We start from the raw sequence: 72089 nt of genomic DNA, 5'->3' as shown, positions 1-72089 counted from the left end.
TCTGAGTTGTTCTACAGCTGAGAAGGAATGAGCGACAGAGAAGAAAATTTTATCCAAGAGTAAAAGGTGAAGCTTCAAGCTTTGTCAACGAAACTGCAATCGTAGAAGAGCGTATCCGACTAGCGGTGCTCTCCGGCTAGTTCCTTGGAGAGGAGCGTGAGAGAAAGCCTTTTGTGATAGCGCGTGAGAGAAAGCCGTTTGTGATAGTGCGTGAGACAGTCCTAGTATAAAAACGCTGATGGCTGAATGATGGTTAGGTATAAGAAAATTTGCTGGTCCCTGAGAGTTTCCCTTTAAATAAACTAGAAGTGAAAAGAATTCAACTTAGAAATGTGCATTAAGGGGTTCATTAATCGAAAAAATTCTGGATATTATAAGCAATCATCAATTTAAAAAAAAAAAGAAGCAAATTAACAAGATAAAATAAATAAAACAAACCGTTGGCCTTTGCTTTGATGACTCTTGTGTCAACTTCTTTGCAAGTTTTTCTTTATCCCAATAAGCAATCCATGGTGGTGGAGGCCCCATATAATTTTCCTTATCTCCGAATGTGTCTTTGTGGTAATAGATAATCTACAAGCAAAATAATAAATGTAATGATTATCATCAAAAAAGAAATCAAAAAAGGAAAAAATGATAAGTACATTAGACTGATTACCATCAAAACATAAAGACAACCATCAATACTTAATGTATTTTTTTCCTTGAATTTTTGAACCCCTTTCATAAGCTCATCATGCACAAATCTTGCCCAATTGTATCTTGTGATATTCTCTACATCAACAATGGCACGTAAATGCTTTGGGGATGTGACAGCGCTACTTGTTGGTGCCAAAAATAAGCTAATAATGAACATTGTAAATGCTCTCCTAAAATAATCTCTCCCTTTAGATGTTGAAACATTACATTCTCTTGAATGTAATACTTCTTGTAACCATGGACTTGTCACAGACTTAAACGGGGCAACTAATCTTTTTTGCTCTGAAGTCCAATCTTCTTCTTCTGGAAAACTTTTACCAATTGAAGGTAATCCTAGAGCTAACCCAATTTTGTCTGTTGTCACATCGATATCCCTCACCACTAATTCCAGTTTGCTTGTTGTTGTGTTATATGCTTTAGAAAGTGCGAGGAATAACCGCCTATCAATTTTCCAATCTTGAATAGCCTTCATGGATGAGAATCCCATTTTATCAACTTCAAGTTTTTGCTCTTTTGTAAGAGAATTTATCGTTGTGAAAATCGAAACGTAAGAACAACGACATTCTATCACTTTCTACAAATATAAAAAAATCTTATTAAACTGGGTGCAAATTATGCTAAGTGATATGTGAAAAATTTTAGTAAATTGGGTGCAAATAAATTGAGCAGTTCCCTTCTGTCAGTGCAACCAATCTTCCAAGATGGAAGTAGTGGACCATAGCTTATTATAATAAAAACTTCAATAATATAATCAACCTAATGTATCAATATAAGTAGTTAACCTGGTGCACAGGGTTAGGTCATCAAAATGCTATGTATATTTAAAATTAATCACTAATTTATTATTATGTATTATATATAAATATATATTATATTTAATTTATTTTTAATATATTTTTTGCAAATTGTGCAAGTAAGGTGTGCAAAACTTTACTAAAGTGGGTGCAAATTGTCAAATTGATGTGTGCAAAATCCAATTAAAGTGGGTGCAAACTGTCCGAAAAATGTGTGCAAAAAATAATTATATTGAGTGCAAACTATGCTGAATAAGGTGTGTAAATTCTCATTAAAGTGGGTGCAAACTATCTGATTCATGTGTGCAAAATTTCATTCAGATGGGTGCAAAGTGGTTCATACCCAAGATTCTAATTCTTCAAGAGTTTTCTTCCTTCTAGTTCCTGTTTCAGATTTCTTTGTAGTTGTACTTCTTCGCGGCATCTTAATATCTGGATCTTTTTTCCATTTTTAAATAATCACTACATATTATTAAGAAACATACTATTAACAAAGCTAGTAATCAATTATGCAGTAGCCATTATCAAAGCTCTACCACAACAAAGCTGTACTAACAAATGAGATAATAACTTAATGAATTTTTTCAAAGATTTATAAATTAAAAGTTCCATCAATATTACTATTATGATTCATCTGCATTCAATGTCATATGTTTATAGATTCAAAAACAGAGTATAATAACTTTAATGTATAAACAAAGAGAAGCTCCAATGCCCCAGAAAAGTAATAATAAAGGTAGAAGAAGAGAAGTGTTCAGGGTTGTTGGAGGGACAGGAAATTTTATTATAGAGTACTTAAAGATTTTTCATGAATAGACATGAAACATTGAGTAATATTTTTGAGTGTTATTATGAATTTCTCGTTGCATGTTTTGAATGGGTACAGAATGATGGACAGCAAGAAGGTAAGAGTTGAAGAAAGCAATAAATGAACAAAAATCAAAACTCATTAACCTTCACATTAATCTTGAAGAAGCATCACGCATTACTAGGAACGAAGGAGAATGGATAGAGAGCTGAGAGATATTATTGCAGAGAGTAATGCCGCTGCTATTGGAGACGCTACTTGAGATGAACAGCGAGCTCAAGAATGCTGATTCGTATTGAGCGTGCTCCTGCGTTGAGAGGAACAAAGAGGGCGTGCAAGAGTGTAGAGGAGAGACTGTAAAATTTTGGGGGAGAAGAAGAGAGCGTGGTAAGGGAGCGTGAGTACACGCTCTCTTTATGGGTTTGGGCTTTATTTTGTTTGAGGTATAAAATTACTATTGCTGGTTGTTTGCTGGCCCAAAAGTTAGAAAACTGCTGGCCCCTAGCGGTGCTCATATGGTATTAAGAAAGCATCTTATAATATTATACAAATGAAAAAAAAGTTATAGAGGTAAAAATATAATAAAAATCTTATACAAATTAAAGTTGTGTGAAATAGCTACTAAAATTAATGTGGTATCATGATAGAAAATAAAGAGGCTAACAATGCATTATAATTATGTAATTTGAATGTGAATATTTTAAGAAAAGATTGAAACGGGCACAATCTTTATATTTATTCAATTATTCTTTTTATAAGGAACTAGCGGCTCAACAGGCACTAACGTGTTTGTTCAGTCACTTTTCTATTATTTTTAAGAAATTAACTTTATTTTTTTAATATATTATTCGTAATTCAAATTTATTATATCACTATTTTTTTATTTTAATATTAACGTGATCTTATTTATATTATATTTTAGTATTGGTGTTAATATATTATTCATCTTTTAAATTTATCAAATAAGTATTTTTTTCATCATTTTAAAATTAACGTAGGCTTAGTTATATGATATTTTGTTGAAATTAAAATTACTATAAAATACTTTTAAAATGCTAAATTATAAAAGCACACGTTAAAGATATATATATGTTATCGGAAAAATATATAACTAAAAAAATGACAAAAATGTTATCATAATTTAATATCAATAATTATAAAAAATTTCAATAATTAAAAAATAAATTATAAAATAAATAAATTTAAATTAAAAAATAAGAAAAAAAGAATTATATTGTTATTATGTGTAATAAAATCAAGGTGAAAATAACCAACCTCTTATGGATATTCAATTATGCATAATTCCTTAAAGAACTATAGGGTAAAATTTATGTAATTTATGCATCATCAACAGTCACTATCGTGCCTGTTCAGCCATTTTTCTATTATTTTTTAAGAAATTAATTTTTTTGTTAATATATTATTCACTCTTCAAAATTATTAGATAAGTAGTTTTTTATTATTTCAATATTAATGTGATCTTATTTATATCATATTTTTTTATTTTAAAATGTTAAATTATAAAAGCACATAATAAAGAGGTATAAATATTATCAGAAAAATATAGTTAAAATAATAATAATAATAATAATAATAATAATAATAATAATAATAATAATAATAATATTATTTATTATTATTATTATTATTATTATTATTATTATTATTATTATTCAAAAAAAATATATAAACCAAAATATATGTTAGTCATTTACAAAAAATAATTTTACTTAAATGTCATGAATATTTATATTTGTCTTAATTTTTTTTAAATAGTAGACCAAAATATAGATCTAAATATGAAGAGTGTAAGACCCCAAATTTTCGAAAATTAAATAATTAACTATCTAGGAATTATTATATTTGTCAAATTTTGTTGTTTTAAAAGAAAAATTATTTCTAACAAAAATAATTAAATAGAATTTTATAATTATTAAAGTTTAATTTAATTGTTATTTATTTTATTAAATCTAAGTTATTTATCAAAAAATATATATATTTTTAATTAGACAAATATTAAATTGATTATTATTATTATTATTATTATCCCTTGGCCGAAGCCTTAAGGGAGTTAAGGATTAAAAAGGTAAAGATAAAGAAAGCAAACGTGGCTTGCATGTAAACTTATACATATATAAAATATAACACATGTCTCTTTCCCTTATTAACTAAAGGCACTTAATCATGAGTTATCATCCAATGCCATTTATTATGACGGAATGGATTAAGAAAGAGAAAAGGGAAAGGAAAGAAAACATGACACCTAAACCCCTCCTTTGACACATATCCTTATGCAATGTTTCTATCACCCTCTGATCTTCTTTCTTCAGCTCATAACCGAGTTGAACTTTCAAAAAAGAGAGAAAGAAAGAGAACCGAAGCTCCTTTGATCTTTCGGTCTTGATTTCTTGTGATTCGTAACTCTAATAAAAAATCTAATCCGGTAAAAGTGTTCGTATCCTCCTCTTCTACATGATGGCGTTACTTTTATCCGATAGAAGTTGACGGTGACATAGTTTTTCTTTTCTTTGAGTTCGGTCAATTGAAGTTTTAGGAGGCACAGACGATTCTTAACGTTTTCTTCTTCAGCAGTTCGGTCAGAAAACTTTTCCGGAGGTCCCGTTAGTTTGATTTCGTATGGAGGTAGAGTTTGGTAACTTTATAATAATTAAATGTGAGTTTGATAAGTAAATGTTGATTTAATTGATTATTGCTTGAATTTGAATGAGTTTATGTTAAATTATTGTTGTTTGCTTGAGATTTTGATTCGGTTATGTATGAACAACTAGCTGGGATGCTTTGATTATTTTGGGAGTAAGAAATGGAATTTTCAAAAGCTTTAAGAAATATATTAACTGATTTTGAATTATTAAAGAAATGTTTTTGCTGCTAGAGTCGGTTGGATTATTAATTGTTTTAAAGATTTTGGAGAATGGCATAAAAATATGGTTTTAGTTTTTTAAGAAAAAGAGTCGATAAATCGGCACGTGTACTTATGAGAATGATTGAAAGGTCACGAGAGGGTGACAGAAAGTAAATAGTTATGGTGCCGATGTGAAATTGTTAAGCCGTGGGCTTTGTTTTTGAATAATTGTGTGGGGACGCCCGTGTGTATGGAACGGCTTCCAGGAGAAAGTGGCACATGCTTCAGCTGGAGAATCAGCGCCTGCAAGTACTTGCAGAGGTCATGTTCGGCATACTTCAGCTGAAGAATCAGCGCCTGCAAGAAGTGGAAACTTGCAGAGGTTATGCCGCTGGAATGCCTTATCTGACTTGCGAGTCGGATTTCGTCGGGTGCGGGTCGAAACCGACAAATGAGCTCATTACCTGCGATAGGAATAGACATGCATCATGCTTGTTTGCGCATATCTCTGTGCTATGTAACTCTGTGATTGTGTGTGTGTGCTGCATGACTGATTGACTTTTGAGTTCTTTTATTATTCATGCTTATAAGTGTTTTGTTGTTAGTTGCGATCGGTTAATAATGGAAAAATGAACTTAACTTCTAACCCCGACCCTACTAAGAACTTCCCAGTTCTTACCCCCTATCTCCACCCCTTTCAGCTACAGGTGCAAAGGCTCATTGTTAAGTTACGGGAGCACAGAGGAATATGTTTATAAGTTGAGTTGTTAGGATTTGTTTTCCCCTCGCCTTGTTAGTTAGAGTTTTTAGAGGGGTAGGATTTGTTTTTGGGAATCTTGAAATAAGTTTATGTATTTAATTCTATGTGAATATATATACTTTTTTGATTTAGTGGCGTAAAATAAAGTATCTTTTCGTTTTCTTAATTAAAGTTTCGGTTCGTATTCGCGAAGGCTCAATATTAAATAAAGATAGTATATAATAAAAAAGTTTAGAGGTAAGTAGCACTCGAACTTTTAGTACGATCATGAGGTGCTAAAAGTTAGGGTGTTACAAAGAGGTTTTCATTTTCCTGTAAATAATGAAAAAACAAAAAGAAATGAGAATGCTTATTTTTTGTTTTTAAATACCAAACTATAAGAATAGTTAATAAATAAAATAGGAGAATATAAAAATTGTGTACCTAAAAATTTTTTTTGATAATTTATCATACATCTCCTTATCAATAACTTCTTGGACCTTGAAAAACAGTCACATTTATTGACTATAAAAATAACTACATAAACGATTCAAGATTATTCAATTAAATTGATTCCTTATTATAGGGACGAATTCAATTAGTTCAATTAAAATTTGTAGAATTTAGATATCTTGTTTTACACAGCATTCCTTAATACTATTGTATGTGAGACTAATTGTACATAGTTTACAGAGCATGACTCGTTTTAAAGTTTTAATATTATGTTTCATGATAGAATTTTTCCGTACATCCGTGAATTATGTTACATAAATCTAATTTTCATCTGTATTTCAATAAGAGTTATAAAAAAATCATGGATAACCTCTTCTTCAATTTTTTACACTGTTAATTTACCTTTTAATTTGTTTTAGCTTTTTTTTTTCAATTTTTCTTACTTCTATTTCCAATTCACAATCCATTTCTCTGTATAGAACAATTATTATTAGAATAAAAAATAATTATTATGAAAAAATAAAAAAATAGTAGAAAAAAATAATTATTATGATAAAAATAAAATTGTGAATCATACAATGAGACTATTTTAATTCAACCACAAAAAGAATACAAGAAAATCTGAATCTAAATTTATTAGATATTAAATAAAATAAAATAACATAAAATGTTATTATTTACCTATAAATTAAATAAAAAATTATCAATATTTTTTAAATAAATATTTTTTACAACAACTGCTATACAGTATATATAGGACTAATAATTAATAAAAAATAATATTATCCAATGTAAAATAGATTACAAATAAAAAAAATTAACAAAATATACGTGAGAATTTTTCATTCTACCATTGAGAGGTGTAGGTTTTTTTATCTTTTATATGTTAATTATGTGACAAACGAATAATAATATTAAATTAATTATTTTTTTTTTGCAATACAATTTAGGAAATTAATAAATGTCAAACCTAGTACTCTATATAATTAAATATTTAAATATCAAATCCAATACTCTACATAATTAATAGCTTAGATAGTTTAGGAAATTAACATATTAATGTTTTTAATGAATCCTTGATAGGTGTGAACTTTCTTGCGCCCTATATATACGCCAGTCAAATAACTTAGCCAATATGCAAAACAAATAATATTGTGGTAGGCAAAATTAATAATTTAATTTAATTTCAAAATAAATATTTATGTATTCAAATTTCGAACATAATACTATACATAATCAATATTTTAGAAAATTAAAAAAAATATTATTGCAAAGCAATTTAAAAAAGAATAAGTTAATAAAATATTTAAGGAACTTTTTCATTCAATCATTGATAGGTAAATACGTATAAAAAACATAAAAATACATATCAAATAAAAAGAAATATTTTTTTCTTTATCAAATTGATAAGACAAAAAAAATTGTTTTTTCCTACATTAAATTGATATAAAAAAAGACATAATACTATTTTACTAAAGTTGGGAATAAATTAAAAAGGTAGAGGAATGACTGAAAATATAGATTAGATAAGTAAACTAAAGAGAAGAAAAGATGTTAGTGGATGTTATGCGTTGAAAGTAATAACTGCTGTAAAATTGAATAAAAAATAATCATTATATTAAAAAAAATAAACATCAAACTCCCATATCTCCTTTGTATATTGTTATTTTGTTATAGTATAAATAATAGTTTGAAATTATCTAAATATTTTAATATAAATTATTTAATATTGTCAGATCTAAAAAAACTAAAAAATAAAATTAATATTTCTTTTAAGAATGATTATTTTTAAAATTATAAATACACAATAAAAAATTAGAGTACATTAAAATACTACCATAACAAAAAATAATTCAAAAGATAAAATTAACAAACTAATGGAATATATATACACGACTAACCAATATTATCATCATTCGGTATATTATTTGGAGTAATTCTAATACTTGAATATCTAAAAAATATATTATTAATATATAAATAATATTTTTTGATTTATCTAAATCTTTTAATATAAATGATTTAATATTATCTGGATAAAAAAATTAAGAAATAAGATTAATATTTCCTTTAAAAATGATTTTTATCAAAATTATAAATACATAATAAAAATTTAGAGTACATTTAAATAGTACCATAACAAAAAATTTAAATATTAAATTAATAGTCTAAATTTTTTAAGTGAACAATTATCAATTATAATACACTGTATTATAGATATATGAAACATATTATATTAAAAGTAATTAAAAATTTACCAAGTATGAATTAAATCTTTAAAAAATAATAATTTATACCCACTAATATTATTACCGTTCCATTTATTACTTGGATTTGGACAAATTCTAATGTTATTATGAGTATCTGAATGTTTAAAAAGTAAATATATTTTTGGCATGAGATTAATGTATTTTTAAATTTTACCAAAAATAAAGTAATTTCTTATATAAATCATAGCTATTAAAAGCAAAAAAATATAATACTAATAATCAAAACATAGATCTAAACAAAAAAATTATTATTTATAATTTATAACAATTAATTTAGATAGAATATCTCAAGTAAAATATTGAAGATCAGTAATTTTGGATGTGTCTATTTTTATTTGTGATATCTTTAAGAAAAATAAATTGGATTAAAAGCAAATAAATAAAAAATTTTCCATATATATTCAAATATTCAATAATACTAATCAGAAATGAGATGAGAAAAGAGAAACGGGTAAGAAATAAACCATAACTGGTCAAAATTGTTCTAATAACGTGAATATAATAAGGTGAGAGAAATTTATGGGAGTTTTTTTTTTGGTGACTGAAATAAATTAAACAAAGAAAAACAAAAGAAACAAAACAAGGAACTGCTTAAATAGAGGGACAGTCCCGTTTAAGACTACTCTTAAACTCCTCCCAAGGTGAAAGAAGCTCCACATGCGAAAGTTGTAACTTCATCGCCATCTTTGCCATAGTATCTGCCACCGTGTTTGCATCTCTCATAATCAAACGAAAGTCAACACGCCAATTCCAATGCATGATATCTCTTATTTTGAGCACCAGTGGATCAATAAACCCAAAACCATCTTGAGTAACAAGATTAAATGCTTCCACACAATCTGTCTCACAAATAACATCTCGTTGACCCACATCCCAAGCTAAGAGATATCCTCTCCAAATAACAAACAATTCTCCTTGAAGAATACTATTACTCTCAATCATTCCCAAACACCCCCTTTGCCAGCTCCCATTACAATCTCTAATAACACAAGCAAAACCAACACTATCACCCGAACCAAAATAACTAGCATCACAATTAATCTTAAAAGTACCAATGGATGGGGGATTCCAAAAACCATTTAGAGTAGAGGGAAGGGACATACGTTGTAATTCAAAAATATTTCTAAACTCATTTTCTGAAGTTAATGCCAGACAAATGACTTTTTTCGGAGGCCAAGTTTCGTGGGGATTAAAGATGTCGTTATTCCTTGCTCGCCATATCTACCAAAGTCCCGAAAAGAACTTGAACGGGTGCTCTCTGCTATGATACAAGAACCAGTTCTTCAAATCCAAAGGATGACAAGGAATATCCAACCTTTGCCAGACAAGCTGAGCTTTTGGACAATCTCGAATACAATGTATAACCGATTCCTGGCTAGAAAGACATCTTGGACACCTATCCGATGACGACATCCCTCTTCTAAAGCGAAAACTTGCAGCAGGAAGAGCCTCCTTAAGACACAACCAAGCCAAAAACTTATGCTTTTCCGGAACAAGCTGACGCCAAAGCCAAAGCCAATTCTCCCTCTCCTCCCAACCAAACAGCTGCTTACACAACCACAAGTAACCATTGCGTGAGTCATAGACTTTGGCAGCAGACCCACTCCAATACCAACCCACTTCCGGACCTGCTTGTTCATCTGGATTGTAAGAGAGAATATTATCTTTCAGATTTTGAGATAAAGGAGAATAAAGTGTATCCAAATGCCACCTACCAACCGACCAAATATCCTGTATCCGGAGATTCGAATCAGAAATGTGGACATAATCCATCTCATTAGATAACCGTCCTTCTCTCCTCCAGCTAGAAAACCAAAAATTCTGGTTCAAATCTCCAATACACCAAGCAAACCCATCCTTCAACACTTTCCAAGCCTTGCAAAGACACCTCCAAATGGGAGAGTCCTTGTTCTTAGGATAACTAAAACAGTCATATAGAGATGATCGGTATTTGGCATCCAATAATTGGACCCATAGCTTGTTTGGCTGCTGAAAAAAAGTCCAAACTAACTTCCCAAAAAGAGCAATATTTACACAATAAGGATCTCTAATCCCCAAACCTCCATATTTTTTTGGAGTAACCAGTACCTTCCAACTAACAAGATTCAATCCTTTTCCATCAACTTGTCCTTTCCAAAGAAAATTTCTCATCATAGACTCCAATTTACTAATGATTCCTTTGGGAAAAATAGAGACCTGCATCTGGTACGTGGGAATAGCAGCGGCAACAGAATTAACCAAGCAGAGTCTACCAGTCCGATTGAGTAAACTCCCTTTCCAGCTTGCTAGCCTACTCCGAATCTTATCCAGGACACCATTGAAAGCTGAACGAGTCACCCTAGAATGGCTAAGGGTAACTCCAAGATACTTGCCCAAATCCTGGACAAATCTGATAGAGGATACCCCAGTGAAAACCTCTTTCCTTGTTGCAGAGACATTCTTGGAACAAAGCGCTTTAGACTTCTCCACATTAATCTTCATCCCAGATGCTCTGCAAAAAGTCTCTAAAACCAACATCACATTTTGCACTTGTCTCTTTGTAGCTTTACAGAATAGAAGCAAGTCATCCGCAAACATTAAATGGGATATTCTTGGTCCCCCTCTAGAAATAGCAACCGGCTCCCACAAGCCCAAATCAACCTGATGACTAATAAAGCATGCCAGTCGCTCCATACATAACACAAAAAGATAGGGTGACATAGGGTCTCCTTGTCTAAGACCTCGGCTAGGAGTAAAGCCATTCAGACGACTCCCATTCCAAAGAATAGATAAGGAAGAAGCAGTGACACAATTCATAATCAAATTAAGTGTAGGAATAGGAAAACCAAAGCTCTTAAGGGTATGAGCTAAAAACCTCCAGTCAACTCTGTCATAAGCTTTCTCCAGATCAATCTTAAAGGCCAGTGTGCCTTTCTTTGATTTAGTCTTCTTCATAAAGTGGAGGACTTCTTGAGCAATAATGATGTTGTCAGGAGTTCCTCGTCCCGGAATAAATCCTCCTTGAAGCGGGCCAACAATCTCCGCAAGATGAGGACGAAGCCTATTAACAAGGACCTTCGTGATGATCTTGTAAACTACATTGCAGAGACTAATCGGCCTGAAATCTTTCATAGATACCGGTGATTCAACCTTTGGAATGAGAACCAGTAAAGTCTCCAACATTCTCGGATCAAGAGTAACACCGGAGAATGCCTGCTTAACCATCTTCCAAACATCAAGACCAATGATCTCCCAATATTCTTTGAAGAAGAAAGCTTGAAACCCATCCGGACCTGGAGCTTTAAAAGAGTTCATGTGAAAAACAGCTGTTTTGACTTCCTCCATAGTAACTGGTGCCGTAAGATTATTGCAAGCTTCCTCATTCAGAGAAGGAAGAGGCACATCACCAAGGCAACCCAAATCAACATCATCCAAATGACAGAATAAGCTTTTATAGAAAGACTCTGCTTCTTGACTCAGAACCTCTGGATCAGTTTCCCACACTCCATCCTTGAGAAAAAGGCCATGAATCTTATTATGCTTCCTTCGCGCAAGAGTTTGAATATGAAAGAATCTTGTATTCCTATCCCCGAACCTTACCCACTGCTCTCTGGACTTTTGGAACCATAGGAGCTCTTCTTGCACTAGAGTATTATTATAATCATCAAGCAACTGTTGCTCTTTCTGACGCAAATAAATACTATCCACCACTTCCAAACGCTTTTGTAAATAATTAATCTGCTGCTCTAATTCACATTTCTTAACAAAAATGTTACCAAATACCTTCGAGTTAAACTCTAGTGAATTCTTCTGTACTTCTGAAAGCTTGCCATGAATTCCTCTATTACCAGACCACCATGACTGGTTCACAATATCTTTATACCCAGGATGAGTAGCCCAAGCAGCAACAAATCGGAAAGGTCGATTCCCTTTAGGCTGAGGACGACCTTTACAACGCACCAGAATAGGGCAATGATCAGACTGAAGCCTATTTAAAACTTCTGCATAAGCCTCTGGAAAGATAGATAACCAACTACTATTTATACAGACTCGATCAAGCTTTTTTGCCACGTCAACATAATTTTTCACCCTCCTGTACCAAGAAAACTGCCTCCCGATAGTCTTCAGATCAAACAAACCACTATCCCCTAATGAAGTAGCAAACATGTCTGCTCTTTGATGAGAAAATTGACAGCCCTTAGATTCATGAGAAAATTTGACTTCATTAAAATCACCAAGAACAATCCAAGGTCCTTGAAAAACCATGGATTGTGCAACAAGATAATCCCAAAGGAGAACCCTTTTATTAAATTGAGGACTGCCATAAATACCACTACACCTCCAAATTAAATTATCAAAGTGAACCTCAACAGTAACACCCTGATCAAAAGCATCAATGAACTTACAACAAACACCCTTCATAGAGGATAGAAACCAAATACCTCCCTTATGCTCCTCTGCCTCTACTATACCAACAGAGTGATACCCCAACCTTTCCCAAAATAATTTTAAATGCTGAAAAGGGGAGTGAGTTTCAACCACAATAAAGAAAACAGGTCTAAATTTCCTAACAAGTTCCTTACAATGTACCCGGACTAACTTATTAGAAGCACCCCTAATATTCCAAACAATCATATTTAAACTATCCATAAATAATAGGGACAGAATAAATAAGAACATAAACTCTAAACAGAATCACCAACCTCAATAGGTGGTTTGTCCTGCGGTACTGGCACACTCTGATCCTCAATAATTGCCACCTTTGGACCCCCTGACACTGCACTTGCCATGCTTCCATCTACTAAGGTTTCCTCCGTTGTGCCACCATTTTTATCAACTGGCGAGTTCTGCAAGGAGGAAGGCCGAGGACGCTTCCGCAGAGAAATTCCACGACGTACAGGAGTTCTACGTGATGGAGATGGCGCAATTTCATGTTTTTCTTGCTTCCTCATCCTAATGCCAGTTGATTTGCCTCCATCACCATGCAAATTGGGCCTTGGAACCCTTCTCGAACCAAACTTGTGCTGCTTTCCATCTTGGTCCTTCAAACCTGATGACTGGCCCATTATAAATTTTTTCTTACGCAGCACTTGTTGCCAGCCCTCTCCATCATCCATGCATGCCTCATTAACAAGACCATCAGGCACGTGAGGAGCCAATGATTTCGTAACCACATCCTTCCCTTTAACAACTCCTAATTTCTCACCCAAATCACGAGCTTCTGATTCAGCCTCTTTTTGAATCTCATGATTGTTGTGTGGCACTAGTGTTGGGGCTTCATTATTTTTTCCATCACCAAAGGAATTTATGTTTCCTTCCAAGGACTCCTTCTCCATGCACAACGATTTATCATGCCCATACCGTGCACAAGTAGCACAAATCAACTGTAAACTCTCGTACTCCACTTCATAAGTCACACCCTCCACTATAATATGTTTGATTACAGGTAACTCAAGATTAATTTGAACACAAGCTCGGGCATATTTTCCTCTTTCTGCAAGCTTAGTAGCCAAATCTACTTTCACCGGAATCCCAATTGCAGAAGCAATTCGCAGCATTGCTTGTTCCTGGTAGCACCAAATTGGAAGTCCCGAGACTCGAATCCATACCAGCGTTGATCCAAAGTATTTTTCGCATGGCCTAAAATCCACATCCCATGGCTTTACTGCAACATAGTGACCGTCTATCAACCACGGGCCACCAAGAATGACTTTCTCACGATCCCCAGCAATATCAAATTTAACCAAAAAATATTCAAATCCCACATCCAACAAATCAAACCCTCCTTTGATGCGCCATACTATCCGGAGCTTATGCATGAGAGCCGTGTAGCCATAATACTTATCCAGCACCTTGATCACGATGGCTTCCTTATAAGGTTCAGCTAGACAGCTCTTTGCCTCCTTGGTAAAACTGACACTTGGTGGACGAGAATCACCCTGCTTACCTGTCACCGTCGCGATACCATCCCCAGATAAAGACCCTACTAATGCAAAGGCCTTAGACTTTTCTGCACCAATGACTTTATCTCTAAAAGAGACCTTGGATGGCTTTCCTAACCCCTCTCGAGAAGAACCCTCCTTAACACCGGATGCACACCCACCCACGCTCTCCCCCTTATCTCTTCCGATGGCATGGCCATCTTCCTCACCGTGTTTCACCCTCAAACGCTCACCCCCGCTTTCTCCTTCTCTCATTCTCTTTGAGTACTCTTTGAAAAATAATTTATGGGAGTTTTGAAGAGATGAATAAGTGACGTTAAGTGGAGAAGTTAATTAAAAAAGATAATACTGGAAAGAAATCTTGGATACCAAACCCATGTATTGCCATTATATATTGTTATAGATTAATTTAAATAGAATACCTCAAGTAAAATATTGAAGATCAGTAATTTTGGATATGTGTCTATTTTTATCTGTGATATCTTTAAGAAAAAATAAATTGGATTAAAAGCAAATAAATAAAAAATTTGCTATCTGTATTCAATAATACTAATTAGAAATGAGATGAGAAAAGAGAAATGGGTAAGAGATAAACCATAACTGGTCAAAGTTGTTCTAATAACATGAATATAATAAGGTGAGAGAAATTGATGGGAATTTTGAAGAGATGAATAACTGACGTTAAGTGGAGAAGTTAATTAAGAAAGATAATACTGGAAAGAAATCTTGGATACCAAACCCATGTATTATCATTATTTATATATATATATATATATATATATATATATATATATTGTTATAGATCAATTTAGATAGAATACCTCAAGTAAAATATTGAAGATAAGTAATTTTGGATATGTGTCTATTTTTATTTGATATATTTAAAAAAAATAAATTGAATTAAAAGTAAATAATAAAAAATTTTCTATCTGTATTCAATAATACTAATCAAAATGAAATGAGAAAAGAGAAACGGGTAAGAGATAAACCATAACTGGTCAAAGTTGTTCTAATAACATGAATATTTTTTTGGTGACTAATAACATGAATATAATAAGGTGAGAGAAATTGATGGGAGTTTTGAAGAGATATATATTAAAAAAATTAAATAATTTATAGATTTTTTTTATTTTTTATTTAATTATTCTGTACAAAATTTTTGAATGCTTGATATCTTAATTTTTTTTAAATGATAAAATATAATTTAACAAGTAAGTATGAAAAATAATATATTTAAATTATTTTATTTTTATTCTTTAAAAATTCGCAACAATGATTTACATCCAATAAAAAACTTTTAATGAAGTTGCTGTTTGAAATGGGTAGAAGTTTTTTTTTATATTAAGTAACTGACGAATATACAGGAAGAATTTCTTTTAATAACAAACCTCTCACATCAAGAGCAATCCTTTACGATTGGAAATGAGCAATTTTTTAAATTTCTCTCACGATTGAAAATGAAGGAGTTACATAATTCTCTCGATAGTTAATGCAAAATTTACATAACGTGAGTACGTGACAGAGTACATAATTTTAAATGACAGAATACATAATTTTAGATGATAAAAATAAGGGTAAAATAGAAAAAAAAAAGCTTTCAAGTCCTTCTTAGAGGATCATCGCTTGAGAACGCTGCTTCTTCAGGTTCTTCTTCTAAGCTTTTCTTCTTCTTGTTCTTAATGCATGGCTTGTTTTTGTTGGTTTTCTTGTTTTTCTTGTTCTTCTTGTTCTTACTGTTGTTATTCTTCTTAGTCAACGTGCTTGCAAGCAATAATGTCTGAATATTTATATTAATTATTTATATTTTAATAATTTTTAAAAAATATCATAAAAAAATAAAAATAAAAATATAATTAATAAATTTAATTTTAAAATATTATGTATCTTAAATACGTAGTGTCAGTTTTCTCTATGAGTAATTGTTCAGTTTTTAAATTTTGTGGTGGATAAACCTATTGATTGCGGTTGGGGTTAATAGAAGAAAAAAACAAGGAAAGAGAATAAAACAAGGTTAATAGTGACAAGACAATAATAGTTATTGTTATAAGAAATTTTACAAATCAATTTCTTTGTTACCTAGTAAAATTGTAAATTTTTATATAAGTGACTCATAAATTAATTAGTATTAATTTTTGTATAACTAAAAATAATTATAAAATAATTAATTAATGGAATATACCAATTAAATAATAGTATAAATAAAAAATTTAATTCATAATTTCACAAAATAATTTTAAAAAGATAATTATGCATATAATAAGAGTACAGTACTCACAAAAATATATAGTGAGTACTAAACCATGTAAATAAAAACTAAATTTTTTTTAATTTATCCTCATTTTTTAATTTAAAAAATGATAAAATAATTTATTTTTAATAAAAACTAAATTTTTTGTTATACTTAAAAATTATTGAACTTTTTATTATCTATTCAAATTATATTATTTTAACTAAATAAATTTTATCTTTATAATTAACTCAAATATTAGAATATTATCTTTATTTTTATAATTTTTTGTTTTATCTAAATTTATTTTTTATATTTTTAAATTTAATTTCATAAATATGTGTTAATGCCAGAATATTTAAAAAAATGATACTATACATTAATAAACTTATTTAAAAAAATTAATTTATTCAAAACAGGATAGTCATGCCACGTTAATGTAAACAACAAGTACAGCTACGAAAAATATTGTATATGGTAAAAGGTTAAATTTTAGCCACTGTAACAATGTTTCGTGATAAATAGAAGACACGCTCATTTATTTTTATCACGATTTAGTGTTCGTAGTTAAAATTTGGTGGCTAAACCCCGTTTTTATGGTAGTGTGATCGAATCGGTCAGATTACTAATTTATTGGTTTAATTAATAAATTATTGATTTAATCGGTAAAATTATTTTCACGTAAATAAAAAATATTAAATAGTAAAAAATTTAAAATTAAAATTTAAAATACATATTTTCACTAACATTTTAAGAACAATTAAGTCGAATTCTATAAATAACTAATACAAAGATAGACATATGATTAATTCATACTACTATATAGTTTTTTAATTAGACACAATAAAAATAACAATCTATAAATTATATCCAAAGAATAATTTCAAAGTCTAAATATTTTTATATAATTAAATAATTATATAAATTTATTTTTCTTTTCAGAATAAGTAATTTTTATTTTATTTTTATATTCTTTATTATTTGTTATTTTAAAATTAATTAATTTGTACTTCAATTAAAAAATAATTAACTTAAAAAATATGAGTTAATTATATTTAAATATGTATTAGTTAGAAGAAGATAAAATATATATTATAAAAAGCATAAATGATACTAAAGAAACGGGTTACTACAGTGGTTGTCCAATTTTTTTAAATTTCACAACCCGCATGCTGATGTTAACAGCACGCAGGTTGACCGTTAACTGGATTGTTGATTGGACTAGTTTGAATTTGATTCGTGTCGATTTTGACCGATTTAAACCGATTTAATTAGTTCGTACTGGTTTTAATTGGTTTATTTTCTTAAGCAGTCAGTATACTAAATCGGACCGATACAAAGTTTAATTTGTTAATTTTTTGATTGAACCAGTCGGTCTGATTCGATTCTTATAACTATAATATATACAGATTAATTTTTTTTAATATTATTTATATATTAAAACTAATTATTATGTATTTATATATAAATATATATTATTTAATTTATTTTTAATATATATTTTATATTTTAATAAATTTTTGAAAATGTTTGAGACAAACAATTCATCGAAAATATATTAAAAAACATTTTTTTTATTTAAAAAGTACGATTCATAATGAGCATTTTGTCAATATGCAGAAATATATTATTGTCAATTCTAAATTTTCTATCAATCTCAAAATAAAAAATTGGCATATCCATTGCAGAGATAGATAAATGATAAATCAATATTAGCGAACCTAAAACTTATTAAACTTTTATGTTCTTAATTAGTGTGTAGATTTTATTCATTCCCTTTTAACTTTTCATAATTTTGTTCCTTCTCTTTTTCAAAAAATAAACATTAATATAAGTTTATCATCTTTTTAAACTAAAATTATTATAATAAATTATCTGTAAGACTTCTCACTTAACGAATCCTAAATGAACAACTTTCAATAAACATATAAATAAATATCTATCCTTCTTCCTCCAAAGTAGTAACAAGAAGTTATCATGCATGATTTCACTGAAAATTGATATAATAGCTAGTAAGATGAATTCCATAAAAATGAGTTTATAACGGTGATTTTATGTTATAAAAAAATTATAGACACAAAAATTAAGTTCGAAAGGTAGTTAATTCAGAAAAGAATAGGACGAGACTTTTCTGATGCACTTTTAGAGTATGTTTGTTTAAAGAGAAAATAAAAAAAAGAAATAAAAAAAGAAAAAAATTGAAAAAAAAGCTAATTTTTATTATTTGGTTAAAAAATGAATAGTATTAAAAAAAAGTTAAGATCTATTGAAATTTTTTTTAACATTAAATAAAAAATAGAAGAAAATGTAATTATTAATATTCTAATATTATATCTTTTTATTTTATAACACATTTTAAAATATATAAAAATAAAATTATCTTTTTCATTCATATATATTTAAAAAAAAAATTCATTCAATTTCTTTCATTTTTATTTTCTTCGTTTCGACCAACTAAAATCTTAATTTTTTTTTTAATTTGTTATGATCGTGATTTCATTGCTGTTTTTCTATAATAAAAGTAGGTTTGATCTACATATATATAAAAATAGAAATTCAAAGTACAGTCAACTTTAACAGTTAAATAAAAATTTAATTAAATCATTTAAATATCAATTTCACATGTGAAATTGTACTTCTGAGTTTTCACCATATATGAAGCCTTTATTATTCAAAGCAGAAACCATATAGTACATGCAAAACAGCATCAACATAAGGATCACAAAAATCAAAGCCTGAAGAAGCTGGATACCACAAGGACAAGGTGATGATTTTATTGATCACACATAACTCATAAAAAGTAATCATCATCACCACTTATTATTCCATCATTACATATAAAGCAGATATTCATTCTAAAAGGGTCATCTTAGTTTCGGCATGATGCGGTTGAAAGCTGCGGATACACATTCAGTTAGTGTTTGATAACGTTGCCATCAATGTTTGTGACACCCTAACGTCACTATCATCAACTTTAACACAATCCTTGATTTGATCGCTGTAGTGGTTATTAGCATCGCCGAACCTATCCCACAGCATGACGCCTCCATAGTTAGGAGTTTGCTTGATGATTGGAAGAATCTCATCACTACACAGAAATTGCGGTGAAATATAGATACCCCTGGGAGCTGCATCATGTGCTGCGGGTAGCCCCATGAACACCGTATTATTGAGCTTCACATACGAGGTCCATGTATTCCATGAAGAAAATATGTCATATTGGTATCGACGGTTGTAGTAGAACTGGACGAATATGTAATCGAAAAGCCAAGTTCTAATGGCGTCATCAAGGTAGTAATCTGGGAAGAAACATTGTGGTGCTGCCGACAAGTAAAAGTACCTATAGAAGTCACGGATCCCAAAATTTAGATAATAAAAACGGTTATAATACCAAAATTTTAACGTGAAAGCTAATATTGTAAAACAGTTATAACATTTTAGTTAAACTATGTAAAAGGATTTAAAAACTTTCAACTGTATCTTTGCGTAAAAAAAACAACTGCAACTAGCCTTTTAGTCAATGTTATCAAAATCGGACTGGACCGGCAATTCGACTGAAATACTAATAAATTAGTGATCTGGCCAATTCGGTTAGTTGATTGAATCGAATATCTATTCAAATCAGTCAATAATGGTCAAATCTGTTAAAAATCGATCAAAATTCAAATAGGGAATGCGTGAATGCACAGTCTTTCCCTAATCACTATGCCAAACTTGCTTCTCACTCATATGTATGACAAAAAAATTTTATATATAACAAAATCTGAATGATTTTTTATTTTTTTATTCTTTTAAGCATAAATTCACATGAATATCAAACAAATAACAATACATAGTGTATATAGTGTATAAATATATTGATATTGATTGTGTTATTTTTTATTTTTTTTATTTAAATTGCAAAAATATTTTGTACTAGTGAGTAATTTATTATCTTTTTTTGCAGTAGAAATTATATCTAAAAATTGATATTTAATTATTATTAATATATTTTTAAAAATATGCATTTAACTTTTAATTTTAATTTTATTTTTATTTAATTATGACCGGATCAACCGGGTAAATCAGTGACTCACTGATTGAACCAATGACTCAATAATCTCGTCGTATGACCAGATCAATTACCAGTTCGGTTCTGATAACTATACTTTTAGAAATCCTATTTGTAAATTAGACACATTTATCTTTTCAAAAATATTATTCATATCAGTATATTTGTATATAAATATATATAGTTTATTTTATTTTTAATATATTTTTTATTTTAATATATTTATTATATTTATTATTATTATTATTATTATTATTATTATTATTATTATTATTATTAATTTTACAATCAAAATATGTCATACGTTACCTTTTTATTATAATTGAAATTAATTTTTTTTTAAATTAAAGAATTTTATCCTCCATCTATACTAATTTTACAACCACAATGTGCTACATATCACTCTTTCATTGCAATTAAAATCAAATATTTTTCTCCAAAATTAAAGAGTTATTCTCCTCTCTCTACTAATTTTATAACCAAAATGTGTCACATGTCATTCTCTCATTGCAATTGAAATTAAATCTTTCCATCCAAAATTAAAGAGTTCTTCCTTCCTTTCTCTCTCTTTATCTATCCATCTCATTTCTTCAACCACTCTATCTCTTTTATATATCATTATCAATGAATAATTACAAATTTGACAATCAAAATGTAAAATATGACATTCTTTAATTGCATTAAAATTAAAATTGAAATATTAAAACTAAAATATAGCTATATATTATATTATATTATATTATATATTACTATCTAATTTAATAACAAAATATGTCGCATGACATTCTTATTAAACTTGATAAAAAAATATTTTCTCCAAAATTAATAAATTTTATTACTAAATTCTCTTATCTACCTCTTTCCTTTTTTTTTAAATTTCTCTTTATCCTTCTCATTCTATATATAATTTATTATATATTTATATTATATATTATTATCTAATTTAATAACCAAATGTGTCACATGACATTCTCTTATTAAAATTGTGAGAAAATATTTTCCTCCAACATTAATAAACTCCCATCATAAATTCTCTCATCTATCTCTCCTTTTTTCTATTTCTCTCAATCATTCTCACTCAATAATTCAATATATAATTTATATTTTATATTAGTAATTTGACAAATTAAAATATGTCATCCGATATTTTTTATTATAAAAATAAAATTATTTCTTTCAAAATTAACAAACTCCCTTTCTCAATCTTCATCTTTATCTTTCTCTCTCTTTTCTCTCATTCTCTATTTTTTATATTTTTTTGTTTTACAAAAAAATAAATTTAACAAAATAATATAATTCAAATAAAAATTATTATTATTATTATATACATATTTTTTTAGTTTTTTTTATTTAATTTTAAATTTTTACTATTTATCTTTTAAATCTATATTTTTATTTTTCTTCTTTTAAATATTTATTAAATATAATTTGGAAAGAATACTAATTTATGATTAAAAGTTAAAATCAAAATTTAATTATTTAAAAAAATTAATTTTTAGTTAATTTTATAATAATCAATATAATTTTTTTATACTAATATCTAATTATATTTTTATGTATATAGAAAGTCTAAAGTCCAAATTTTTAAAAATTAAATAATTAGTTATTTATAAATTATTATGTTTGTTGAGATTTTATTTAAAAAAATTACTTTACTAAAAATAATTAAATAAAAAATTATAATCAGTAAAATTTAATTTAATTATGACTTAATTTATTAGTTTAAATTATATAGTAAAAACTATTTTAATAAACAAAATAGAAATTTATTATTATTATTATTATTATTATTATTATTATAATATCATCATCATCATCATTCAAAAAAAAAAAAAAGAAAAGAAAGTGGCCGAAGGCCATTATCCTACATATATGCCATTACATATATATTCAGTACGTATATATACATATTAAAGCAAGAAAGAAAGCAAGCCAAGGTGGCTTGTATACATATATGACACATGTTTCTTTTATCTATAACCATGACACCTAACAATTTTTTATTATACTTATCATCACCACCTAATCTTCATTTTCCTCTCTGGAAACTGAACCAAACGTGAAAGAAAAGAAAGCAAGAGTGACCGAGAGTGAAGGAGAGAAACCATGGAACCTCCATGTCTCTAACTCCAATTTCTTGTGATCCATAATTCCAATAAAAAATTTAATCCGATAAAAGTGTTTGTATCCTTATCCTCTACACGTTGGTGTTATTTTTGTCCAGTAAAAAATGACGATGATGACGTAGCTCTTCTTCTCTTTGAGTCCGGCTAACTGAAGTTCTAGAAAGCACAACGCTTTCTCCTTCAACAACTCGGTCAAAAAGCTTCTTCGGAATTTTCGATGATTTTGATTTCATATAAGGGTAGGGGATTTTATTTTGAAATTAACTATTTTAAATTATGAATGCCATGAAAGTCTAGTGAATATTTGCAAATAATTTATGATTGCTTGGAATGACTGAATGATGAGTTTGAATTGAAGGTGTGATTGATATTGGTTTTGTGATTGATATTGGTTTTCTGATTTTGATGGAGTTGTTATTGAAATTCTGATTTTGTGTGATTATGATGAATTGGTTGAGTTGTGGCTGTAAAAGATGATTAAATTAGTGTTACTTGTTAAATTGTAATATGATGAGTTAATTATTGAAGAAATTGTCGTATTGATAACTGTTGAATGGAGTTGGATTTGAGTTTAGTTTGGAAAGTGATGAATTTGAGGGAGCCCGCATGGGTGGTGAAGTCCAATTTTTAAGAGGAGATTCTACCCAATTTTATGTAAAAGTAACCGAAAACGTGGTTTTATTTCGAAAATTTGATTTATAAATTTATTTTGAAACATGATTTTATAATGGACAACATTTTATTTACATATTTACTCATATTGAGAAACGGATTTTGTATTGAAAATTTATTTTATTAGTAATAAATTGAGAGTTAGAAAAGATTTTGACATTGAAACTAGTTGGATTTTCAGATTTATAAATATTTTGGATATTGGACTTGACCTGCTGGTTTATCGGAAGTAACCTGTGAGAATTGAAAATAGGTTTTTAGTACTGAATTTGATTCGTTTGAATTATCAAAAATGTTTTCTGAGAATTAGAAATGGTTTGGTTGGAACCCTGAATGGGTGGCATAGTCCGAATTTTAGAGGAAATGCTGCCGAAATTTTTATAAAACTCCAAGACTTTGTTTAAGACGTTATTTAAAAGCCAATCTGATTTATGAATATTGTTTGATTTTGAATTATTACGGAAAGAGTTATTTTCAATCCGATTTATTGAGAAAAGTATAATCTTTTAAATTCACTCTTTTGAGAAGAGATTTTGTTTTAAGTTATGATATGAATTCGAATTATTAAAAAAGAGAAAGAATGAGAAAAGAACATGGCACGTGTGATTATGAAATGTTTAAAAGGTCACGAGAGGGTGACGGAAAGTAAATGGTTATGGTGCCGATGGAAAAATGTTAAGCTGTGGGCTTTACATGTGAATGATTGTGTGGGGACGCCCGTGTGTATGGAATGGCTTCCAGGAGAAAGTGGCACATGCTTCAGCTGGAGACTCAGCGTCTGCAAGTACTTGCAGAGGTCATGTTTGGCATACTTCGGCTGGAGAATCAGCGCCTGCAAGAAGTAGAAACTTGCAGAGGTTATGCCGCTGGAATGCCTTATCTGACTTGCGAGTCGGATTGCGTCGGGTGTGGGTCGAAACCGACAAATGAGCTCATTACCAGCGATAGAACTAGACATACATCATCCTTGTTTGCACCTTTGCATTTGATTGTGCTTGCTTATCTTGTCTCTTTGTGATTGTGCTGTTTGTTGTATTGCTATTTAGTTGTGTGTTGATTGTTTCCTGTGCTATTAGGTTGTGATGGGGATTTGTCTTAAGTTTGAAAATTTAAAGAAAGTAATTAATTATACAAAGTAATAGTAAAAAGTATTTTCAAAAGGTTTGATAAAAATATAGTTTTAATGAGTAAAGTTAATTATTTGCATTTTATTTCATTACTCTTACGGCATTTCCATTCCCTAATGAGAACGCGTGGTTTGTTCTCACCCCAAAATCTTTCACCATTTCATTGACACAGGTTCGGAGACTCGGTTTGAAGCTGCGGGTGATTATGAGTTTTATTTAAGTTGAGTTTACGTGTTGAGTTGTTTTCATAGAATTCCCTCGCCTTTGTTATTTAAGATTCTATTTTATACAGAGGGATAGAAATTGTATCTGAGTTTCTTTTGGATTCTTTTGTTTAATATTTATTATTGTTAATAACTATGTGAATAGTATTGTTTGGGAATCTATGATACATGATTTTTAATTAATAAAAGCAAACTTTTCAAGCATTTTCTTAAAACTTGAAACGCGATAACGAACTAAAGGCTCAATATTAAATAGTAAATAGGAAAAATAGATTAGTAATGCCTTATCTTTAGTACGATCATGACGTACTAATAGTAAAGGTGTTACAGAAAGAAAAAATATTATTTTTAAATAGTAAGTATAAAAATTAATTATTTTTATTTGTGGAACAAATTTAACACCTAATAAAAAAATATAAGTTAAATCGCTTCAAATTTTAGATAACGAATATTAAAATTAATTATTAGTAATAAATTAAATTCTTTCACATGAAAATAATAACTAAAAATCTTATTATTTGATTTTTTATTTATGGAGATTCTAATCTTTTTAGTCGGGGGACTTTTGTCTCCTATGTATAATTTTTTTGTAAAATTAGTTTAATTCTATAAATTTTTTGTGCCATAATTTATAATATTAGAAAAAACTAACGTAATTTTAAAATATTTATATTCCCATAATATAATTACAAATAAAAATACTAATATTTTATATTTTAGTAGTCAATTTTAATGTTAGCATAATCATATTTGTAACCGTGACGAACTCACTCACAACATTGTGGGGGCATTTGCCCTCATTAAATCTTAAAAATAAAAAATATATATATAAAGTGTGTATTTGAGATAATGTTTGTATCCCTATATTTTTAAAAAAATATTTATGTGTACAAAATTTATATTATTAATTAAATATTAATATAATAATAAAATTATTGTATTATATGAATTTGATTTATTGAGATTGGATAAAATCATATTTATTCAACTAAAAAGTACAAATAATAATAATCTAATTACCTAATTATTTAAATTTAAATCTAATTTTTCAAATATAAATAGACTATTAGTATTTAGTGATTTTTCCTAATAGTTGATTGAGATAATATATATAATTTTGGCGGTGTTACATATAGTTAATAATTATTTTTGTCTAAAAAAAGACTTCTATTATAAGAGTATAAGTACAATAAACTGTTCAGTTAAATGACGAAAAATTGTTGATTAATTGTTTAATAAAAAATGAAATAGTTTCTACACCTATCTATATATATATATATGAAAAAATTTATGATGATTTGAATTGAAATTTTGTCTTTCTAAAATTTGTTATTTATCTCTTCTACACAATTATATTGTAAAGAAGAATTGAATTTGTTCCATTTAAATTATACTCCTTATAAATTCTTGAATTAATGAGTAATAATTTTTTTTGTATTATATTATATCTTGTAATACTAATAAGTATATTAAATAACATGACCAAAACATTAAATGAAAAGAAAATACCTTTAGTTAACATACTTTAAATGTGTTAATTAAAATGAGAAGAATCTTGATTAATAGACTTTAAATTTTAGATATTTAAATATATTACTGTTAATTTTTATAATATATATTTTTTTTTTGTATTATTATTGTCCCACTACTAAAAATTTTTGGGTTGGTCACTGCTTGTAACCTCTATATACTTCTAAATGAATATGTTTTTGAGTATTCACCTGTCTTGCTTTCGGTGCGTATCGAGTTCTCTAGCTAAGTCGTCCCAAAAAAAAAAGTTTTGGACCACCGTCAATGTGGAAATCAATGCCATCAAGGTACACACTCCCTAATGGACCCGTTTTGCCACTGAGGAAGTTGTTATAAAGGTAGTCGGAGACGTTCTTGGCGTCTTCCGGCGAGCATAAGGCGTAGGGCCCAAAGGTTCCTCCAAGGGAGAGGAACACCTTCACACCGTTTCTTTGGCAATGTTCAATTTCTGGTTGTAGATTGTCACAAGGGAACCATGGCCCACAGTGGCCAGCAAAGTTCAATTCTGGAGTTGTGCCACAACCGAAAGTGTCGAGAAAGGCGAGGAGCACAATCTCAAAGTTTCCGGTGTCACATGTGGAGGTTAAGGTGCCGTCGCCATTGTTCTGGCCCCAGGAGATGGCTATGCCACCTTTGGCATGTGCAGAGGAGAGGGTGAAGAGGAAGAAGAGGAGCAATGTTAATGGTTGATGAGTACTACTACTCTTGTTGGAAGCCATAGTGGTTTTGTTTTTAGTGGAGAGTGTAGTGCAAAGACAGTGTGAAGTAACCTATTTATGAATGCTACGGTGCCTATCACTTTGTACCTAAATGATTAAAAGAGGTAAATAAATAATATTTAATAAATTTTACATAATTTATTTTTTATTTTAAATATTTTATTTTTTACTTTAAAAGAAAAATTAGACAATTTAGGTACCATAATAAAAACGCCATAAAACTCACCTTATAATAACGGTCACAATAATATGGCTGCTACTCTTGATGAGAAACTTTGGGTCATGTAGAATAATAGGATTCGCATACACTTGATTATTCAGAAATCAAATTAAGCATGCAAAATATGTGTTTGATATTAAAAATTGAGGAGTACATACTATTCTACTTCAATCAAATAATAAAATAACAATCTTCCTAGTTAACCAATTTGGAGTCACCATCATAAAAACGTTTACAACGTCTTTTTTTTTTAAGATATTTTTTAATAATTAAAATATAATATATATAATCAATTAAATTATATTATTATTGTTAAAATTAGGTCAAATAAATAATTTAATCAAAAAATAGTAAATCAAATCTTAAATTCGTCTAAATTAATATTATTTTTTATAAAAAATTATTACAATATACCTATTATAAAAAATAATTAAAATATTCTTAATATATATATTAATTTTAAAAATTTTAAATTTTAGCATTTTTTTCTGCAATAGGATTAGAATTTAAAATTTTTAAAATATATATATATAAAATAGAGGTATTTTAATTATTTTTTATAATAGAGATATTATTGTCATTTTTTTAAAAAAAATATTAATTTAGACTGATTTAAAATTTAATTTATTAGTTTTTCGGTTAAATTGATTTGTCCAGTCTAATTTTAATAAAAATAATACAATTTAATTAGTTATATGTGTTAAATTATAATTATTAAAAAACATCTTAAAAAAAAGACGTTTTTAACATCTTTATCTAAGTGGCTCCAACTAATTATTGCAACAATGAACTTCAGACAATTAGTATTTTTTTTGAATTTTTAATGGAAATATGAATTCAAATTATCATAACAATTATCTAAAATTAAAAAAATTAAAATCTAAAAAAATATTTAAAATTATTTAAAAAATTCTTAATAAAAAAAAACATTCGAAAATATACCAAAAAGAAACATCTAAAATATAATTAAAAAAATATAAAATCATTATAAAAATTTTAAAACTTAATAAACAAATTATTCAAAAAATATTGAAAAAATAACATCCAAAAGTTAAGCAATATAAACATCTAAAACTATTAAAAAAATAATCTAAAATCTAAAAAAAATTTAAATATTTAAAATAATTATATATATTGTATATATAAATATATTATTTTATTATATTTGCATAATTCTAGATAAATTTTGATTAAATTTTTGAACCTTTAATTTCACCGGTTGAATGATTAGTTTAATTTTTAAAATCTTGCTAATTCTAAATATTAAAAACTAAATTCTAAAAACTAAACTCTAGATAATAATAGTATAAACGTAAGGAGTTGACTAAAGTATCAGATAAAATTAATAAAAAATATTGATCCCTGGCATTTTTCTTAAAATAAAAAGTATTTAAAAGATAATAAAAAATTATTTTAAAGCAGATCAAAATCATTTATTTAATATTTTTAAATTATTGTAGAAATTATTAAATAATATTAGATATAATATATGTATAATTATAGATATTAAATTAAAAAATATATATAATTTTAAGTTATTATTTTCTTAACAATTTAGAACATGATCAATTATTGATGAGAAACTTTGTACCTCCTTTAAAGGTAGCTTATATAAAGATAGTCTTTAAAATATAATTTTTTAAAAGTTGTAATATTTTATTTAGTAAATTAAAAATAATTTTTAATAAATATAAATAACAACAATGATATTTGATAAAATAATTTTTAAAATTTAAAAATAATATAATAAATATAAATATAAGAATTAAATTTAAAAATTAATTAATAAATAAAATTATATTAGACCTTTTAATTTTGATAAGTATAAATTAATTTTAAAATTTTTTACTTTAAATGCTATATAAAAATATTTTATTTTTTAGATCTATAAGTATAAGTATATAGTCTTTTTAATTTAATAAACATAAAATAAAAAGTTTGTACTTTTAAAAAGTACAAAGGCACTCTTTAAAAAATTTATCAAACTAATTAGTATAATAATCATACACTTAATTATTTAAAAACTACAAAGTACAAATACTTTGTTTAGTTATCGTATTTAGATACATTTTAAATACAATTCTCATTGAACACTTGTCTAATAATACGCGTATCTTCTGTGTCTAATAAGTGTGTCTTAATAAAAATATATAAAATGTTTCTCTAGACACGTTTAAACACACTTGAATATTATCACGTATCAATATATTCAGTTTTATTTTTAATATGTATTTTTAAAATAAATTAAAAAATAGTATATATTATTTATCAAAACAAAAATGATTTTAAATATTTTATATAATTAAAAAATATATTAAAAATAATTAAAAATTAATTTATATTTTAATATTAATAAAATATTAAACTATTATTATAATTTATTTAAAAAATACTTTATATATATATATATATATATATATATATATATATATTGTTTCTTATATCTTATAGAAATTTATAATTTGTATGTCTGTCTAAGTATCATATCATATCTCGTATTAGATTTGGTAAGAAATCAAATTAACCATGCAAAAGATGAGTTTGATATTAACAATTGAGCAGTACGTACTATTATACTCAAATCAAATTAAAGTCAGTAACTCTGCCACAAGAAAAAACATTCAATCTACCAATCTCAGCATGTTGGATGTTCATTACCCGTGTAACCTGCATGTTGCATCTACTATTGATTTACTCGATAAGATCACTTCAAGCAGTGACAAACTCAAAAATTTTTAGTAGTGGAGACAATAATAATATAAAAAAAAATATTATAAAAATTAATATTAATATATTTAGATATCTAAAATTTAAAGTTTATTAATTAAAATTCTTTTCATTTTAATTAACACATTTAAAGTATGTTAATTAAAGATATTTTCTTTTCATTTAATATTTATTAGTAATACAAAATATAATATAATACAAAAGAGAATTATTACTCATTAATTGAAGAATTTATAGAGAGTATAATTTAAATTGAACGAATTTTATTCTTCTTTATTTATAATATAATAGTGTAGAAGAGATAAATAACAAATATTAAAAAGAAAAAAATTAAAATCAAATCATCATAATTTTTTTCATATATATTATATAGATATAGAAACTATTTTTTTTATTAAACAATTTTTCGTCATTTAATTGAACAATTTATCAAACTTATACTCTTATAATAGAAGTCTTTTAGACAAAAATAATTATTAACTATATGTAACACTGCCAAATATATATATATATATATATATATATATATATATTATCAATCAACTATTAGAAAAAATCACTAAATACAAATAGTTTATTTATATTTAAAAAACTAAATTTGAATTTAAATAATTAAATAATTAAATTATTATTATTTATATTTTTTAATTGAATAAATATGATTTTATTTAATCTCAATAGATCAAATTCATATAATACAATAATTTTATTATTATATTAATATTTAATAATATAAATTTTGTACACATAAATATTTTTCTTTAAATATAGAAATACAAACATTATTACAATAGACTCTTTATATATATATATATATTTTAAGATTCAATAAGAGTAAATACCCCCCCCCCCAAACAATTCCTGATTTTAACTTTAACATATTCGAGGCATTTCAACGTTTATCCGACGTTTCATCATATGTTTGTAAATCTTATCTATGACAGTAACTTTTGAGAATAGAGAGGAATTGAATATGCTTTCGTTAAGGAAAAATATGAGGAGCCAATAAAATATTTATACAATGTGTATAATAAAGATTTAGAAAATATTAGAGATATAACCATTAGTGTTATCTTTTTTTTTTCAGCTGACATTTTTGGGATGAGTGATATCATGACATGGTATTAAAACGCTAGATCCAAAAGGTTAAAAATTCGATTCTAGATAGTATAAGAGATGTTCATTTTGAAAAGATGTTTATTATCACTAGTATTCATATAGTTATTTTAGATAATATAAAAGATGTTCATTTTATAACTCAATAACTTATTGTACATATTGTACAAATAATTCATTATCTCTCTCACAGAATCCGTTCGTTATTTGTCTTTTAACCTTCATCTCAAGTTAAATGCACCGTCCATTAAATAATTGAAACTGACGTGAATTTGCTGCGATAATTTACAAATGCTGTCAAAATTTACATACGGCAGCTAGCCTGCTAGTAATAAGATAAGAATAGTGAATAGAAATAGAAACATTCCAGAAAGAAAAAGAAACAGAAAATCACGAGGAAATAGCTATTCAAAAACAGAATATAATAATCAACCTAACACTTCTAAAGATTGAACTCGTAATCCGTGCAACTCAACTTCAACTTATAATAATATTTATTATTTGAGTTATTAGACTTTAGACGCGAGTTAACAGGCCAAATTCATCTACGAAAGCAATCCGCACAATATTTTAATTTCTATTTTGTACTATAGTAACTAAAAGTATAATTTTATATTTTTTATATAAGTACGTGTCATCAATTTTTATTAAAAATGTATAGTATCTACACGAATAAAATTTCTAAAACATGGGATAGAAAACTTTTACACCATTCACTTCTTCATTCTCACGATAAATAAAAAATATTTTTATTTAAACATAAAATTTTAGTATTTTTGTAGTTATTACTTTCAACTATATTGACAAAGTCTGATAAAAAACTTTTCAAATATTAAAATTTTTTGTGATAAATTTTTACTTTACCAACCATACCTTATAATAATTTACAGTGTAGTTAAACCTGAATTGAACTTCTATAATGATAGACTTCATCTTTATTAACAAGTCTGCTTTAACCAACAGCATAATAATATATGCAATCGTGTCTCAGTCCAATTTGACATAATTTTGTGAAATCGTCCCCATGATGCACGTGTGTTTATTATTATATCTCATGATCTCCCAACAATTTTTTTTTTAGAATCAAACTAGTTTGGATAAGCCAATCGCACCTTGCACCATACTATTTGTATTTTGTATATATAGAATGTCAGTGACTCAAACTCATACACAGTGAAATCAACTCCTCTAGAAATAGTGTAGCTTTTGATTACAGAGATCACCGACTCTCTAGAACCAAATTTCATTCGAACACTAAACTCACCATCTTCCGCCACAACATTGCCTTCGTCTACGACATGCAAACCACTCTTAGTTGGTCAAGGCAAATAAAAGAAATGGTAGTGGTAATTTTAATTAATAAATATAACATATCTATATTCACATACTCAGGAAATTCTGGAGGCATGCATGGCTGCGAGATCTAGAATTCGCATAAAAGACAAAACACCAAAGGGTACTGATTTACAAGTGTATTTGCTTTATTTTCGCACTACCGGATTGCCTGACTCATCTCCGTTATCATTTTCGTAGTTGGCTTTCACTGTCGTTATTGTCTTCTTCCCAATTTATATCCATGAGCTCATCAATATTCACCTCCTCGCCAACCACGTCCGACCTCATATGCTGTTTAAACTCAACGTATAACTCTATCATCGGCACGTGAAATAGGGTTTGTTGATAAATATAGAACATCTGCTGCATACATGCGTCATCAGTGATGAATATTATTTGAAACTGTATCAGCTCACCAAATATTTGTATAGGATTCCTATATAAAATGTTGTCCGCTTTATTTAAAATGTGACTTTGTATGTTCTCACAAAGAATATTTTGCAATTCTACAAAACTCATGGTGCATGGAATAACAAAGAAAAATAGACATTTACAAACAAAAGTCACTCTTTTGTGTGTTTGATATAATTTCACTGTTATAATACACTCACAAATTTGCAATACCTTTCATAACCTCAACTTTATCTACCGAATTTTTTTGACACTACTAATTGTAAAAAACTCACAAGTATAAAAAAAAAGAGAAATAAAAATGAGGTATGAATCACATATGAATTTACAATCGTATTTATAGACAAGACTTTTGATTAAAATATTTTTTTCTATATTTTGTAACTTTCAATAAAAAAATTTAGAAAACATAAAATGCAAGATACGATTTGTTATTTCGAAAAAAAAAAAAAGCTAAAATACAACTTGTGTTTTGTAGACAATCATTTTATAAAAATTTAAATCATCAAATGTAACCTATGTTTTATCGGCTTTAATTTAAAAATTAAAAAAAAGTAAATCACTACCTGCATTTTACTTTAATATCATATTAGTGCGTGTAATTATTTTATACGCATATATTTTAAAAATTAAACTACATACTTTTTATATATATAAAAAAATCAGCCTAAAAATATTGAATTGCGCCATAAAGATAAACAAATAAGATAATCAAATTTTAACATTTTGACTGACTATTTCATTTATTAAACTACTTACAGGCCAACAAAAAAAATTAATTACTCTGACAATAAATATTCTAACAGTAGAACAAGAAAGATACTTACAAATTTGTTGGTGTTTAATTATCACGTGATTAATACCTAAACAACAATGGATCACCTTCGAAGCCATTTCAGATGGAAAGGAGGTTGAGACAAGGAGATCCGCTGTCTCCGTTTCTGTTTGTTTTAGTTGTGGATGTTCTTCATAGGATGATTGGAGAGGCGGTAAGAAATGGACGCATCTCTCCGATGTTAGTTGGGACGGATAGTATTGAGTTGTTCCACTTGCAGTTTGCTGATGATACTATTCTATTCTGCCCGCCTGAAGAGGCGAGCATTAGGAATTATCAGCGACTTCTGCGGTGTTTTGAACTGATGTCTGGCCTGAGTATAAATTTTGAGAAGTCCAACATTATTCCGGTGAACTGTGATAGGGTGTGGGTACATAGGATGTGTATGTTATTGGGGTGTACGGAGGTGTCTCTGCCGATCAGATATCTGGGTATTCCCTGGGTGCAAATCCGAAGAGGGTGAAGACATGGAAACCGGTGATTGACAAGGTGGAGGAGAAGCTGAGTTTGTGGAAAGCAAAGGTTCTGAACAAAGCAGGTAAGCTGGTCCTAATTAAATCGGTTCTCAGCAGCCTGCCTATTTACTACCTTAGCTTGTACAAGATGCCAAAGTCAGTGGCAGAGAAGTTAATTTCCCTACAACGACAATTCTTGTGGAGTTCAGATGGGGGAAAGCAGGGATTGCCTCTTGTAAAATGGGAAGTAATTATGGCTCCAAAGAAGGAAGGCGGTCTTGGGGTTGGGGATGCTGTTATTCGGAATACAGCATTGCTGTTCAAGTGGTGGTGGAGATTCTCAAGAGAGGACTACCCCTTATGGAAGAAAGTGGTTTGCTCCTGCACCAATATAGATCCTGCGGTGATGATTCGAGACCAGCCTGTACCCACTCGAGGAGGTTTTTGGAAGGATATCTGTCAGCTGCAAGTCTGCGAGCCGCGCTTGAGAGAAAAGATGATAAGCGGATTGGCTATGGAGCTTGGGAATGGTAGAACGATCCGATTCTGGGAGGATAGCTGGTTGCCTAATGGAGCATTGAAAGATAAGTTTCCTAGGCTTTTCTCGGTTTCAACCCTTCACGGCGCTGTCATAGGGGACTGTGGGTTTTGGGATGGATTAGAATGGATCTGGAGCTTCCAATGGAGGCGGGAGTTGTTTCAGTGGGAGCTGGATCTGGTAAGACAACTTCATGAGACCTTGCAGCTAGCCAAGCCTACAAGGGAAAGAGAGGATACTGTGATTTGGAAGTTTGATAAAACAAGTGTTTATTCAACGAACTCCTTTGTACAGACGATGCAGGCGGAAGTTCTTCCGGATGAAATCACTAGCTATAGTTTCATGCGCGCCATATGGAAAGGATTCGTCCCTCCAAGGATTGAGCTCTTGTCTTGGTTTGTGTTGGTTGGAAGGGTGAATACCAAGGATCGTCTGTGTAGATTACGTGTTCTTGACCAGAATGACAGGCTTTGTGTACTATGTTCTAAGGCTGAGGAAACTGTATTCCATTTGTTTCTTGGGTGTGATATCACATGGCAGGTGTGGTGTGCCTGGCTGCTTGCGTTTGGTAGGCGTTGGTGCTCGCCCGGTACTCTCAAGGACCACTTCGAAAGCTGGACGACCATGGCAGTATGGAAGGTTGAGAGAAAAAGGTGGTTCATTGGGTTATTTGTTGTTGTCTGGACAATCTGGATAAAAAGGAATGACAGGCTATTTCGAAATAAAGCATCCAGTTTATGGGAAATTATAAACAAGTCCTTTGCTTCTGCTGAGGAATGGATTGGAGGTGAACCTTTTGGTTGTTGATGCCATGTCAAAGTCAACTAGGAGGTGGTTTGTTTCATAAGATACCTAGGAGTTGGTTTGTTTCCTAATTCATGAACTTGTAGCGTCTTGTCTTGCTCCACCCTGTTGTGTTGAGCTCCCTTTAATTCAAAAAAAAAAAAAATACCTAAACAACAAAAAATTTGAATAATATAAATAACGAGATAATTTTTTGGTCTATCCAAGATAAAAAAAAATATCCACTCAAATTGTCTTTTCAAATTTTAACCATCTGTCATTGCTACTTTTTCTAAAAATTCTATCAGCACCATTGCTCTCTAGCCAGTCCTCCACCGGTGTTACTCTCTCCTCACCGGATATCATCGTCGTCCCCCTGGCTTTTCAGTGTCATCGCTGCTTTCGTAACCAGCTCCTGCACAAGCATCGCTCTCTTCCCAGCCAGACATCATCGTCGCTGCCGAGCTCGTGGCCGCCGTCACTACTTCAGCAACCATCGCCACCCGGCGACTTTCTCCTTCACCGGACACCAAGTTGCCTGCTAAGCTTCTTAGTGCCGTCGCTAGCCGCTGCTTCGAATTGTTAGTTGATGGCTAGGGGTTTAATTGATAACCATCTACCTAACTAGAAAAATGAACATTCGACAAATTTTATTGTATCTACTTAAATCCAATTCAAATTAAAAGGAATGAAAAAGAGGATGAGGAGAACCACGACGGTAGATGGAGGATCACGACAAGACAACGTGAGACAGCCGCAATAGCACATAGAGAACATGCGCGATGGCATTACTTGCGCGGCAGCACTCGACAGCGACACCACAACAACTGCGCGGCGCCATAACAACGCCGCCAGAAAAGAAAGACGCAAAAACAGCAAGACAACAATTGCGGTGATAGCACTCCTATACACGTGAATGGAAGAGACAGAGACAGTACAAGAAAGTGATGAAAACGGATGGGTGTGGCTGCACTACGTCATCTAAACGGGCTACGGAGAGGGGAGGACAGCAGCATTTTGAAGTTTTGTGATTGTGAGGGACGGCCTTTGGGTTTGTGCTGCAGAACTGTACTGTATTGCTTCCAGCCTTCCACCATTGCCTAAATCACCTTTTGAATCATTGTTGTCTTGTAAATTAAGAACAAGCAATAATGTAAATAAAAAAAATTAAAATGATGATTTAATTTAATTGATTTAAAATTTAAATTTAAAATCTGATAATAATTATTTAATTAATTAAAAATTTAAATTTTTAAAATTATTATTTTTTATTTTATCTTTTGTATTGTTTATTATATATATATATATATATTGTTTATCTATACTTTAATTTTTATTGTTGAAATTGTTGAGATATGTGAAAACACGTAAATTAGAAGTGAGTCAGAAGTTTGTCTTCTATCAATGCGAGTATACCCCACTGACCATACAATAACTATCAAATAATTCATATCTAAACTTCTAGATTATGTTTAATCAAACTAAATATGATAAATTTTGACTAGAGATAGAGAGAACGCAATTAACTAAAATTAAAGTAGGTCTACGTGTGAAACCTTTGTATTATTATTCAAAGCAAAAACCAGTACATGCATAACGGCATCAACATACTTTGAACACAAGAATCAAAGCCTGTAGATACTAATTAAGGTGATGATGATATTGATTGCACATAACTCATAACTCATAAGTAATCATCATTCATCACCACCACTTATTATTCCATCATTATATAGCAGATATTCATTCTAAAAAGGTCTCAGTTTTGGTATGATGCGGTTGAAAGCTGCAGATACACATTCATATACAGTGTTCGATAACGTTGCCATCACAGTCTGTGACACCCTAACACTATCATCAACTTTAACACAATCCTTGATTTGATCGCTGTAGTGGTTAGTAACATCGCGGAACCTATCCCATAGCATGACGCCACCATAGTTAGGAGTGTGCTTGATGATTGGAAGAACCTTAGTACATAGATCTTGCGGTGAAATATAGCCACCGCTGGGAGCTGCATCAGGTGCAGCGGGTAGCCCCATAAACACCGTGTTGTTGAGCTTCACATAGGAGGTCCATGTATTCCAAGAAGATAAGAGCAAAGATGCGTCGCCGTTACTATATTGGCATGGAGGGTTGTTGTAGAATTGGATGAAGAGGTAATCGAAAAGCCAAGTTCTAATGGCGGTATCAAGGTAGTAATCTGTGAAGAAACATTGTGGTGCTGCCGACAAGTAAAAGTACCTACACACAAGTAACATCCAAAATACTTAATTATTTAGAATAAATAAATTTTACTAATTTATCTACAAAAAAAATTAGTAAATATAAGTAAAACTTGTATAATAATGATAAATATTTTTTAGTATGCACCTGTCTTGCTTTCTGCGTGTATCGAGTTCTCTAGCCAAATCATCCCAATAAAGGTTTGAACCACCTTCAATGTCGAAATCAATGCCATCAAGGTACACACTCCCTAATGGACCCCTTTGGCCATTCAGGAAGTTGTTGTAAAGGTAGTCGGAGACGCTCTTGGCATCTTCCGGCGAGCATAAGGAGTAGGGCCCAACGGCTCCTCCAAGGGAGAGGAACACCTTCACACCGTTTCTTTGGCAATGTTCGATTTCTGGTTGTAGTTTGTCACAAGGGGACCATGGCCCACAGTGGCCAGCAAAGTTCCAATCTGGAGTTCTGCCACAACCGAAAGTGTAGAGAAAGGCGAGGAGCACAATCTCGTAGTTTCCGGTGTCACATGTGGAGGTTAAGGTACCGTCGCCATTGTTCTGGCCCCAGTAGATGGCTATGCCACCTTTGGCATGCGCAGAGGAGAGGGTGAGGAGGAAGAACAGGAGCAATGTTAATGCTTGATGAGTACTACTACTACTCTTGTTGGAAGCCATAGTGGTTCTGTTTTTGGTGCAGAGTGTGGTGCATAGAGACTGTGAACTAATTTATAATGGTTACAATAATTGATGAGAAGAAACTTTGGATCATGTAGTATAGGATTCGTGCACTTTATTTGACTATTCAGAAATTAAATTTTGACTATTCAGAAATTAAATTAAACATGCAAAAGATGTGCTTGATATTAAAAATTGTCAGTACATTCCCCCAAGAAAACTTAATGACCAATCTTATCATGTTGAATCTTGCGTGTATTCAATACACGTGTAAGATGCTGCAGCTACTATCGATTTACTCTACTATAAGATTACTTCAACGTTTATCCGACGTTTTCATGTGTTTGTAAACAATAACCGGTGAGAATAAAGAGGAATATGCTTTTGTTATTATTTGTCTTTTAATTAGGATATCTATATATGATTCTAATTGCCACATCTCAAGTTAAAATACACCGTCCGTTAAATAATTGAAACTGGCGTGAATTTGCTGCATTAAAAACAGAATATAATAATCAACCTAACACTTCTAAAGAGTGAACTCGTGCAACCCGTGTAACTCCAACTTATAATAATATTTATTATTTGAGCTATTAGGCTTTAGACGCGAGTTAACAGGTTACAATAATAATGCATAAAGCAATGTGAGAAAATAGAGTCGCATATACATTGCAGAGATACTTAGATAAATGATAAATCAACCATGGGTAACCAACAAGTGATATGCATGATTTGCCAACAAATTGTTTAGCATAGACTAAAGTTACGAATTATCTATATAAGTTATCAATTGAAAGTTATCTAATGCAAAAGAAACTTTCATAGTTACATAAATATTTTCGAAGCGTAAAATAGCGTCCCATTTTTTCTATCCATTTTCCAGAAATTAATACCAGAAACAAGTTGTCATGCATGTAACAGAAAGCCAGAAGCAATGCACTAAATAGCAATCACGTTACTTTTTGCAATGATTATTCATTATTATACATATGTCAAATACATCAAATTTGAACAAATTAATTTTTTCCAGTTACAAATCCTAATGACTTATGAAAGTGAATCAACTAATCATGCTAGTACACTAATATTGTGATACTGGAAAAGCAAATATACAGCTCCAGAGTCCAAGACACTAGCATCCACCATTTGTGGCTGAAAAACTAAAGTACACATCTTGGGTTATTCTGTTTTGCAATTATCTGTAGAAGCCATGTAAGGTTACTTACATCAAAGATCAGTCACCCTGAAACAATTTCCTGGAAACTGAGCCAGATGCTTAGCTTGATCCCCATCAGCTATGTAATTGTCATAACCTGAACCCCCTTCCCGTTGAATTGAACGCTTGTTTCCTGTCAACGGTGTCTCACATACTCTGTCAGGTAAGATTACTTACATCAAAGATCAGTATTTGAATAAATTAATTCCTTTCTAGTTGTTAAATTAGTATTTCTTTAAATTATTTTATGATTTCAAATGTTTTCTGAAACCTTTTTTTTTTCTTTTTGTAAAAGTTATTGTCTTTTAGTGCTTCTGAAAAAAGGAAATTAATTAGTATTAAATTTAAATATAAGACATATAAAAAATATTAATGACCTAATATTTTCATTTCAAAAATATTGTATTGTGCCATAAAAATAAACAAATAAGATAATAAATAAATTTTACAATTTTGACTGTCTACTTTATTTATTAGAGTACTTACATGCCAACAAAAAAAAATGAATTACTCTTGACAATACATATTTTAAGTTTCAAACAGTAGACCAAGAAAGATACTTATTACAAATGTGTTGGATTTGATTATCACGTGATTAACAATACTGTTGAGATATGTGGAAACACGTAAAATTAGAAGTGAATCAGAAGTTTGTCCTTTATCAATGCGAGTATACCCCACTAACCATACAGTCACTATCAAATAATTATTTATAGAGAAAAAAACAAATTTATACCTAATTTTTTAGTTTGTGAATATTTAAGATGATGAGAATTTAAAAATATATTGAAGTCTCTCATAATTTTTTAAAATTTTGATATATCTATCTCTGAATTTAATTTGTTCAATTTTAAAAAGAGGAGTGTTAGGGTCAGTAATTTTTATGATTTATAATCATCAAATAGTTATTAATGATAATTTTAATAGTGTGAGATTGGTATGAAATTTTATCCAATAACTCACTTTCTTTTATTGGTTACATGCTGGCCAAAATTTATTAAAGTTGCTGGCTCCTAGACTTTTTCTTTTAAAAATTTTCTCACGTGTGTATTCGTATTAACCAGGTTAGTACAACAGGAGTCACGTTTGATTTTTCCGTTAAATCTAAAAGACCCAAATGAACATGAGGGATCAATATATTCAGATTTTGAAAAAGTCAGAGATTTAAATATATTTTCAAATTTTCGATAATTTAAATATCCACAAATCAAAAGGTCAATGACTTATTTGTCCTTTTCTCTTATTCATATCTAAACTTCTAGATTAGGTTGTTTAATCAAATTAAAGGTTAAACTTCTAAATTAGGTTGTTTAATCAAATTAAAGGTTAAGTACGATTTTAGTTATAAGGTAAGAATTGAAAATTTTTTTATCTATAATATTTATTTTGTTTATAAAATTGTCTTTAAAGTTTAATTTTAAAATCGTCATTTTACTAAAATTTTAATTTTTATTATCAAATTATCCCTAACTGAATTTTTGTTTAAAAAAAAAAGAAAAAAAAAACAAGTGAAAGAAAAAGTAAAAAGCGGATCGGGGGTGTTCAGGAAAGAAGAGGGGGAAGGAAATCCGCCGGCAGCCCTCAAGAGTGTCGTCATTCCTTGCGGTTTGCACCGTTGCAGTGCTTCCCTCGTAATTCGTAGCGTCGTTGATCACCGCAAAGCTGTTCTCGTTGCGATTCGCAGTGTCACCGACCACCGTATCTCCATTCTCGTTTTAATTCACGGCGTCGCCACCACTGCCGCAGTCTTTTCCACGCGATCCGCCACCATCACTGCAGCTTTCCTTCCCTCGCGATTCACAGTTCACCATCGCAGCCCCTCCCCCCACCACCGCCGCAGTCCTTCTACTCACGATTCGCAGATCACCTGCTCTCCCTCGAGGTCTTTACAATGCTGTTTCAATTTATTTTTTTTTTTATTTTTCAGATTTAAAGGAAGGTGTTTTGTTTCTGTTTATTCTATTGTTATTGTTGTTGTTGTTGATGCTTCTAGTTACTTCTGTTTATTCTTTTTTATTTCATTGTTGTTGTTGATGCTTCTGATTGCTTCTGCTTTTATTTCTTTTGTTGAAGAAGAATGTAAGACTTTGCTTTATTACTTCCTGTTTTTTCTAATTCTCAATGTGTATTGCTTTATTTATCTTCTAGTTGTCTTATTTATCTGTTTTCATTATTCGTATGTATTGCTTTTGCTTCTTGTCTTGTTTATCTGCTCTTGTGATGAAAAAAAAAAACGAAAGAATAGAAAATAAAGATTTTGAAAAAGAAGAGGGAAGTCTTTTGGTTCAAAAAGAACGATTTTAAATCAAGTTAAATCTTAGGGATGATTTTGTAAACAAAAAAAATTAAAAGCAAAAAAAATTTTCAGTTTCTACCTTAAGAACCAAAATTATACTCTGACCCTTAAATTAATATAATACATTTTGACCAAAGATAGAGATAACGCAATTAATTAACCCTAGGTTGATGACTAAAATAAAAGTAGGTCTACGTATGAAACCTTTATTATTCAAAGAAAAAATCAGTACATGCAGAACAGCATCAACATACTTTGATCACAAAAATCAAAGCCTGAAGAGAAGCTAGATACCACAAGGTGATGATGATATTGATCACCCATAACTCATAATAAGTAATCATCATCATCACAACTTATTATTCCATCGTTACATAGCAGATATTCATTCTAAAAGGGTCTTAGTTTCGGCATGATGCGGTTGAAAGCTGCAGATACACATTCAGTTATAGTGTTTGATAACGTTGCCATCAATGTTTGTGAAACCCTAACATTATCATCAACTTTAACACAATCTTTGATTTGATCGCTGTAGTGGTTAGTAACATCGCGGAACCTATCCCAAAGCATGACGCCACCATAGTTAGGAGTGTGCTTGATGATTGGAAGAACCTTAGTACACAGATCTTGCGGTGAAATATAGCCACCGCTGGGAGCTGCATCAGGTGCAGCGGGTAGTCCCATAAACACCGTGTTATTGAGCTTCACATAGGAGGTCCATGTATTCCATGAAGATATGAGCAGAGATGCGTCGCCGTTACTATATTGGCATGGAGGGTTGTTGTAGAATTGGATGAAGAGGTAATCGAAAAGCCAAGTTCTAATGGCGGTATCAAGGTAGTAATCTGTGAAGAAACATTGTGGTGCTGCCGACAAGTAAAAGTACCTACAGAAGTAACACATCCAAAATATTTTGATAAGAGAAAATTTTGAGAACCAGCAGATTTAACAAATTTTAGTACTAAATTATTTAAAATAAATAAATTTTATAATTTATATATAAAAATTTTGACAAGCTATATTGACTTATGTTTGTATGTTTTAATAAATATAAGTAGAAAAAGTACACGCCAATGAATTATAATTTAAATAGTATAATTTTTTCATATTCATTTAAGATGTTGTGGGTTTGAGTCTCTTTATCTTCGGTAAAATAAATAAATAAATAAATAAGCATATGTATAAATTATATATATATATATATATATATATATTGTGTAAACTTTTTTTAATATGAATTTAAATTATTGTTGATCAAATACGGTATATAAAATGATAGTATTATTTTTTATTATTAATTAATAATATTTAAAAATGTTGACTAAAAATATAGCATTAAACTGTTAAACTAAAAATATTGAACTATTGATTAAAAAGAAAAAATCTAGGGAATAACAATTTTATTAAAATTTGGTCAGTACTTAATCAATAAAAAAATGAGTAATTTTATATTATTAGATGTAATCTTATATCATTAAAAATATTAATAATAACTAATTAATATCTACAAATTATAAAATTTACTGGCGCCTAACACTTCTCGAATAAAAATATTTGTCAATATAAATTAAAATTGTTTACTTTTAAACTTTTTTCTTGTATTGACCATTGATGATTAATTTAGTTGTAATAATTAATAGAAAAAATTTAGAAGACTAACTATAATATAAGCTAATTAAGATAATTTTTTTATTTTAAAATTTAAAAAAATTAAGGTAATGAATTTTTTTTGTAAGAGAATTATCTTTTAAACTAGTTAGCTAAAGTTAATTTCGCTCCTAATTAGTACAAAAGCACAACTAATATTATAAAAGAGAAATATATCCCTCTTAACATAGTATATATATATTACGATGATTATTATTATGATGATTATAATAATTATACTAAAATTAAAATATTATTTTTATTATTTGATAACATTTTTATTTAATTAACAAATTTTATATTTTATATCAATCATTTATATATAAAATTTAATATTTAAAATTTAAATTAATTTTTTTTCATTTTTAATAACAAATTAATTTTTAACAAAAGTTGCACTCTTATTTTTTCTAAAATTTATTATTATTTTTTATGCGTTTTAATATAAAAAATAAAAACAAAAGATGTTGTAAAAATGTAAAAAAATATGAAATTAATTTTAGTAATATTTTTTAAGTATTAATAAAACTTGTGTATAATAATGATAAATATTTTGTGAGTATGCACCTGTCTTGTTTTCTGCGTGTATCGAGTTCTCTAGCCAAGTCATCCCAATAAAGGTTCACACCACCACCTTCAATGTCGAAATCAATGCCATCAAGGTACACACTCCCTAATGGACCCTTTTGGCCAGTGAGGAAGTTGTTGTAAAGGTAGTCGGAGACGTTCTTGGCATCTTCCGGTGAGCATAAGGAGTAGGGCCCAACGGCTCCTCCAAGGGAGAGGAACACCTTCACACCGTTGCTTTGGCAATGTTTAATTTCTGGTTCGAGTTTGTCACAAGGGGACCATGGCCCACAGTGGCCAGCAAAGTTCCAATCTGGAGTTCTGCCACAACCGAAAGTGTAGAGAAAGGCGAGGATCACAATCTCAAAGTTTCCGGTGTCACATGTGGAGGTTAAGGTACCGTCGCCATTGTTCTGGCCCCAGTAGATGGCTATGCCACCTTTGGCATGTGCAGAGGAGAGGGTGAGGAGGAAGAACAGGAGCAATGCTAATGCTTGATGAGTGTTACTTCTCTTGTTGGAAGCCATAGTGGTTTTGTTTTTAGTGGAGAGTGTGGTGCAAAGACAGTGTGAAGTAACCTATTTATAATGGTCACAATAACTTATATACTAGAAGTCTCTAGCATTTAAAATGTGATAAATTATTGATGAGAAACTTTGGACCACGTAGTATAAGATTCGTACACTTGATTAGTTGATTATTCAGAAATCAAATTAAGCATGCAAATGATGTGTTTGATATTAAAAATTGAGTAGTACCTACTATTCTATATTTCTATTCCAAACAAATAATAAAGTAACAATTTTACTAGTTAATCAACTTGGGTTAATCGAGTGGTCAATTTACATATTTGTTTGCTTGAATTTGGATCTTCTAAATTTTGAATTTCTATTTTAGAAGATAAAGTGTGATCTCTCTCCATTTATTTTAGGAAAAGTATATGGAACTAAAAGGTGATCAGCCAAAAAATAAACAAAACCGTTTAATTAGAATCACTTTTTGAATAATATGTTTGAAAACTGCTCCTGGGATCACGGAGCACAAACCAAAACCCGATTTTTCATGGAGCCCAAACACATTTTGGCTGGTTTTTGGCTGATATGCTTTTGGTTCCCTAGTTGTTCTCTTTATTTTATAGGTGGGACAAAAAGAAAATATAAGAGAGAAACCATTCAAATGTAAAAGATCACACTTTATCCTCTAAAGTGAAAATTTAAAATTTAGAGAATCCAAATTCTGTCTGCTTAAGCAAGTGTCAGGAGTTCAAATTCCATATTCTGTATGCATCAATCCATCTATTGGCCAACGGCGAGTGACAAACCCTTAAATGGAGTTCGAGTCGGAAGATACCGTGAACCATAATTTTTTTTTTAAATATTTAAATTTAAATTATTATAAAAAAACATCCAAAATTTAAATAAAAACATTTCAAATCTAAAAAAAATTATTTCTAAAATTTTAAATTAATTAAGGTCAAATTTAATTAGATTCAACCCTAATTATCCTTTAAATAAAGAATCAATATAACTAGTTCAAATCGATTTTAATTGGGCAATCAAATTACAAATTAAATACCCATGAGTTCCGCTACTATTAGCTTAATAGCTTTCATCCTTAGCCCCTTAAGATTTACAAGTCTCTAGTATTTAAAATAAGGTTAAGTATGGTTTTGGTCCCAAAATTTTTTTATTAGAATCGAAATTGTCCCTCTTGTAATTTTCGATTTAAAATCGTTATTAATGTTGCATTTTATTTTAAAATCGTCATTTTTAATAAATTTTTTTTCTAAATGACAAAAATACCATTTTTTATCCACCATTTCATTCTTGTTCTTCTTTAAGGAGAATTGTTCTTCTTCTTCCATTAACAAATTCTTCAATTCCAGATTCAGAACAATTTCAGAATAAAAATTCTTTTTCCATTAATAAAACTCAATTTCAAAATTTTAAATACAGTTAACAAAATTCAATTACAAGAATTAAAAATACCCAAATTTATCTTCAATTACAAAAATAAAAAATCTATAAATTTTGAAAAATGAAAAATAGATTAGAAAACAAGAACAGATTAGGAAAATAAGAAACAAGAACAAGAAATAAGAACAGATTAAAAAAATTCAGAACAAGAACAAGAACAGATTAGAAAAATCCAGACCAACATCAAATTCAATAGCAATAACCAGATGCAGAAGAACAACAACCATGAATCTTGTATACAATTAACCATTAACAGAAATTCAATAACCTAAACTAATTCAACAACAACAACAACAATTCAGCAGCAACTTTCAGCAATTCAATAACCTAAAATCAACTAACAGAAAATTAAAATCCAGCTAAACTAACCCAGAATCAAATCAAGGGGCTGGAGGGAGGGTAACAGGTAGTGGTGGCTCTGATTCCTTCTGCGACAGGGACTGAGGGAGGGAAAGCAGGGAGGCTCGCTGGCGGTGGTGAAACAGAGGAGACTCCACGTTGCTGCGTGGTGGTGAAGCAGGGGAGGCTCCACGTTGCTGCGCCATGGTGAAGCAGGAGAGGCTCTCCGGCGGTGAGCTCTGGTTCGAGGAGATCTAAGACAGGGAAGAAGAGAAGGAGGGGAGAGGGTCGCGGTTGATCTGGACAAGAGAGAGGCAGCGGCTGCAGCGGCGGGACGGCAAGACTGCGGCGGCAGGACGGCGGCTTCCTTTCCCCTTTCATCGTCATCATCATCAGAGTTCTGGAGGAGGCGGCGGCGACGACGAGGTCACGGCGTTCGAGGAGATCTGAGACAGAGAAGAAGAGAAGGAGGGGAGAGGGTCGCGGTTGATCTGGACAAGAGAGAGGCAGCGGCTGCAGCGGCGGGACGGCAAGACTGCGGCGGCAGGACGGCGGCTTCCCTTCCCCCTTCATCGTCATCATCATCAGAGTTCTGGAGGAGGCGGCGGCGACGACGAGGTCACGGCGTTCGAGGAGATCTGAGACAGGGAAGAAGAGAAGGAGGGGAGAGGGTCGCGGTTGATCTGGACAAGAGAGAGGCAGCGGCTGCAGCGGCGGGACGGCAAGACTGCGGCGGCAGGACGGCAGCTTCCCTTCCCCCTTCATCGTCATCATCATCAGAGTTCTCGAGGAGGCGGCGGCGACGACGAGGTCACGGCGTTCGAGGAGATCTGAGACAGGGAAGAAGAGAAGGAGGGGAGAGGGTCGCGGTTAATCTGGACAAGAGAGAGGCAGCGGCTGCAGCGGCGGGACGGCAGGACGGCAGCTTCCCTTCCCCCTTCATCGTCATCATCATCAGAGTTCTGGAGGAGGCGGCGGCGACGACGAGGTCACAGCGGCGACGACGGAGGCTCGCCAACGCCGTCCCCCTCCCCCCGTTCCCCCTCCCCCTCTTCCCTTCCCCTCCCCTCCCCCTTCGTATACCCTTTTCTTCCACACAAACCCCCCCCCCACGCGTTTTCTTCCCCCGCGAACACGCGTTTTTTCTTTTTTTTTTTAAATTTTATAATTTTTATTATTAAAATAGGAATAGGGTTAGTTTAGGAATAAAACAAAAAATTTTATTAAAAAAGATGATTTTAATACGAAAAAAAACGTTAAGGACGATTTTAAATCAAAAATTAGATGAGGGACGGTTTCGATTTTGGCGCTAAACTTTTGGGACCAAAACCATACTTACCCCTTTAAAATATGATCAATTATTGATGAGAAACTATAGATCACGTAGCATAGGATTAGTACACTTGATTATTCAGAAATCAAATTAAGCATGCAAAAGATGTGTTTGATATTAAAAATTGTCAGTACAACCCCCCCAGAAAAAACCTTAATCTACCAATCTTATCATGTTGAATGCTTGCGTATTCAAGTATTCAACACCAGTGTAACATCCTTTCGAGGCATTTCAAAGTTTATTCGACGTAATAAAGAGGAATATGCTTTTGTTATTTGTCTTTTAACTTTCAGGATGTATATGATGCTAACTGCTACATCTCAAGTTAAAAATTAAAATACACCGTCCATTACTAAATAATTGAAACTGGCGTGAGTTTGCTGGAATTAATTTATAAACATTTACATACGGCATCTAGGCAGGTATTATTGTAGTAATAAGATATAGAAATAGAAACAGCCTTCCAAAAAGAAAAAAACAGACAATTACAAGGAAATAGCTATTCAAAAACAGAATATAATAATCAACGTAACACTTTTAATTTAGATTTAACTCGTGCAACCCGTGTAACTCAACTACAACTTTTATCTATTATTTGAGCTATATTAGACTTTAGACGCCAGTTAACAGGTTACAATAATGCATAAAGCAATGTCAGAAAATAGAGTCGCATATACATTGCAGAGATACTTAGATATATAAATGATAAATCAACCATGGGTATCCAACAAGTTATCATGCATGATTTGCCAACAAATTGTTTAGCATGGAATAAAGTTACGAATTATCTATATAAATTATCAATTGAAAGTTATCTAATGCAAAGGAAACTTTCAATAGTTACACAAACATTTTCGAAACGTAAAATAGCGTCCCATTCTTTTCTATCCATTTTCCAACAAGTTAATACCAGAAACAAGTTGTCATGCATGTAGCAGAAAGCCAGAAGCAATGCACTAAAAAGCAATCACATTACTTTTTGCAATGATTATTCATTAATATACATATGTCAAATACATCAAATTTGAACAAATTAAATTTTTCCAGTTACAAATCCTAATGACTTATGAAAGTGAATCAACTAATCATGCTAGTACACTAATATTGTGATACCGGAAAAGCAAATATACAGCTCCAGAGTCCAAGACACTAGCATCCACCATTTGTGGCTGAAAAACTAAAGTACACATCTTGGGTTATTCTGTTTTGTAAGTTTAGCAGCTTGCATATACAAATTATCTGTAGAAGCCAGGTAAGGTTACTTACATCAAAGATCAGTCACCCTGAAACAATTTCCTGGAAACTGAGCCAGATGCTTGATCCCCATCAGCTATGTAATTGTCATAACCTGAATCCCCTTCCCGTTGAATTGAACGCTTGTTTCCTGTCAATGGTGTCTCACATACTCTGTCATAGCTTGCCCTTTTCCGCTTCTCATTTGGCACCTTTCTAAAGGGGTCTGTCTTTGGTTTCATAGCCTTGTGTTTTGGCGCCCAAACTCTCTGCAAATCAGGTATCCAACTTGTGAAAGATGAGAACCTACGTGCCCTATCTCTCCTTTCCTTAGCTTCAATTAGTTTTCGGCCATGATCTTCTTGAATAGCCCTTTGGAGTTTTCCAGTGTCATTATTCTGCAACTGAAAGGGCTCGTTTTCTGATGAAATGGGTCCATTACTGATATCATTTTCACCCATTTCATCTCTGTATACTATTTGGTTCAAGGGTTTATCGCTGTCCTCACTGTTAAGAAAATTATTAGGGGCTTCCTCCACATCTGCAAACAGCAGCAGGTCCATTTTGTTGTAGATTTTGTGGACCACGTCTTCAAGAGTGTGAGAATACCTGCAATTTTGAGTCTATCATTAGTCTACCTGGTTTGTTTGTTATGCACTCATCTACTTAGTTCCATTTTTCTTGTTCTTATGGTAATTAGTTTTCCTGTTAGTGAACCTAGATTTGGTAACAATGATGCTGGTATTTTGACGTTTCCATCAGTATAATAAAATAAAAGTATGAAACCTAGTGTTATGAATCCCATATCTATCAGCGATATACTTTATACAGTTTGATCTTTCTATTTTTCCTTGATCCTATATATATTCATTTTCAACAGTTTCTATGGAGAAAGATAAAAGTATGTCTGGTTTGGGTAGAAAGACAACTACTAAGCAATTATAAGTTACTCTGCACTGCAATAACTAAAAATACTACACTCTTTCCATACTGAAGTATACTTTCAGGTAACGTACATCCCTCCATTTTTAACCCTATCTCCTTTACATAGTAAAATGACTATAAAATTATAGGGGGGTGTGTATATATAGGAATAACTGCAGCGAATGAAAATAAAATAAATAGCTAACACTTCAAAAATAATATTTAAACTTTCAGAATAATTATCAACCATCGTGCAAAACACCCCAATCCATGTGTAAAAACCTGTACCTGCTTTTGATGATCTTTGCCACATAATTTTCAAGGTTCCAATCACCAAAGAAACCCCCTTCCATGTGGCAGTGCATGTCATCCAAAAGCTGGCATATTTTCTTGACAAACTTGTGTTTACTAGAATCCTCGACTCCACTTCCAACCTCTGATTGTAAAATCTCCATCCGAAGCAAAATCTGCAGCTCATATCTAATGGTGATTAAGGAAATACAAGAAATAAAAGTACCGCAAATTTTACAACTGTTCAACACATCATATGCAGAATTAAAGGAAAACTTTGTCAAAGGATACTCTCTAGCTGCATGCTCTGTAACTTGTTTAGAAAGTCTTGGTTCAGAGGCCTGAGAGAAAGAATTTCTGCTTTTATACTTTGCTGCCAACTCTTTTGGTTCTCTCAATAGAAATTTTATCAGTTCAGATGCAACAATGCTACTGGAAGGAGCATTATGACCCTCATTACTGATTTCCCTATCATCATGCTGACCTTCAGAATTTGTTTCTCTGCCACCCTTCTGGCCCTCAGAATTGGTTTCTCTGCTATCCTTCCGACACAGCCAATAGATAGATGAATTCACAAGTCGCTTTGCCATAGCCCCAAGGTCTATATCTTCTGATTCAATCCCCTGTTGGATCTTGGTGGAAAGATTACTGAAAAATTCTGCGGACGTTTCTAACCTACAGTCAAGCACAGCGTCATCCTGTATTCTAGAAGCCTCGGTGTTAATCCCAGCTGAGGCAGATGAGGATACCGGCTGTTCAATATTTGGAGGTGACTCAGTTAATTTATCTTTATTCTTTTCTGCAATGATCTCATTTGACTTTGGTGTTTCTGACAAATTTATTATATCACTACAGCTAGACTTCTTTATCTGTTTCATCCACCATTTCAAAAACTTCAACTTTTTTGACTTGCTACTTTCAATGACTGAATAAACATCCTTCAAATCCATTTCAAATTGATTACATACTGATTCACAGAATGAGCTCCATGTAAGGTTTTGAAGTGATTTCAAATCCATCTTTTTCTTTTCCCCATGACCCTCATTAGCTGCATCACTCTCCTTAGCTTGAGAATCCAAGAAAACCTTGTCCTTCTTAGATTTGCGATCAGATTTAAAAACCCTATGTTCCATTGTCCTTATATATTGAACCGTATTTGCTCCACCTATATCATTATCCATATCTGGATCCCCTAGTACAGATAAGAGAGCAGAATAAACAGTAAAAGGCCTCAGAACACCCATACATGAACCACCATTACCATTGGTGAGAGACACCAACGCCCAGCAACCTTCTTTACAAAGAAAACTCAAGAGGATTTCCCAAATGGGCACTGATTTTCTCCTCCACTGGAAACCAAATTCAGTAGCAAGCATCTGAAGAACCCTATCTGCAAAAAACTGATCTGAATTTTCGTCCTTTTTCTTCTTAGATTCTCTGAAAACCTCACGCACCATAACAGATTCAGATAAGCATTCCCTCACATTCACAAAAGCATCAGACTTCTGCACAGCCTTAACCTCAAATTTAATGATTCCATCCGAAAACTGTTTCCGAAATCTCTCATTTCTCTGACAAACTGCTCCTTGCGAATTCACCAAATCCGGATTAAACCTAGCATCACCACACCTACGTGGAATTTTCAAATCCACTAACTCAAGATCACAACAATTGAACTGAATAGGAATCCTATTCACATCTAACATCTGAAGACACAGCTGCACTTGAGCTTTCTTAGACGAACAATCATTAGAATCAAGAGAACCCCAATAAACCCCAATTTTGGGGTAAATCAAGCCAAAAGGAACAAGAGCAGAACCAAGCACAATCGAATCTGCACCACAAAAACCCCAACCCAAACCCTTAACCCCCCTCTCAAAAAACCCACGAACCCTTCCAATTTCACCACTATCACCGCACTCAGATTCAAATCTAGCACTAGCGCTAACACTAACCCAACTACAGTGAATATCTCTAGAACTAAACACATCCCTAACACTCCCAAAGAACTCAGAAAACATCTCGCAGAAAGAATACTCATCACCGACCTCTCTATCAAGAAACAAAGACAATTGTTCAAAGGAATTGCATAGGGGAGAGAACAAGAGTACCAAACTGGAAGGTACTGGAGAATCGAGACTTGAATCGGGATCCCAAGCATAGTCGTGGATGAGCTGGCGCAAGGTGGAGGCGATGTGCGAGGCTTTGGGGGATGAAATGTGGTGGCGGCGGAGGAGAGAGGGGAGGGAGGAGAGGGCGTTGGAGAGGTGGCGGAGGGTGGGGGAAGGGAGGTCGAAGGAGAGGGAGAGAGGGATGGAGAGAGTGGAGGATGAGAGGAGAGGGGAGAGGGATGACAAGAAGAGCCTGAAGGAGAAGAGTGCTGTGGAGAGAGAGGGGAAGGAGAGGAGTGTGGCGGCGGAGGAGAGGATGGCGGAGGTGTAAGGTGTGGGGTCAGGTAGGCTGAGTAGTGGGTCCAAGTCGATGAGGAGAACGATGCGTTCGGTTTGGGAGTAGCGTGTCACTGGATCTGGATCTGCCTCTGAAGAACCCATTCACAGTGAAGATGAAGGTGAAGGTGAGGGTGGTGGTGGAAATGGAATTGGAAGAAGAAGAAGAAGAAGAAGAAGGGAAGTTGGAAAATCGAAAATTGAGGTGGCAGTGAAGGGAAAGTGAAGATGGTAACTGGTGCCGGCACGGTGGAGAGAGAGAGAGAAAGAGTGTACAAGTTTGCTGCAACTTCAAATTTGGATTGAAGGGGATGAGTGATGAAACGGTGTCGTTTGTAAAGTGGTTTCGAGAAACTTTGCGCTTAGGCGGGAAATGAAATATTGGCGCCACATCCTTCAAATTTTGTACACTAAATTAAATATTCAAATTTCAAAGTGTAATATTATTTAAATTCATATTATTAAAATTCTGATCAATTAAAAAATAATTTATTCTTATAAATCTAAATCATTTATATTGTATAAAATAAAATATAATAAATATATAGCGAAAATCTCGAAATCTATTCATGCACTAAAAACTGTAACACTTTTAATTTAATAAGAAGTGTTTAAATTATAACTTACGTGTCTGCTAATCAATCCACTCCAAATTAGGTGATTTTGTAGTGTTAATTTCTTCATTTATATATTTATTTTTTAATATGTAACCTAAAGGCTAAAGCTATATTTATTTTTTGGATTTATGAACAAAACAAGTTTATGTTTTTGGTAGAGAAACAAGTTTGTAGCTTGTACCATGAAATGGGTCTGATCATTGATCAATTATAAAATCACCAGATTGCTTGCTGTATGGGCTTGCCACTCACCTATTATTATTAATGTATCTGACTCAAATTTTCGATGCATTGACCATGACCAAAAACAAAAAAGGTCTACCAATGGTTTTGCTAAAAAACAATCTGAAGATGCTTAATGAAATTGCTTTGGAGTTTGGACACATGTATTTCTGACTTAAGAATAAATAAATAAAGAACAGCATATGTAATTATGTATACACATTATTCAACCATGCTACATGTACACTAAAATTAGCCATTATAATTAATTATTTATATAAAATATATATTAAGATATAAATACATATTTAAAATAAATTAAATCACATATATTTATACAAAAATACATTAATAACTGATTTTAGTGATTGATTTTATTGTATAAATAATACTTTTGATACACATTACATCAAATAAATGCTACTGAATATCCCAGTTCACATATACATCAAATCTTACCAATATACTCTTGCCTAAGTTCCTATTAAATACGAGAAAAAAACATATCTCTAGTTTCACCAAACGTGTAAACTTAGCTAATCCAGTGATGCAGACAATTAACTCCGACATGCAGTACAACAAATTAAATTAACAATGTGCTTAGTGTTTAGAATGTTGTGGAACACAGACAAATGTTGAAAACATAATCTTACCAGCAGCAATATAAAGAATTCCTTAGACCAGAGTATTTGACACCTACAACCATCAAGAAAAGTATGCCATATACCCATGTAGGGTCTTCATGAGCCCAGTGAAATCGGGTTTGATGTAACCCAGATTCGACTCGAAATATATATCGGGTCTATTTGTTAGACCCGAACCCGATCCTAGATCCGATGAAACCTACACACTTTCGAGCCATGATTATACCGGATAAAAATCGAGTGAAAACCGGACCGTTAACATTACTTTCTTGTATAAGCTAGCATGTGAAAATATCTAAATTTCTAAGACTCTAACCATTATTAGACATGGTAAAATTCACTTGAAAAAATATAATAAGAACCAACCCTTCCCAAAAATTAAAGCATAACTACAATCAATACTAATATTGTCTAATAACTCCAAATATTTAAATAAATACAAATAACATAATATTATACATTAGTCTAAAGTTTTATGCATTTTAAACATAAAACATTAACTTATAGTCTTATAATGACTAATAACACAAAATATTAAGGTTTACAATACTTAAATGCCACATAAGAATAGACATCATCCATTACTAATAACACAAAATATTGATTGTGTATGATGATCGGGCCACCGGGTCGAGTTTGGATGACCCAAACTATGGCCCGAACCCGACTCGAAATAATAACCGGGTCTATTTTTAAGACCCTTACCCGACCCTAGACCCAGTGAAATCACACCAAATTAATTCCTAAAAAATTCGGAGCTGGGCCGGGTCTTCGGACCGGACCGGGCCATGAACACCCCTATACCCATGAGTCCCCTTGTAAGATCACTTCAAAATGTTGTATCAATTATTAACATATAGTGATATACATGCCAACTTAATTGGCAATGACATGATCCTTAACATCATCATCAAGTGTTACATTTGATTCCCATTTAACGGACCTCAGACTTGGTCCAAGTATAATACACTTTTCTCTACTTCTAAATTCTAACTACATTTTTCGTTGCTTCTTGTCAATGCCTTAGAAAGAATCAGAAGTGCTAACTTGCAAAAAAGAAAAAATGGTCTTTCAACTTCAATGTGATTCTGCTGACTGAAAATGAGACCAATATTCCTTAACAAGCTGCCCAAAAAGTGATCCTTCCCTCTTCATCAAGTTCATTGGCTCATCATACTCTACCAGTTTTCCTGCACAATAATAGAATTCTGGTGAGGAACAAGATCTATGACTAGTTTCAAAAAGCATTTGCACAATCATATTGATGATGCTAATGGCACATGGCAAGTGGCAGTTAATATGCAACTTACCATCACTGATGGCAAGAACCTTGGTGCAATCCATCACAGTTGGTATCCTGTGAGCTACTGTGATTACAGTACAATCTGCAAATTCAGTCCTAATGGTTTTCTGCAGAATCAAATCAGTTGCATTGTCAATTGATGCAGTTGCTTCATCCAGCACTAATATCTGACTTCTCCTTAGAAGTGCGCGCCCCAGACAAAACAACTGCCTTTGTCCCATACTCCAATTCGCTCCGGCTTCAACAACTGGAAAACAGATTCTTCTAAGTCATAAGTAATTAGGCATGAATTGAGCAGTGCAAGATTGTAATAGCAAAGGTTGAAAAAAGTTCACCTGAGGAATCTAATCCCTCTTCTTTCTCTTGGACAGCCTCTCGCAATTGACACTTCGCAAGAACCTTCAAGTGGAAGCCACAATTAGTACATATTTACTATGCAAAACAGAGATAAACAGGAGAAAGGCTTCTACTTGTCACTGATCAAACAACATGCTTAAAACAAAAGGATTATACATTACCTCCCAAATCTCTTGATCAGTGTATTGCGATAAGGGGTCCATATTGTATCTGACTGTTCCATTGAAAAGAGTAGGATCCTGAGGTATGATGCCAAAACGTGACCTCAAATCATGAAGTCCAATGGAACTAATATTAATACCATCAACTATGATCTCTCCACCGGCCGGCTCCACAAGCCGGAATAAAGCGCCTATTAGTGTCGACTTTCCACTACCTGTCCTGCCAACAATACCAATCTTGTGTCCTCCTTCAAATGTGCATGTGATTCCACGGAGTACAAGAGGTGCATCAGGTCTATATCGAATCTGTTTTGGAATTATCAACAAGCAAATTGTGTACTTCAGTTCAAGTTCCATTATTTCAATGCCTTCATGCACAAGTTTTTCTAATAACTAACAACTATAGGTACCTGCAAATCATGAATTTCCACTTTTCCCTCAAGTGGCCAATTTGTTGGAGGACGATTTCCTTCTATAATTTCTGGAGCCTCACTTGGTATATGCATATATTGATTAAGCCTCTCCACTGATATTATGTAATTTTCTATGTTGCACTGATTTTGAATTGAAAATACTAGTGAAGCATTAAGTGTAAGGCCATATGAGAGAGCCATGCCAATAAAACCTGGAAAATAACACCAAAGTTTCAAGTTAGAAAACTTTCTTGAAAAAGTGCTTAAGTTTGAGGATATAGACATAATTTATAAGCCATTAGACAAAACACAGAGTGACATTGAACTCAAGTCTCACCAGATGTGAAAGTTCCAGAGGGAAGTACAACCATGCAAAGTGCTGCAGATGCAAGAACAACTGCACTGACTGTTTCCAACCGCTGAATGAACCACTCATTTGCTGCAAAAGTATGGAAAAAAGGACTAGCATTGACATCAATCAAATGAAGATTTTTTGCAAAAAAACGATCTTCCTCCTCAAAAGCCCTTATTGTCACAGCTCCAGCTACAGATTCAGCTAGATGATTAGCTACATAGGATTTTGTTGTGCCATTGAGCCGCATCAATTCTTTCGCAGTAGCAAAGTAATATCTCTGTATTAGAAGTAAGTATTCTTAGTAAACTTTCCAGAAAAGAATATAACTTTCACATTAAAAGTAAGAATCTGTTACCTGCAAGCGAATTGCAAAAATAATCATCGGTATAGAGACAAACAAGACTTGCCAAGTAACAACTGCTAAGACTGTAAGATTAGCATAACAGTTAGAAGTAGCTGCAACAGCAAAAAGAAGGCCAAATGGGACATCAAGATCAACAATGCTGAGATCCCCAGAAACCTGAACAACAAAATAACGGTCAGTCAAAACACTTCCATTGCATACGGCTGCAAGAGAAAATAGTTTAGTATGCTTACCCTGCTAAGTATCCGTCCCAAGGGGGTGGAGTCATAAAATGCCATTGGTGCGCGAAAGAGAGAATTCAGAAGCTGTAGAAATAATGATTTTGATGACTGAAGTCCCATAGCAACTGTAAGAAGACTTCTCACCAACAAGAATAATGTTGAAGTAAATCCAATCAACAAGTACACTAAAATCAATTTCAAAGTGCTGACATGAGGATTGTCAACATTGGCAGCCATCCATGAGTTTTGCGATATCTGACCAATCACAAATGTAATCTGAGAAATGACAGCCACAGAGAAGTACACATATCCTTTGTTCTGATTCAGATACTGTAAGTAAGGCCGGAAGCCTTGGTTTCCTTTCTCTCTCTCTTCTTCCTTGATTAGCTGATCTCCTTTTGATGCATCAAACTGCTTCTCCACATAAGTTTTCCTAATCTCTACTGCAGAATTAGAATTTCTCTGGGAAGAAGTAACATCCATAAGCCGGTCAGAACCAGCAGTCTCTTTGTGAGCACTGACAAGGTCCTGAAATTCTTGACTTGAGGCCAAAAGATCATGATAAGGAGCAGCTTGTAGGATTTCACCATCTGACATCAACTATAATGTAGAATGGTGTTAAGGACCGAAACAACAATTGAATGATGCAGATGCACAAATCAAATAAATAAGTGAAAAAATTAGTCATGAACAACCCCATGTGACATCAAATGTGAAAAACGAATTAATTAGTCCATTCATAATTCAATTAAAAAAATCACAAAATCATAACTTTAGAACTTGTTATATATTTAAAATCATCATATATTTTTACAAAAATAAAAGGAGAGAAGTATGATATAAAATTAAACAGTGGTTTAAGATTGCCAAATTACCAAAACAGAATCAAATGCAGGAAGAAAGTCAACTTGATGAGTGACAAGCAAAACTGTCTTTCCTGCAAGTCCTTGCATGATGTATTCCTGCAAAGTTCCAAATAAATCCTTCAGTAAAGAGAAAGTAAACAACACTAGAGAAATTAAATGCAGTATGTAACAAAAGGAATTTGTCATTACATTAAACAGATTTGTGGCAGTATGTGCATCAACAGCACTGAATGGATCATCCAAGAGGTATATATCAGCATTCTGGTAAAGAGCACGAGCGAGCTGAATCCGTTGCTTCTGGCCTCCACTCAGGTTAACCCCTCTCTCCCCTATCTCAGTGAGATCACCATGGGGAAACAACTCAAGGTCCTTTATTAGTGAAGACCTATGCAGAGTTTCTCTATATTTTTGAGTATCCATTGCTGATCCAAACAATATGTTATCCCTTATTGTACCTGTCTGTATCCATGCTGTTTGAGAAACATAGGCAAATTTGCCATAAACTTCAATCTGCAATTCAGAAATAGAGAATCAGATAGATATCTTTCAAATAAATATAATGCACTCTCAATAGGGGGAAATAAGCTTACAGTTCCCTGAGTATTAGGAACTTCTCTGAGAATTGCTGCTAACAGTGTTGATTTTCCTGATCCAACCTCTCCACAAATAGCCAACTTTTTCCCTGGCCTAACCTCTAAGTTGATATTTCGCAGTGTCGGTTTTGATGCATTATCTTCCCATGAAAAGTCAGCAGCCTTGATTGAAATGGAGCCCCTCATGTTGTCGCTGAAACTCTTCTTCTTGACATTTGCATTTTGCAGTTCAGATGCCTCAAGGAACTTTACAAGCCGGGCAAACGCAACTCTGGCCTGAATGACCACCCCAATGACATCAGGAATGGTTCTAATTGGATCTTGAACAAGGCGCAAAGTTGCCACAAAGGTGAAGACATTGTTAGCATGCAGGGGAACGTTAAGAAAGTAACAAGCTCCAAAGGAAGCAGCGGATACCAACACAGGTGAGGACCAGAAGAGAAAGGTGTTGTAGGCCTTGCGCAATAGCACTGCAGACAACCATTTCAGCTCCACATTCCTCAATCTTTCAATAGAATCCTTGAAGTTGGTTTCCCATGCATACAATTTCAGCACCTTCATATTCAGAAGAGCCTCAGAAGTAGCCTTCAACCTCTCATCTTGTGCCACCATGAGTTTGCTTTGAAACTTATGCTGCAACTTTGCAAGTGGAGTATTGCAAAGCACAGTGAAAACTATCACCACCAAGGAGGCAATTGTAGCTAGCCCGACGGCGCGAAAAAGTATTACCAAGGAGATGCATAGCTGGACGCTAGTCGTCCATGTCTGGTGAAACCAATAAGGAAATTCTCCGATTCTATAAGCATCCACAGTCACATAGTTCATGATCTCACCACCAGAATGATTCAATCTTGCAGAATTTGATAACCTCAGTTGTTTTTTATAAATGGCTGCAGTGAGCAGAGATTTAACTTTCACACCTATCAGTCTGGCTCGGAAGTACCACTGCCTTTGTGATAAAGATTCTATGACCTTCGTAAAGAAAAGTGATATGGCCAATACAAAACCTTCATATTTGAAGCTTTCATTGCCCTCAGCTACCAGTATGAAGGAATTCAGAAGCAGTGGACCAACAGAAATAGCAATCACCTTAAGCAATGCAAAGAATCCTGATATCAGAATTTCTCTCCGGTGGCATAAAACTATAGTCCACAAAATCGATGATTGCAAAGAGGGATCATTCTGTTTCTTCCTGTTCAAGTGGTCTAGAAACAGCAAGTAACAACTTTCTGCTTGATCTTGCTCTCGCAACTTTGGGATATCTTCTTCCTGAAGTGTTTTCTCTTTACCCCTCTTCATCAAAGGATTCATCCACCAAAATGACATGGTACTAAAGAATCCAGCTCTTCCATATAGAGCATCGTTGTTGATAGAACCAATTTTGTTGGACTCACCATTCAAAGGAGTGTAAAGGCTTTCATCAAGTTCCATGTCAGTTTCCCTGCATTTATATGTGCAAAGCAACAATAATATTGCCCCTGGGAAAGATAGAATATCTAAAGCTACCTTAAGGGACAGGTCTTTGCTACCAATTACATAAAACAAGGAAAAAGCACAGGAAATGCCAGAAACCAAAAAGATAAGAACAGAGAACATCCTTAACCATGGTCTTTGAAGCTGTTTTAGGCCAAGATTTATTGCTATGCTGACTGACAACCATGTCAATCCTTGAAAGAATTCTAGCAACCACAGATCAAGAGGCAAAGAAGTGTTGGTTTTCCTCAAATTCTCCACTAAAACCCAAATGCCTAAGCACAAATGCACCAGGCCAAGAGCACCATTGGCTATGGCAGAGACTAGATGCAATTTTGAAAGTCTTCGTGACCCTGTTAGACCATGTAACGGTTTGGATGGTAACTTCTTGATCATAATGAATAGGAGCATGAGAAGAAGCAACACATCAAAGCAAGATATCAAGAAGTGGTTGATGCATGAGGAAGGATCAACCAAAAACTTGAAATCATAGCTGCATGTTTCTTCCCCACAGAACATGCTCCAAAACCCCTCCATTTTTTCGGCCTTCTCTTCGTTACTTAAATTCTGTGTAAAAGAGAAAAATCTGTCAGCTAAATCATGCGTTCAATGTAAAAAATTTTGACACGAACACAAAGAATGGTGCAGAAACAAGATTTAGTGAAAGAAAAACATCCCAAGGGTGAAACTAACTACAAGAAGAAGTAGGTAAGAATATAATGACAGTGAAAGATTCAAAGAGCGACATCTGAGTGACTCAACCGGAGAATTCATCATCTAAATTCTTGTAAAATCATGAATTTAGTTAGACTCATGAGCTAACTCGAGAATTTGATAACCGAACTTATCAGAAACCATTCAATGCAAAATGCAAAGCCACAAAAGAGCTGGTTTCGGCATTGATCATTCCAAGAAGAATCAGAAAAAGAAAACAGAGTATGTATGATTATATTATACATACACACTATCGTTCAAAAACTTACTGCAGGACAAAAACACAAACAGGAAACAAGAACCGATTAATGGAAGAAGAAAAATAATACTATCATTTGAAAATTAGAAAGCAAGAAGTGTAAACGTAAAAATTTTTTTTTTATTGGTTCAAAATAATGGATGGCGTATAAACAAACCTGTAGGTAGTAGACTTAGAAAGCCGAAAGTGTGGCGGAGAGTGAAGACGTTTTGTTGTGTCTTAGCAATTAGCATATACTCATACTATGTTCTTGAATTCAATTAATTAATAATAATTAACGTGTGAGGAAGAAGAGGAGAAGGCGGTGGTGTTAAATGAAATGAAGAGAGAAGTGAATTTGTAAGTGCATATGAGAGGAGCATGATGGCGTCATAGCTGACGTCCCGTACTCTCATCTTCTTTGTAATTTACGTTTGGAAAAATTGAGATGGAGATGGAGAAGTAGGAGCAGGTAGCCTAAGCCTAGTGACAAATCGTTGCCGCGGTTCCGATTCTACAAGACTACAACCCACGACTTAATTGCCACACACTACAAGCCACTCATTTAAACATTTACTATAGGAAATTTTTCAAGTGTATCGTCATATCGGTGTTTAAGTGATTTTTAACCATTGATTTTAATTATAAAAAATATATATATAATATATATAATTAAGATTAACGGTTAAAAATTATTGATACATCGGTATAACGGTACATTTGAAAATTTTTTTTTACTATATATTATATCAAATTATTTGTAATCTCATGAAAACTAAGTTAGATTAAGATGAATACCTAATTCGGTCCCTAACAATTATCTCGAAGAGATTATGAAGTTTTCAAACAAAAAAAATACTTAATTCGGCCTCTGATCCTTACTTTTATGAAACTAATTAGTGTCTGTACTAAAAAAATACACACAGGAATCAGTTCCATAAAAGTAACGCTTAAGAGCATAAAAGAGTATTTTTTTTTTGTTAAATGTCTCATTGTTTTTCAAGATAATTGTCAAAAATTATTTAAAATTTTTTTCTTAAATTAAATTTATATGAAGTTAATGGTTAAAAATTATTAAATAATTTAATAAATTTAACTAAATTATTATTTAACAATTTTTAATTATTAAATTCACGTAAAATTAACTGCACTTAAATTTTTATTTTTTAATCCACTCACACTTAAATGGTAAAAAGTTATTTAATTATATTTGTTTTGTATTATTTAAATAGTAATTATTTACTAATGGATATTTTTTTAATTTACCATGTCTGACACGCGTATTTTCTATGTCTAACTGTGTTTTAATAAAAAAAATTTAAATATATTTATACATATCTAAATATCATTATGTATTAATATGTCTCGTCTTATTCTTAAAATAAATTTAAAAATAATATATATTATTAATTATTAAAATAAAATATATTTAAATATTTTATATAATTAAAAGAAATATTAAAAATAATTAAAAAATTTATTTTATATTTTTAATATAAATACTAAAATATCATCATAATTTATTTAAAAAATATTTTATATTTTATATATACAATGTATTTCTGTGTTCTTATAAAAATTTTAAATTCTTATGTTTTGTGTGTTCTGTGTAGTGTGGTCCGTATATGTGTGAGGATCCATTAGGTAGTTACAAAAAGTAAATATTTTATTAGTATAAAAATATTATATATATTAAAAATTAGTCAACACATGACACATGGGTGAAATACAGCCGCCAAATTTCATCACCTCTTATTTCTCATTTTTATAATCTTCTTTGCTAATGCATTTTAAGGGTCACTTATTATAACTTTGTTTAGTAATTTACTTTGCTAAAAAAACCAAAATTATAAAGTTTTTATATATAATAACTAATGTATTAAATATGTCTATTTTTTAATTGATTAGATATGTAATATAATAAATTAAATGTGAGATTATTAAATATAATAAATACATATTTTTATCCTAATTCTAACAAAAATTGACTTTAAATTTTAAAAATAATAAATTTATTTTTGTATAAATAGTATATACGATAATTAAAAAGTATTTAAAAAAAAGTTGTACAGTAAACTTTTTCTCCGTAGATATATATAGCAGAAAACCTCTTCAAGACCATGGGTTGACCCGTTGAATGGAGGGACGCAATTTCGTGTGCGATGGACGTAAATCAATTTAATTTTGAAGGTAAGTGACCAAAACACAGTGCCAAAATAATTATATCCAAATAATGGTTATCTTCTTTGAATTGAGAAGCTATTTTTTTTCTCGTCAGGTAGATGTTACAACCATGATATATAGATATAAAAAATTAGTCACCAAGTGTCTAAGATTTTTTATTACCATATATATATCATTATTCTCCTTTTATGTTTGGCACACAATTGTTACTCTTTCAATCAACGCTGAACATGATAGATTATTTTCCGGTTCTTTGAAAATGACACTTTTGTAGAGTTCCAGGAAGACGTGTTCAAGTTAAGTTTGTATACTGCCAAAAATAATTGAAAATCATGTTATAGTTAGGAATGTCATTCAAGTCTTATTTAATTGTATATGTATATATCATTTATTAGAATTATTAACTTAAATATATAACATAGATTCGGAACGCAAGAAAAAACACAATTCTTTTTCTTTTTGATTGCTATATTAACAAAAACTCTTTTAAAAAGAATCGTATGGAGTAGTTTCTAAACACTTGAACTAGCACTCCACTCTTTATTAATTAATAACTTTTCTTTCTAAAAATGTATGTTACACACTTGCACTCACAAATTTGTTCGAAACATATTAGCATTGGTCTCTTTTATGTAACTAAACGGATAATGCTTCCCAAAAAAAAAAAAATCTAAAACGTGAGGCAAGAGATGATTGCATATATCTTTCATAAATTTTAGGTTTACTTCATTCATGCTAATTTTCAAGTAGTGTACGTGATAAACTTAGTAATAAACTTGCTTCATTCCACTTTTTGAACTCCTAATGATGCTGGAAAGATAATGGATATTGAAGTTGAGAATAGAATCTTGTTTCTTCGTTAGATGATATTCACAAGCAGCTGATCTAAGTGGAATGTGTACCTGAGCATATAACATTTCTTGCACCTTTAATCGTGGTTTGCAATGATGTCTTGGGTGGCAAAAGGAGTAGTCTGGCCATCTCGCTAAAATAAGATAAAGACTTGTAGTTGTTTTTACGTGAAGTCAATATTTAAAAATTGTTAAATAATAATTTAATTAAATTTATTAAATTATTTAATAAGTTTTAAATATAAAATTTTTATGTGAAGTTAATATTTAAAAATTGTTAAATAATAATTTAATTAAATTTATTAAATTATTTAATAATTTTTAAATATAAAATTCACACTAAAAAAACTACACGTGAGATTCCATTCTAAAATAAAGTGAGTTTATTAGTCGTGTTCTATCTTATAGTGAATTGGTGACTTAATCTTTTTTAAAAAAAATAATAAATTAACCTAAAAAATAAAAATAAAAATAATCAAATTACAACAACAATTTTTTATTATCTTCTTTTAAATTTTCAATATCAAAATTATTTACAATAATATCAGTAAATAAAATTATATTTATTTTAGAAAATAAATTACATAACTTGAAAATATATATAAGAGTGTATAATAAGATAAATAAAGATAACTACAGATAAGTGTTTATATTTTAATAAATAAATTTAGAAATAAATATTATCTTTTATTGGCGGAAGTTTAGAAATAAATATTAATAAACTAAAAAATAATACTATTTTATTCAAATGAAATAAACAATATTACAACTTCTTTTTAATAAAAAAGTACGAATCTATACAGAGGAACTATTTTTTTTTTTCCATGATGAGAAGAGGGGTTCTTCATATAAATTTTAAAATTCTCGATGAACTAATAAGTTATTATTTTCTCAAATCCTACAAAAAAAAAAGTTTGAATGTGGAGAAAGATAGATTGGCTAAAACCACACACACATATTTATAGATCCTTCAATGAATTATGGATCATTAATGTAAAATTGTAAATAATGAATGACTGCAATAATTGTTTTGTTTTTTGGAGTGAGATCTTTTGGTTTTGAAGCTGCATTATTGAAACATGACACTGGGGGTACTATATATATCTGACAGCATTTTTAAGTGAATGTTATGGTGTTTAAAATATAGTGTCTAACTTACTAAAAAAGATAAAAAAATAATATTTAATAAATTTTAAATATTTTATATTTATTTTATATATTTTATTTTTTACTTATAAAAATAAGTTAGGCAATTTAAACACCACAATGAAAAGCTCAGTAGAATCCACCTTACTAAAGACTAACGCATGGATTTATTGGATTGCGACAATCCATTTAATGCCACTGCTCTGAACTCTGAAGGATCCACTTTCAACGGAGATCGAACATGAACGACAAGAAGACGAAGAGAAAAAACAGAAAACTGACCAAAACCTATGAGGTGTGTGACACTAAGATGAGATGAGAATAGCGTCATATTAAATATTAGAACTAAACTCATAATTTCTTGGTGGAAGAATAAAGATCGGTGTTTCATAATTTCAGTTGTTAGATCTTAATTATAAACAAATCATAATATATAAATTAATTAAAATTAATGATTAAAATTATTAAAATATTAATATTTTTAAAATATTTAAAAAATATATTTTTATTTAAAAATAAAATAAAATTATTCGATTAGTCTTCATATAATAAATTTTTAATTAAATTATTATACTTTAAAATTTTTTATTAGATCCATATACTAATTTTAAATTTGTAATAGTATCATAGATATTTTAAAAATATTTATATTAAATTTTTGTTTTATTTTTATTTATTATTTTTTTATATGATAATCGAAAAAAAAATTAAAATCATTCAACAAACTACTCAAGCTAAGGAGGAAGGAGCGGAAAAAAAATTTAAAACTAATTGTGTTGCATATATATATGGAACTTATACTAACCTAGCTAACACAACTTGTAAATCCTAACTGCGGATACTGGATTTGATGGTCCTAGAACATTTAGACTATTAAAATATTAAATAATCTCATAATAAAATATATTTTTAAAATTTTTTAATAACGGTTAAATAGTTTTTATTTAATTTTAATTACATATTAGTCTTTTATATATTATTTAATTATAAAATTTATTTTTTATTTTATAAATTATTATTTTATCGTTCATCTATCATATTTATTGATAATAAAAAACTAAAATAATAACAAATTAAATCTTCTATTAATCGTAATAAATATTTTGCAATCTTAATCTATCATAATTTTATCATTGATCGAGTTACATACTTATTGGGTTGGAAAAATAATCGTGTTCATTAGAAATTCAATCGATTGGAATTGATACACAATCGATTGAATTTTGCAAGGCATGTGAAATTTTCCTTATTCAATCGATTGGTCATATTACTCAATTAATTGAAATCATTAAAGCAATATAAATTTAGTTAATTCAATCAATTGACTTACGCTATTAGAATGATATATAAAAGTTTAATCGATTAGTATGATAATTCTACAACAATCAAAATTGTGTATTTTACCATGTTCGCCACAATTTATGCCAAAATTAAAATTATAATTCACCTAATATAATGTCTTGCAGCTGAATTGCGTCCTAAGATTTTTACACATTGTTTTACTCGCATCATATCGTTATCCTTCATACTTGTCTGTGCTTCATATTTTTATATCGGATCTTGCATGATTTAAGCTTTGACTTGTAAATATGTTTAATGTTATGTTCTCTGCAACACTTGTAATGCCATATTGCAATAATGGTGAAAGATAAACTAGCTTAAATGAGTTCATTTGATAATCTATTTTCAAATCTTTTAGTGTTGGGCACATAATCATCTATAATCATCATATATGATTAGCTAGCCTTCAATTTATTCTTTTGGTTTCACGATTTAATGGATTTTTAATTAACTTCTAATAGTAAATTGATAAATGGTTCAGTTTTCTGGTCATTTTCAACCGTTTCCAACTACTTCGTTCCCTTTCTCAACTATTATTGTGTCATTGTGCCATTCAACTCTTGAAAAACTCCTACAATTGGGTGGTTACCTGTGCCTCGATAGATATGAGTTTCTAGTATAAAGTCATTAATTTGCCTTTAGCAGGGATGGAAGCATGTAATAATTTTTGGCATCATCTAAATACTTTAATCCCTGTATTTATGTTCTTTAATTGTTGAATTCTTTGTTATTGGCACTGTTTTTGGTGGAAATACAAAACTTCAATTTTCCTTAATTGTTTAGAGATTTACAAGTTCATTATGTTATAACTCTTATAACTTGAATGATATAGCGTAAGTCAATCGATTGGGTAACTGAACCAATAGATTGAATTAACTAAAATCATGTTGCTTTGATGATTTTAATCGATTGGGTAATATGACCAATCAATTAAATAAGAAAAACTTCACATGCCTTGCAAAATTCAATCGATTGTGTATTAATTCCAATCGATTGAAGTTTGGGAAACCTGAATTTCAATCGATTGGTTTATGCATCCAATCGATTGAATTTTTAACGAACACGATTTTTCCAACTCAATATATATGCAACTCGATCAATGATAAAATTACGATCGATTAAGATTGCAAAATATTTATTACGATTAATAGAAGATCTAATTTGTTATTGTTTTAGTTTTTTATTATCAATAAACATGATAGATGAATGATAAAATAAAAAATAGATTTCATAATAAAATAATATATAAAAGACTAGTTTATAATTAAAATTAAATAATGACTATTTAGCAGTTATTAAAAAACTTAAAAAATAAATTTTGTTATGGGACCATTTAATGGTCCAAACGTTCTGGGACCATTGAATCTAATGTCCCTAACCGGTGCAAGAAACTAACAAGCATTATTAAATGTGTAAGAAACTAACAAGCATTATTAAATGTGTATTTAAAAATGAGAGTTGGTATAAAATTGATTTTACAAATTTAATTTTGATGAAAAATAAGTTTGTGTTAAGGTGATTTATGTTTGGCGATCTTTATATCAAAATGAATTATAGTAAAATAAATGTTGTTTGGCTTACACTATTCAAAATCACTTTTAAATAAAAAATTACTAAAATAGACATCAACTTAAATAATTTTTTTATATTATCCTATCATTTTATTTAGATATTTGAATAAATCTTATTAATTAATTTTATAATAGAATTATTATTTATTTGCTAAAATAAAAATAACATATAAAAATTAGTAAAATATATTTTTAATTAAAACTAAAAAAATATAAATTTTAGATATATATATTATATTTTTTTAAAAATTTTAAGTATTAACGTGAGAATGTTAATTTAATATTCTTTTTACATCGTACTTTTATTCTGGTACTCTCAATAATCTTATTCTTAATATTATTTTAGAATTTAATGTTTATGATTTTATTGTTACTTATGATTAATTTTTTATTTAATGTCTCCTTTTTAATGAGATCATAATCTATATTATAAAAAAATTACACTAAAATATAGTATATGAGAATTACAATTATAGAAGAGAATACTACAAATAATTAAAAAATTATATATTTACCTTAGCCGTTCTTCATGATGTTTTTTATATAGATATATTTTTAGTACTTTTAATATTTTTTTTTGGTACGCTATAATTTTACTATTATTATTCTATACAAAAAAAATAACAAATAAAAAATTCATATAAACAAAAACAAATAAGAATTCTATAAAAAAATAATAATATACATGAAAAAGCATTAGAAAAAAATATTATAAAAAAAGCAATAAAATTAATCATATAAATAATAAAAGACAAAATTAATAAATAAAAAATAAATTTCAATTTAAAATGAAAAAGTGAATGCAAAGGTTGGATAAACTAGGTTTAGAAAGTAGAATCATGTCTGCATTTAGAAGAACAAAAAAATAGCCAAACCAAAAAATAAAACTTTCAACAAAACTAAACCTACTTTTGATACTTCAATCGCTAAGCTAAGGAGACCCTAATTTCTTCATTCAGGCGAAACCAAGCTTTGAACGTAACCATTGACACCCACCTAACAATGATTATTGCAAAGGTTTATGCACTTGCTTACTTCCTTAACTCTTTGATCATACACAAGTAATATGTTATCACGTTTGTTATACATCAACAAATAATTATCAATGGATTTTTTACTCCTATTTTTATACAGGAGTATGATTTACCACCATTAAAATATTTACAAAATAAATTCTATGTTTTTATTTTTGAAAGAATTGATAATTAAACATTTGTTCTCTATTTTTTTTGTTTTACACATTTCTCCTGTTTCTTTTAATCTGAGTTTCAAAGAGGAGAGTCCAAAGCTCTGCTAGGGCTTTTGCCCTTCTGCTTCCCATCAACGTCGCTCGTTTCTTGGTCCTCCCCCTCTGCGGTAGCTCGCTCTCTGACCCTCTCCCTGCGTCGTGGTCGTTCTCTAATCCTTTCCATTCGCGGGATTGCTCGTTTTCTCATGTATCGTGCTTGTTCTCTAATCGTCAACGCCACAACACGCTGCCGCCGCCGCCGCTACACTCGGGTCCACCACTTCATTATTTTCTGTCGCCTCTCTGTTCCTCTTCTTCACCAGCGACTCTTATCTCTATCCTTCTCCCTCCACATCTGCCTCTGCGACCTACTCCTTTAATGTTCCATTTTGTTTTTATTTTTATTGTACTTTATTTTCTTTTCTATGAAAATTTTATGTGAATTTGAATGTTCTTCATTTTCCAGAGTATTGAATGTTGTTTTGATTTCAAAAAAATTTGATAATAAACCAGTAAAAAATTTCAAAATGGATTAGGAGTCCTTGATTATGCTTGAATGATTGAATTTGATTGTTGTGATTTGGTTGGTAGTAACTCTTTTGATTTCTAATTGAATAAGGCTCCTACTTTTTTGTGGAAGTAGGGCAATGATTATGAAGAACTAAAATACAATACATGGTGTCTTATATGATGGGGACATTTGGGTTAGTAAGAGTTAACCAAACATTTTCCCTTATCAGTTAGTTTCACTTTCTATACTCAAATATTTCAGGCTTCAAAGTTCATGTTCTCTATTTTCTTGTTCTGTAGTTATGTTGCACCGGAGTATGCATGCATTGGAATGTTGACTGAGAAGAGTGATGTTTATAGCTTTGGGATACTTATTATGGAAATAATTACCGTAAGAAGTCCCGTTGATTATAGTAAACCCCAAGGAGAGGTTAAAGGCTATAACCAATAATAGTATACAGTTTTGGTTTTAATCTTCTTACACTGTTCTACGCTGATTATTTTCTCTCTTTTTCTGTTTTCCTAACTAGAATTTGGCATATTTGCAGGTTAATTTAATTGAGTGGTTGAAAGCTATGGTTGGCAATAGAAAATCAGAGGAACTCGTTGATCCGAACCTTCCTGAAAAGTCGTCTTCAAAGGCTCTTAAGCTTTGCTCTGTTGGTTGCTCTTAAATGTGTTGATCCAGATGCCACAAAGAGACCTAAAATCGGACACATAATCCACATGCTTGAGGCCGACGAGATCCTATTCGGTGATGTATGTTCTTTCCCTTTCTTGAACTCTGTATTATACATAACTGGAGAGCAAAAGTAAAATGATTCAGCATTGCTATAATTTGATTCTCATTTATCACTATTTTATTATTCTTTCTTGGAGGAACGGAGGACTGGAGGGGAATCATTGCGATCCCATGGCAATTATCATCATGAGCAAAAGGACTCTAGCAGAGATAAAAAGCGAATAGGTGAAAAGATCACTGATCGAAGTGAAAATGATAATAGCAGTAAAAATCTTGTCCATCCCACTAGGTTGAGATGATAGTTGTTAAATGGTAAATGTAGCTATGTATTTATTATTTTTGGTTTTAGTAGTTTGCCTATATTAATTTCTACCTCAATCTGGACAACATGCAATGAGTGTATTTTTGCTACATAATTTTTCCTCCCACCACAATTTGGGATTCATTGTATACTTGTTCATTATTTACTAAAAATCAAAATTTTGATGTCGTCCTTCTGATTTATAAAGACAAAAGTAGCTCAAGTGTTTTATAAAAAGTAATAATATTTTCAAGTTGCTCAAACTGTAGTATCAAACTACGGTTGTCTCATTCTGGTCCCATCATAACTTATGGCCCCATCATAAATTAAGTGCTTGTCATTTTGTGAGTGTAGTTGTTATGAGCACTAAACCTCCCAACGTGAGAGATAAAAAAACCCACAGCAAGGTAAAAATTTTCACTATTTTCCAAATCAAAGCTACAAACAAGTCTCAAAATTCAAAACTTACAAGCACTACTAAGCATACATGCAGAATTCTTGTACAAGAACATAAACGAAATAGTGAAATCAATGATACAATAGACGGCCGTTGCTTACGAACTTTTTGGCTAGAGAGCTCGGATTGCAATCACACCTCAAAGTTGAAGGACTATGAGTGAAGAACTCCAGGTAAACCAGAAAAGAATTTAACCATCCGATCATTCATTCGTTCAGGTTAATACACTAATTGTGATATAGAGGGATTCTGCAAAAAGTGTTTGCTTGGGCCTCATACAAAGAAAAATGATCATAACCTGCTTGATAAATACACAATGATGTATTATTCCTTTTTAGCTTCAAAAGCAGAACCGAAAGGGACAAATTTAGTTTGAGAAAAGATTGACACAAAATAATAATACCA

At 30.9% G+C, this 72089-nt stretch overlaps 4 protein-coding genes, 3 long non-coding RNA genes and 1 pseudogene across 9 annotated transcripts; 3 read left to right on the top strand and 5 right to left on the bottom strand.

Moving 5' to 3' along the window:
* The first annotated feature begins 4804 nt into the window (after positions 1–4804).
* LOC148546833 (uncharacterized) lies at positions 4805–6090 on the top strand. Its single transcript, XR_015899827.1, has 2 exons — positions 4805–4944; positions 5866–6090. It is a non-coding gene; the product is annotated as an uncharacterized LOC148546833 (long non-coding RNA).
* A 13594-nt stretch (positions 6091–19684) lies between these two features.
* On the bottom strand, positions 19685–27223 carry LOC107616282 (hevamine-A-like; annotated as a pseudogene).
* On the top strand, positions 22896–25178 carry LOC148546832 (uncharacterized). Its single transcript, XR_015899826.1, has 2 exons — positions 22896–23190; positions 24923–25178. It is a non-coding gene; the product is annotated as an uncharacterized LOC148546832 (long non-coding RNA).
* A 9947-nt stretch (positions 27224–37170) lies between the features above and the next one.
* Positions 37171–38605, bottom strand: LOC107624674 (hevamine-A). The gene is made up of 2 exons (XM_016327130.3): positions 38017–38605; positions 37171–37887 (listed from the first exon to the last, which is right to left on the bottom strand). Exons 1-2 carry the CDS (start codon positions 38541–38543, stop codon positions 37392–37394), a joined length of 1023 nt encoding a protein of 340 aa, XP_016182616.1. The 5' UTR covers positions 38544–38605; the 3' UTR covers positions 37171–37391.
* Positions 38606–42222: 3617 nt separating this feature from the next.
* LOC107624672 (hevamine-A) lies at positions 42223–44826 on the bottom strand. Its single transcript, XM_088499675.1, has 2 exons — positions 44270–44826; positions 42223–42941 (listed from the first exon to the last, which is right to left on the bottom strand). Exons 1-2 carry the CDS (start codon positions 44794–44796, stop codon positions 42446–42448), a joined length of 1023 nt encoding a protein of 340 aa, XP_088355801.1. The 5' UTR covers positions 44797–44826; the 3' UTR covers positions 42223–42445.
* Positions 44827–48869: 4043 nt separating this feature from the next.
* On the bottom strand, positions 48870–53123 carry LOC107616742 (LIM domain protein). Its single transcript, XM_016318675.3, has 3 exons — positions 50657–53123; positions 50363–50554; positions 48870–49759 (listed from the first exon to the last, which is right to left on the bottom strand). Exons 1-3 carry the CDS (start codon positions 52915–52917, stop codon positions 49192–49194), a joined length of 3021 nt encoding a protein of 1006 aa, XP_016174161.1. The 5' UTR covers positions 52918–53123; the 3' UTR covers positions 48870–49191.
* A 2000-nt stretch (positions 53124–55123) lies between these two features.
* On the bottom strand, positions 55124–61882 carry LOC107616741 (ABC transporter C family member 10). 3 transcript variants are annotated; one of them, XM_016318674.3, is made up of 12 exons: positions 61532–61882; positions 58926–60968; positions 58525–58845; positions 58345–58431; positions 57482–58069; positions 57240–57404; positions 56867–57161; positions 56527–56741; positions 56117–56422; positions 55934–55997; positions 55606–55845; positions 55124–55485 (listed from the first exon to the last, which is right to left on the bottom strand). In XM_016318674.3, exons 2-12 carry the CDS (start codon positions 60936–60938, stop codon positions 55373–55375), a joined length of 4407 nt encoding a protein of 1468 aa, XP_016174160.1. In that variant the 5' UTR covers positions 60939–60968; positions 61532–61882; the 3' UTR covers positions 55124–55372. The 3 variants fall into 3 exon arrangements, with proteins under 3 accessions (XP_016174160.1, XP_016174159.1, XP_088355797.1); XM_016318673.3 differs by having other exon boundaries at positions 58345–58845; XM_088499671.1 differs by lacking the exon at positions 61532–61882 and adding an exon at positions 61385–61468 and having other exon boundaries at positions 58345–58845.
* A 7795-nt stretch (positions 61883–69677) lies between these two features.
* LOC148546831 (uncharacterized) lies at positions 69678–71376 on the top strand. Its single transcript, XR_015899828.1, has 4 exons — positions 69678–70055; positions 70318–70378; positions 70485–70943; positions 71064–71376. It is a non-coding gene; the product is annotated as an uncharacterized LOC148546831 (long non-coding RNA).
* The last annotated feature ends 713 nt before the right edge of the window (positions 71377–72089 follow it).

The sequence above is a fragment of the Arachis ipaensis genome, chromosome B9, assembly GCF_059453495.1.
Source record: "Arachis ipaensis isolate K30076 ecotype BB chromosome B9, ASM5945349v1, whole genome shotgun sequence".
Classification (NCBI taxonomy): domain Eukaryota; kingdom Viridiplantae; phylum Streptophyta; class Magnoliopsida; order Fabales; family Fabaceae; genus Arachis; species Arachis ipaensis.
Note: the sequence above shows the minus strand (reverse complement) of the source record. Positions and strands in the feature narration are given on the sequence as shown.

Excerpts from the sequence above, each read along its gene's own strand:
- LOC107624674 (XM_016327130.3), bottom strand. The coding sequence starts at position 38,543 with ATGGCTTCCAACAAGAGTAGTAGTAGTACTCATCAAGCATTAACATTG. Across the intron at positions 37,888-38,016 it reads ACACGCAGAAAGCAAGACAG|GTACTTTTACTTGTCGGCAG; the intron begins GTGCATACTAAA and ends ACTTGTGTGTAG.
- LOC107624672 (XM_088499675.1), bottom strand. The coding sequence starts at position 44,796 with ATGGCTTCCAACAAGAGAAGTAACACTCATCAAGCATTAGCATTGCTC. Across the intron at positions 42,942-44,269 it reads ACACGCAGAAAACAAGACAG|GTACTTTTACTTGTCGGCAG; the intron begins GTGCATACTCAC and ends TTACTTCTGTAG.
- LOC107616742 (XM_016318675.3), bottom strand. The coding sequence starts at position 52,917 with ATGGGTTCTTCAGAGGCAGATCCAGATCCAGTGACACGCTACTCCCAA. Across the intron at positions 50,555-50,656 it reads ACAGAGCATGCAGCTAGAGA|ATATGAGCTGCAGATTTTGC; the intron begins GTATCCTTTGAC and ends AATCACCATTAG. Across the intron at positions 49,760-50,362 it reads GCAAAGATCATCAAAAGCAG|GTATTCTCACACTCTTGAAG; the intron begins GTACAGGTTTTT and ends TCAAAATTGCAG.
- LOC107616741 (XM_016318673.3), bottom strand. The coding sequence starts at position 60,938 with ATGGAGGGGTTTTGGAGCATGTTCTGTGGGGAAGAAACATGCAGCTAT. Across the intron at positions 57,405-57,481 it reads TGGGACGGATACTTAGCAGG|GTTTCTGGGGATCTCAGCAT; the intron begins GTAAGCATACTA and ends TTTGTTGTTCAG. Across the intron at positions 55,998-56,116 it reads CTGATCAAGAGATTTGGGAG|GTTCTTGCGAAGTGTCAATT; the intron begins GTAATGTATAAT and ends TTCCACTTGAAG.